Consider the following 72089-nt stretch of genomic DNA (forward strand, 5'->3'; position numbering starts at 1 on the left):
CTGGCTCTGCTTTTGGAGCCTAAGCAAAACACTTCTCTAATCTCTTTTTAACATGAAATTTCTTCAAATATTCAAAGAAAGTTATCGGGTCCCTCTTTAAAGTTTTCTCCCCCTTCTAGTAAGTATCTCAAACTCAAAACATCAAAGCACAGAATTTAAGATATTTTCCCCTAAACCTAACCCTCCTTTAAACTTCCCTCTTTCTCTTGAGGGCACCACCATACTTGCAAATCTTGGAGTCTTCCTTGAATTGTCATTCTCCCTCATCTCTCATAGCCAATCAGTTGCCTTACCAAATCAGCTTCTCCATCTTGCATAAATCTCTCCTTCCTTCCTCACATACCACCCCCCCCGCTCAGACTCTCATTACCCCTCATCTGGACCATATTGTAAGAGCCCTTTGATTGATCTCCTCACTTGCAATATCTCCCCTCTCCAATCCATTCTTCATGCAGCTGTCACAAATATGCTCAAAGCACAAGTCTTTTGTCAACTATGTCACATGGATAATATTAAGCTTTCAGTCCTAAAAAAGCCATACCATTTTTATATAAATAAATTTCTATTCAGCCCTCCCACATCTTGTACAGTTGGCTTTTTGAACCCAAGTGCAAGGCTTTAGCATTCATCCTTCTAGCCTGTTGAGATCTCTGCCATATAAATTGTTAGCTAGCTCTACCAGCTTCCCGTCATCTTCAAATCCAATAAGTATGGCACGGCGTTCAATGTTTTCTTCTGAGACCTTGATATAGTTCCATTGACTCTGAATTTTTTTGAAACCAAGACTTTTCTTTTATCCCTCTAGCCTGTTGAAATCTCTTTGGAACCCAATTCTGCCATGTAAATTGTTAACTGGCCCTACCAGCTTCCTGTCATTTTCAAATTGGATAAACATGTCATGCTTTCTAATGCATTCATCTAAGACTTTAATAGAAACGTTGAATACTCCTATTGACATAATTCCATATTTTGAGTGTAGTCACTAAGCCAGTTTTGAATCCCCCTAGCTTTGCTATTTTTTCAATCCCTCTTTCTCAGAAAGCATGGACTAGGTAATAAGAATGACCTAGAAGCTTTAAATACAGACCAGATGACAGTCAAGAACTGGAGCTGACTAAAGTATTCCATGAAGTGCCTGATTTTAGTATTTAGGGCAGATATGAGTTTCAGAGTAAAGATCTTTAGATTTATCAATTGAGATTTATCAGTCTGGGTTGTTTACACTTTTGAAAAGAATCCCCAAAGTACTGGACTATTGTAGTTTTTGGATAAAGACTCAAAAAATCTGAGTTTAGATGACATCTCTGCTATTTGCTACATCTCTGACCTTGGCAAGCCCTTTCTTCTTTCTGGGACTCAGTCTTTCTATCTATAAAATGAATTGATTGGACTAGACAGCCTCTAAATTCTCTTCTAACTCTAAATCTATGATCCTAGAAAGACATGTTATTAATTCTGTGACCTTTCATAGCTGCAGAAGCCAGGTTTGTTGAAATATTTCCATTTTAAAAGCTTTCCTTTATTAACCTTGAAGAAACTAGTTTCTCACTTTCTTTAGTAAGCACCAAAGGTTCTGCTTTCTGGTGCCCAGGAAAATGCTACCCAACTATAGAAGCTGCTTTAAACTTAGTATCCCTTAGGTGATCCTGAAGTTGTCTTTGCAATGGCCTGCTCTTTCCCTCTTACTTCAGCAACCACAAGAGAAGTCAGCTTTGGTACTCAGGAAAGTCTGGACCCCAGCAGGCATCCTGAGGCTGTCTGACACCACACGGGATGTTTCTGTTTCCTTTATAACTGACTAGCATTCACAAAACCTGAGCACTTTGATAAGGTTTTCAGAAGTGCTCCAAACTGAGCACTTTACCTCATAAAGCTGTGAATCTTACCTGTCAAACCAGAAAAACAAAATTATCTTTATTCCATGACACCTCTACACACCTCAGTTTTCCCATCAATGAAATGAGTGCTTTAGATCATATCAGCAGTTCTTAGACTTTTTTGTGTCATGGACTCCTTTGACAGTATGGTGAAGCCTTTCAACTTCTTTTCAAAATGTTTTTGAATGCAAGAAATAAATACATTATATTGCAGAGGAAACCAATTATACTGAAAGATGACTATAACAATTTTTTAAAAGTTTATTAACCCCAGGTTAAGAATCTATGGACCAGATAATTATCTCTAAGATCTTGTCCAACTCTAACAGCTTCTAACTGGGCACTTCATCAAGGCTCCCGTTTTAGGGACTGTTATGTCCATCTTAATGTCCCCAGAGAAGAGACAATTTTCTGTCTGGATGAACAGCTCATCTTGATCTGACAGGTCACCTTCCTTTCAGCTTTCTGAGAAAAACTGTGACATTTGTATTATAAATGTCTAAAGCTAAGGTTGAGTGACAACTACTTTGACCAAATAAACAATGAGTTCAGTCTAAGTCAAGTTAGTGAAACAGGCCCCAACCCTACCCCCTTCTGAAGTAATCTTTCTTTTTTCCCCAATCATTAAAAAAAAAAATGACCAAAACTGTTCCCAAAGACAGATTAAACCCACAAACTGAAAATTCTGTAGACATTTTGGGATATAATTTCTTTTTGACTTACCAGAGGAGTTAGGCTTAAAAGGCTAGACTGTGAAGATATTCTTGGTGACAAATAGGAAAAAATGAGCCCATTCAGAAGCCATCAAAGGTGCCTATTTCTGTAGCCAAGATCCATGACCAAGTGGTGAGAAATCGTAACTAGAAGACTTCTTCCATCACCTGTAGGTGATTATTCAAGTGATAAATTAGCTTAGTTGTGGAAACAAAAGCTAGGGCTGTCCTTTAAAAAAAATCAAGCTGGTCTGACAACATGATTTATAAGTACTTCCTACATTGTGGCATATAAAGCAATAGATTTGGGGTCAGGAAGCCCATGTTCAAATCCCAGAACTGACACTTGCTAGCTCTCTGACCTTGTATAAATCATGTCATTTTTCTGAGTGAATCTTAGTTTCCCCATACTTACAATGTAGATATAATCCTTCTATTACTTTCAATATATGGTTGTTATAAGAATCAAAGGAGATATTGGCTATGAAAGGACAATGTAAAATATAAAATGCAACATTAATATAAGAGTAGCTTCTGGAGATCCCTCAGTCTGAACCCCGCTCAGCTTGATCAAGGTGCATGGTACTGTTGGGATAATCACCTATTCAAACCCAGGTTCATGATCCCTCTACTACTGTTTTTATTTTTTTTTAAATCACATAAGAGGTATAGACATGAATTAAAAGCAAAGACATTTCCTGGATTGAATTACAAGTACGTAACAGGAAGCAACATATTAACTGTTCTTGGCATCGATTCCCAAACAATTACTGTCTCCATTTCCTAGGGAGCACCTGACTCACCTTCTGGTTAACTAATGTTTCCCCAACCCAATAGGAGGGGGATACTTCATATAAAATGATAGGATAATTTGATCCAGCTTAGGGAACTGTGTTTTTCCATACAAAAAATCAGACTATCATAGCAACAGGTCCCACCCCTGTTTTCAAGGGTAGGCTTGAAAGCATTGACCTATCTGATCACTGGAATACTGAATGTCATTGCCTGCCATGATGGTGACCATCATGATCAAATTCTAGTTGGGATGCCAGAGATCATTACATAGTTCCTACTTTTTTCCTTTCTTTCCCAATCAATTTCCTAAATTAGTATCTTGTCCTTCTTGAGATTTCCCAGAATAAAGGAAGCTGAGAGTGGGAAGGGACCTTAACAGTCACTTAATCCAACTTAAACCTGTAAGAAAAGGAATCATAGCATGTCAAGCAAGTTATCGTTCAGCCTCTGCTTGAAGGCCCAAATGCCTGTGAAAACTTCCTGCAGTTGGAGGCTCCTCATGGTATGAATTCATTCAGTCTTCCAGAGAGATGGTTCCAAAGAGAATATGGAGCCCATGTCTTAGACATGACCTCTTAGGTAAAGTAATGGGCTATTTTCATATTTTAATAATGTTGACATAGTACATATTGTTGTTACTCATATTATATCTATAGAGTAAAGATTTCATTCCAACAGTACTCTTTGTTGCTAGAAATTTTACTATATATAACAATAATAATAGATAGATAATATTTATGTGGTGCTAATTGTGTGCTAGGTGGTTAAGTTGTTTACAATTATTGTCTTATTTGATCCTTACAACAATGGTAGGAGGCAGGTGGTATTGTTATTCCCATTTCATATGTGAGGAAACTGAGATAAACAGAGATTAAGTGACTTGCCCAAAGTCACACAAGTTAGTGTGTGAGAATACATTTGAACTCAGGTCCTCCTGATTCCAGGCGCAGTGCTCTGTGTACTATGGCACCACCTAGCTGCCCACGGGGTACCATAGCAGCTATTGAATCCAATCCCTTCACTTTATAGATGAGGAGACTGAGGTTCAGAGAGACAGAGTGACTTACCCCAGGTCATATAGTTTCTTCATCTGTAAAATGAAGTGGAGAAGGAAACAGCAAACCACTCCAGTATCTTTGCCAAGAAAATCCCAAAAAGGGTCACAAAGAGTTGGGCACAATTGAAAAATGACTAAACAACAATACAACAAAGAAATGTATATGGGATATCCAAGTTGAGATGTCACACAATTTTCGGTTAGGAAGTGGAGAGAGAGAGACAGAGAGAGACAGAGACAGAGAGAGAGAAAGAGACAGAGAGAGAGAGAGAAAGCGCACTAACCCAAAGACCTGACACATGGGCTTGCAACAAAACACAACACCACACCCTTGTCCCTTCTCTTGTTCCAGCACTATCCCTACTCCAGGCTGTGGGTATTTGCTTGAGCTACAACAGACCGTCTGAGCCCTGGAATCACTCCAGGCTGCAGAAGCTTGCTGGGCCTCTGACAGAAAACACAATGGTGGAAGTAGGGGAACAGAGAAACAGAGAAAAGGTGGCAGGAAATATGTCTAGGCTTGAAATAGAGTTCAATTGCACACTTACCCCTTCCCAGAGCCTCAGAGAAGGCTGAGAAATCAACCCCATAGCAACAACATGGTAGCTCTCTGAACTGCCATTACTGAGCCAGATAACTGAGGGGAAAAGGGAGCAGAGCATAACAGATTTTGTCATATGGAGGTTGCTCTGTGATCCTTACTAAGCCTGGGGGAAAAAGCTCAACCTCCAGCTGAGTCACTTGGGAAAGAGACTTAGGCAGGTGAACCATGAATTGCCCAGCATTGGAGGAGGCTGAGATACTTTAAGATCCACCCCCCAGGAAAACAACCATCAGAATGGAGGGAGTCAGAAACTAAGCAATAGGGGGAAATAAGGGAAGAACAATTGAAATTACCAAAGATTCAAAAGGAAGAAAATTCAAAGAAACATAAGTAGATAAATCAACAGGGAAAACACTAACAGCAGAAGGAAATATGGCCTCCAGATCTAGTAAACAGATTCAAGTATCCATGAATAAATACTGTAGAACAAAAGAAAATGGTCCTATACCTGATGAGACAAAAGACCCTGTGGCAGTTGAGGAGAAGATGGAACCATGTGGTTTGAAAGAGAAATGAGAATAATTAGAGTAAAATTTATGGCCAAAAATAACAAGTGGAATAGAAAAACGAATCTGCTATGGCAAGTCACAACAAAGAAACAAAAGGGAGAACAATAGATTAGGAACGCAAATAAACAGATGCAAAGGAGTGTATAGAAGAAGAGAAGCAAAATATAATAACATTAAGAGAAAAATACTCACTTAGCAAGCAAAACATATGGCTTACAAGGAATAAAATGTGTAAAGATATCCTAAGGATCATAGGTCTCCCAGAGAAACATGAGAGACCAAAAACCTTAATGCCATAATGAAGGAAATAATAGAAGAGAACTTCCCATCACTTCTAAACATAGGAAATAAAATGCCAATTGAAAGAATTCACAAATCACCTCCAGAACAAAAGGGAGAACTTGGACCTAGGGAGGAGGATTTTGAGGCAAAAGAAGGAAACCAGGGGAAGGATATAGACCAGTGGTGGGTGGCATAATTAGGGATATGTTTTTGGGAGTGTGCCCTATCATGTAGCAACGTTATCTATGTTACCTGAATGAATTGGTATTGTTCTGAGAGTGAAGCACAATAGAAAAGGGGAATCTGCAGGGCAAGCTTTGCAGGGCAGTGGCAGAAATAACCTAAAAAGAAGAGTCCAGAATGGGTACCTTGAAAGTTTTGGTTAGATGAGGATTGTTGTTTGTTCTTTGTTTTGGAAGAGGACCAGTGATCTTGACTTGTGGGTAAATTGGATTCAAGTGAAGCAGAATTGCATAAAGTCATCAGCTTCACTCTCTCTTCTAGATTCATTGAGGCCCAGTAGCAAGACAAAAGTAAAAATGACTACCAATGGCTTGGGATGCAGTGGATGATCTTGTCATCTTCAATGTCTGGCCAACCTCTAAGTGCTCCACAGAACCTACTTCAGCCACCTTCATGGCTGGTTGGAACAAATTGTTCTCATCCATCAGTTCCACTGGGGGAAGTCTCCATATGCTTAGGCAAGACATCTCTTAACTCACCAATGAGATTGAGGCCCACCAGTTACCCTCAATGTGATTTAGCTATCTACTGAGATGGTTTACTAGGATGTGGCTGCTGTTCATGCTACAGCTTCTTGGAGCCACAGGTCAGAGTTGAGTGCCAGGTAGACAACAAAAGTAGATGAACAGCTCTGGAAAGGGTTCAGCCAGCCCTCACACCAGAGTACTAGCCCTCCTTGAACACCTCATACAATCCATGAAGATTACACAGAATAGGCAGAAACTAGAGAAGTGAAAGGGTCATGAACCAGAGAATGGGGTTCTAAAGTAGAAAAAAAAGAGAATGGATAATGAAGAGAGTAAGAGAAACTATTTGAAAATGGACACAAAAACGAAATTTTTAAAAAAACCCTAATTAATAGGACTAATTGAAATAGAGGGCTACAGGGAGAATCTACTTGACTAAAATGAAAAAGAGGAGACAAAGAATGAAATAACCAGATAAGAGCAAGAAAGAAAATAGAAACAATAAGCAAAATCCCAAAGGTAAAGAGTTTTTTAAAAAGGAAGTTTTTTTAAAAATTGGAGTGAGGAAAAGAGAGCCAGTGAGAATAGGACCACTTTAAAAAAGCATGAGCAAAAATAACCGTACACTGCATTTACATCACAAGAGGGAAAAATATAATTTGGAAGAATATATATTGGACACAAATGTAGGAAAATATAAACCTAATTCACACAACTTTAAATGTGAATGGATTAAATAACGCAATAAAAATGTTTCTTACAAAAATACATTTAAATAACAAAGATGTGCAAAATAAAACTGAAAGTATAGAAAAAATATTTTTACTATACAGCAAATTAATCCAAAAAATCAGGAATGATCATCATGCAATCTGACAAAACAAAAATACTCAGTAAGTGTTTACTAATGGCTTATATGCTAGGCACTATGCTGCTGAGCTATAGGAATACAAAGAATGACAAAAGCATAATTTCTGCTCTCAAGGAGCTCACATTCTAACAGGGAAGACAACATGCAAAAAAGAAAAAGCACATATAATATCTATGCAGTGTAAATGTAAGGTAATTCCAGATGGAAAGTCACTAGGGTTCACTAATGGAAAAGATACCATATTTGATATTTAGCAATTGTGTAAGATGGAAAACACATAACTCAAAAGCCAGAAGATCTGTGTTTAATATTCTATTACCTACATTAGTTGTTTACTTTGGTTAAGGCACTTAATCTCTTTTATCATATTCCCTCATCTATTTGTAATCTGATACTTGAAGCCATTTTCATAGGATTCTCTTCATTAGTGGAAATTGATTTCAATGATCTATCCATGCCTGGGTAAGAGAAGGAGTTGGTAAGAGCTTGAGGGAAAAGAGATCATGGTTTTCTGACTTCCTAGGAGAATATGTGTGAATCAGACTCTCTTCAGATCCATGAAGGTAAAGGAAGACTCTGGGAAGAGGCTGTCACAAGGAGTCAGTACCTTGATCATGTCCCTATCCTCAGCTAACCACACAAGAGACTTCAGAGAATTTACCTTTGCATGAGATCTAGGATTCTCTCTTGGTTGAGCTGAGATTTCTCACTTCTTATGGGAGAGCTCATTTATTCTGTGTATATTCTAGTATATATTCTCATAAGTATACCTCCTCAGATTTCTGGTTTGCTATGGACTTGGATAAATGAGTTCATTTGCTATGCATGATCATTGTGGAACTGACATTTGGGAAGAGAGTTAAGTTGGAAATATAGCTTGGGATGCTCCTTCCCTATTAAGGAAGAATGATAAGGAGCTCAGCTCAAACCTAAAAATTATTTCACCTAGACTTACAAAATTAAGGGGAAGGTGGAAAGATAGAATTCTAGCCAGATACCCGCTCTTACTAAGAACATAATGGCCAGCTTTCCAGGAATCATAGTTTTCCTTGGGGAAGGATGAAGAAGAGATGACTCTGGCAATAACTATTCATATTTCTCTGAAAACTACCTCTAGACCAAATCGTGTGGGCATACATAGCCTACATAGGACAAAGAATAATTATGTTATTTACCTCACAGTTGTAATAAAATATATAAATTGTGTAGCACTATACAAATAAGAGCTAGCACAATTATTATTAGTATTAGTATCATTAGTATCACAAGTATCATTAGTATCATCACAAGTATCATTAGTAATGATGGGTGATTCTCATATACCTCATTAGAGAGGCAAAATAATAATCCAATGGATAATGACCTGGGTTCAAATCCTCTCTGACAGCATTTTCTATGGTGGTGGGCAAATTCATTTAGCCTCTCTAAACCTCAATTTCCTTACGTGTAAAATATGCTTTTGTCTACCTCACAGGATTGCCAGTGATGAAACTAAAATATGATATTATATATATGTAGAAGACACTAAATGTTAGTTGCCAAGAAAAAGACTTTGGGCTTTTAATGACTATGCCAGTGGGAACCAAGCTCTATCTAGACCTACTAGGCTGGAAGAACTCTTCATATTGTCTAGCAATGGGCTCTGCTTGTGATCCCTGGTCTAGATCAGGTGAGTTTAAAGAGGATCATCAGGAGAGGACTGGATAGAATGCAACTTGGTTGGAGAAAGATTTCACTTCAGGAGTGCGGGACTGTGGTCTTAAAGCCACATGTGGCTTTCTAAATCCTTAAGTGTGGCCTTTTCACTAAATCCAAATTTTACGGAACAAATTCTTAAGGTTCCCCACCCCTATGTCTAAGGAAATGGAGGGAATATATCCAGCATGTTTTCAGATATTAAAATATCCTCAGTATCCCAGACATGACATTCTGCTTCACTCCACTTTAGGCTTCCTTATCTACCTTCATAACTCAACTATTTTATGCCTCCTGAAGGAGAGGTTTTCCAATCCCCCATTGCATCCCTTCCTCCACATGCATGAAGACCCCCCCATTGCTTTCCTTCTAGGAAACTGCCTTCCATTTACACTTTATATATTTTCTATGTACATAATAATTTCTATGATGTTTCCCCTATTAGAACTTCTTGAGGATAGGCACCATATGTTTGCCTTTCTTTGTAACTCCAGGACTTAGCATCAAGCCTGGCACAGGGCAAGCCCTTAATAAATACTCTGGTTGACTGGTTAAAGTCCTGAAAGACAGAAGGGTCTAACAATGGAAAGGGAAACCAGAGTAGTGTGAAAAGAAGAGGATAAAGTAGTAGTGAAATGGAAACATAGTTGCCCTCCTAAAATAGTCAGACCCATAGTAAACCACCCCCAAAATGATATCTGTCTACAATATTTTTTCCAAGTAGCTTTAAAGTAGGAGAACAGAGGGGAGAAGGGAGGCAAGGGAAGAAGGAGGTGAGAATAAATTAACCAGGTTAATAATTTTTTGTTGTTATTCAGTTGTGAACAACTCTTCATGACCCCATTTGGGGTTTTCTTGGCAAAGATGCTGGAGTGGTTTGCCATTTCCTTCTCCAGCTCATTTTATAGATGAGGAAACTAAGGCAAACAGGGTTAAATGATTTGCCCAGGGTCACGCAGCTAATAGATATCTGAGGCTAGATTTGAACTCAAGAAGATGAGTCTTCCTGACTCCGGGCCTGGAACTCTACCCACTGAGCCACCTAGTTGCCCTAGCTTACTACTACTCAGAGTTCATTGAAATGGGAAATTTTGAAGCTAGCTTTCACAGAGGTGTGAATTTCTACTTTAACATGACATAAATCAGCAATAACTTTTGCTGCCCTGGGCAGCTGTAAACATTTCCATTAACTTATGCTCTTAAATCAAATCCAAGGGGAAAAAGAAAATAGCAAGGATCTTATCAAAAATATTTTATTTACAAAAAGAATCAATTTTACTATACATCCTATACTGGAAATACATTGAATAATTGCTAAAATAAATACAGGCAATTAATTCAACATTTTTATAGAACGAGAGAATTTGACATTTGAATGTTATCAAATCTTAACTTAGAACATAAATAGTTAAAAAGGTAAAATCAAGTTTCAATCTAGTTTTTTTTTGAATGGCTGTGTTGTTTTCTCATAGGTTCATCAACTGCTAAGCATTCTGTTTTTCAGACAATTGTGAACCTTGAATTAAGACAAACCAGAAGGTAGTGAGCATGTACAGCTCTCTCTACAGCAGAATTTCACGTGGGTGCCCGCATAAAAAGAAAGCGGAAAAGACGGCTAATTCATTAAAACACCCAAATGGTTTCTGCTTTACCACAGGGCTTTTTAATGTCACAATCCAAAGGGTACCTACTCGTTCTATGGGTTCCAAACATGTTTTTAGCCCAAGTCTACACAGCACAAAGTATAGGAAAAGATTTGTAGTGCCAGCCACCAGTCCACCAGTCTGGATAACTGAGGCCCTAAAGTAGAGTGTGTGTGTGTGTGTGTGTGTGTGTGTGTGTGTGTGTGTGTGTATGTTTTGGGGGTGGAGGGAGGGTGGGTACCCAGAATATCCAGTTTGGTTTTCTATATGCCCAGATTCAAGAGATAGGTACTGGTCTTCTCTTTCCCTTGTACTGTGTAGCTATGTCAATATAAGTCAAGAGAGGGAGAGTTCAGGTGATCTGTGTAATTCTGTGTACTTTTGGAGGGAAATCTTCTGATTTGAATTAAACAGGATATTGATCGATAGGCTGCAAGACCACTACATTGTGCCCAACTCTTTTTGATTTTGACCATATGGGGCTGGTTTTACCCTCTGTCTACACAGGCGAAGTCAAGTGGAAGTTGAACAATTATCTATTTGGAAAATCTGTAAGACATGTCAGAAAAGAGCCAAATAATTGCTTTAGCTCTTCACTTCACTTGGTCTGTGTAAATATGGGCTGTAGGTCCAAAGCATATTAAACTCAATCTATTGTGCATTTTTAAACCCACAAAAATACACACATTCTGAACAGTGATGTGTGCCTAGCATTTTCCTTTGAGAACCAGGGTTCCCTTTAACTCAGTTATGACAAAATTGCACTTATTTACCCCTTTGGCCTTGATTTAAAATGATGTATTTTTGATGCATACAAAAATATGATTTTTTTCCTCCATAAAAGTTGGACAATTTTATTAGCCTTTTTGAAATAGAATGGAAATCCAAAGGTAAAAGACTGAAATCTACATTGCCTTCTCATAGAAATAACTATTCAGTTTAAAAGGCAGAGAGAAACGTTTTATTCTTTCTGTCATGAACAGCATCAGCCAACAAAGCTTCACATTTTGGGCAGGTTTGTTTTTTGTCTTTTAAGTATGAATTCTTTTGAAATCTGTCTAAAAAGGAAGTACAGGTGGGTTTTGGCAGAAAAGTAGAATAAAGAATATGCAAAAATTGTGTTGGAAAAGTCATCATACAAAACAAAAACACACAATACAATAGTATAAAAATACAGCCAAGCCATTGGGCTTTCAAATTCTCCTTTGGCATTGTGTTTGGCAAACTAAAACCGAAGACCTTTTCTAAAAATTCTTTTTTTTAAAAATCTATCAAAACAGTCCATAAATTAGGTTGTGAAAGTTGAAAGAACTTTTCCTTGAGATTTCCAATGCTTTTCTTGCTTGAGAACCCACATAAGCATGACTAGTGAGGTATATGAGGCAAAAACACTGTCAGGCGTATGCACAGTAAGGAAAAAAGTGCATAAACGAAGAATTCATCTCATTTTCATAGAAATAACAGGTTAAATCTGAGTTTATCCTTGTTTGATCTATCATTTTACTTTGGCAGAATCAAAATAAACCCATAGAAATTGAATGTTCAAGTCCCAGCAGCAGTGAAGTATTTCCCTTGGTGACATTATCCAATGCCCCCAGCTCCTTACAGTTCCTACAGAAGATGACTAAAGTGTGGTGTGTATGTGTGTGACCGCAAACTTTAAGAAGTCAGCTCATCAGCTCATACATCAAGCACCATGTCATACTGTTGCTCTTTCTTCCGCCTGCCACACTTGCTAATGAGAACCACGTAGAGAGTCAACAGCATAACCCAATAGCATGCATAGACTAATGAACCGATGATAAGAACTGTCTGTTTAGAATCACTAAATTCCTTTTTGGACTCCCTGTAAATGGTGAAAATTACACCGCCCAGAAGGATTGTAAACCAAACGGACACTGGGATGAGTCCTATAAAGTTAACCACAATGGTTTTCCTTCCTGATGTGCCCCACCCTGCCTTGTTTATGGTGGCAATGGCAAAAATCTTTGCTGGGAGCAAACTTGACATGTACAACACCGAATATAAGGACATGAAGACCATGACGATATTCCCTCTTAGGCAGCTGGCAAAGGAAGCCTTGATGAGGCCCACAAACTGGACAGTCAATAGAAAAAGGAGAATATTCCAAATTTTCCCCCGATAGAATAGTTGGATAACTGTGGCAATGAGGAAGAAAGGAAAGAATCCAGTGATAACTGCTTCATAGGTCATCCACAAATGATGTTTATGGAACCACATGGCATTGTACAGCCACTCCCGGAAGTATGATTTGCTCCATCGGGTCTGCTGGTTTAGCCATCTCAGGTACTCTATGGGTGTTTCTGTAAGGCACTTAGATCTGGCAGTATATTTTGTGGCATACCCCAGGCTCAGCACTCGATTAGTCAGATGTCTGTCATCTCCAAAGCTACAGTGGTTGCCCATAAATTCTTGATTGTACCAGTCTTCTACAAATTCATGAAGCAAAGAGTTTCTGTACATTCCTAGGGGTCCACTAATGCACTGTACACAGCCGAAATAGGATTGACAAGCTCTCTCTATATTAAAAGCCATCCAGTATCTCACACTGCTAAGAAATGAGATCCAAGAATCATATTTGTTTAAAATCTGCAAACAAAAAAAAAAGTAGAAAGATTAAGCATTGGTAAAAAGGAATATATCCAGGGCCCAGTGCCCACGCCCAAATCTATTGAGTACTTTTTTTTTCTGCTTCCAGCATTGGTCAGTTTGACAGTCTATCACTTTCCCCCTTCCTAAATTTCTATGCTAATGTCTTCTGATTTTCTTGCTTTTTGAACGTCACAGTAGTGCTTCTTTTGGCAAATGATTCCTTTATCAATCTTTTTTTAATTGATTTTTCTGAGTTCAATCTTTGGTCTCCTATTCTTTCCTCCCTCAACTTTACATACCAGCTTAATACGGAAGTCTGATTCACTCCATGTCTGCCCAACTTCCAACTAATCTTAAAATGCATTGCTGCCTTCTGTCTCCCACACTTTTCCCAGAGGTTGTCACTGTCCATGTAAACGACTTTGTTTCCTGAGAAAGGCAAGATCCTGAAATACCTGTCTCTACATTAAAGATAGACCAACTCTATCAGACTGCTTCAGAGGACTCTCCAATCCATTCCTTTCATCCCTCACTTGGATCATAGATTCTCTCCCTTGTTGACACCTGACTGCCTCCATTTTCTCTCCTGTACATAAGCCTATGGATTCCCTTTCTTATGTGCTTCTATTATTGATGTGAGTTTCCCAAAAATCCTTCTCTGCTCTCCCACTGCTCACTTCCCGTCACCTCCCAAGCTTTCCTTTTGCCCTTTGTTCTGTTCCTGTAAGGAACAGTTCTTTCACTACCTTACATGCAGTTTTCTTTTCTACCCTTCTAATTGTTATTTCCTCTTATTTTTTCATCCTATGAACACTTCCTCCTCTTCTAAAATCCATCAATTTTTTTTCCATTCTGCAAGGACTTATCAAAATTGAGCCCCCATTATTATTTTCTCCTTTATCTCAGGTGTGACATTGGGGTGTCCCAATTGTTTTCTTGTGTACTTCTTTTCATTTTGGAATTCTGTTTTAGCAAAGATTAGGCTTTTTTTCTCTTAAAAGTGTCATTTAGCAAGGTTACATTGCCACTTACCATCATTTATCTGCCTTCATGACATATAAACACATGCAAAATACATTTTCAGAAATGACTGATGTATTGATCTGCTTTGATTTACTATACTTATTAGAGTGATGGGACATATTGTGCAGGGTCAGTTAGTAATACCAATATTGTGATAGATATGCAAAGAAGGGAAAAAAAAGTCCAAAAAGGGAACACAAACAATATAAAATATGTAAAGCAATTTGGAAATTTTAGAGCACTGGTAACAGGTTAGTTATTGGTTATTACTATCTGGTTGAATTCAATGTACGTTTTTAAAAAACTGAATCACATATAACATTTTCTTTTCTTTTTATATGTTAAAATATCTGTTGATTATTAAGTTTATAATAAAAAACTTAAAACATATACATCTATATGTGTATATACACATATTTATATGTCTATGTATATATAGACACAAACACAATCAACTTCTTAGCTTCCTACAGGCAGCCTATATGTCACTGCATGGAATTATTTTGAGCACTGGTCTGAACTTCTGATTTCATTGGTGTAGTAATTTCTGGTGTGGAAACTTCTTCCACAATTACTTTGGCAACTCTTCTGTAACTTAAGAATCTTGGCCTGTTGCCTAGGACACTAAGAGATTAAATAGCCTCTCTGGGTTCACACAGCTAGTACCTGTCAAAGGCAATCCTTGAACCCAGCTCTTCCTGAATTCAAGGCTGGTCTTTCATTCAGTATGCCATGCTGTCTCTCATTTTAGGAGCATTAGTATACATTTAAGTCAAATTATAAGGCATCAGGAAAATTTCTTTTTAAATATGGAATGTTTAAGAATTAATCCATGAAACTCCCAAGAGAATTCAATTTTAAGATGTCCAGAAAGCAGATACTGCATTATAATCTTATTTTATTCAAGTCATATCTCAGGTTATATTCACCTGCACATCACCACCAACACCTCCAACCATAGGATCCTCTTCTAAGACCTTGACCATTTCCACAGATGAGGCTGGGTCAAGCATGGTATCTGAATCACATACCTGCAGAGTGATAGTGGAAAACAAGAGTGAAGGGCAGGAAGGAAACTGGAGAAAGCTCTAAAGACAAGAGTTCAGGCACGTTTGCACTTTGATAAACCATGCTTTGCCCTACTACTTCAAGGCTTCCTGATGAGGTTTTGGATGCCACAGCCCTGGTATCTCAAAGACCCTCCTGTTTTCCACAAGCAAGGCAGTGAGTTTAGTGGCCTGCTGGATGGGATGGCTCAAATCTTGCACTGAGTTATCTCTGATGAAATAACTGCTGGGGATGTGCTGCAAGTACTTATGAAGTCCCAGCATGGGGAAAGCATAGGAAAAGTGTGTGAAATATACTAGTGGTCTTTGCTCCATTTTCTGTGGTACATAGAGATAGCGGAGAATACTTCTGCTAAAGATGGTGACTGGTTCAAGTGTCACTCAAAAAAAAAACCAGATGTTTGACAGGGCAGCAGATAATTCTGTCCTAGATAGAGGATTAAGATTACTGTTCGAACCTCATAATGCCCTACCTGCTTCTGTACTACTCCTAGTATATACTCCTAGTATATCTCCTGATATGAAAGCAGGGTTGTGTCATCATAAGGAGGCTGAGATCTACACTAATGTACCTAAAAGTCTCTGTTCTCATAACAGTTCTTATAGCTGTTCAGATGGCCAGGTCATTATACAAAATGACCTCTCATTAGAAACCTGAGTGTTTCAGATTTCCCAAGCATCCAACCTGATGGCTCTGCCTGGTACATGCCAAGTACTTAATAAATATTTATGAATTGAGCAATTGATTTTAATTTGAAATTCCCAGTCTCAAAAATGTCTCAAATCATCCTGTGAATGGCCATAGTTAGGGACTGGCAAATTTTGTTCTAATGGAAAAAGTAAAAATGATATACCTCTGCCTTATAAACAATCTCTTCAAACACAAGCCCTAAACCTGAGGAGGGGTAAGAAACAAGCCCTGCTTTGATCTCATTCATCTCTACCACTATAAATATAAATATATGTGTGCGTCTATATATGTATGTATACATATAAATGCATATATACTGCATACATATATATTATGTAATATATAATTCTCCTTCATTAATCCCCACCAAAACCAAATTTTGTGTATATGTGTTTATAAAATTTTTATGTGTCATATTATATAATATTACATATAATCATATATTACATATATAATTTGTGTATATGTATGTAGGTATGTATATACATGTATGTGCGTGTATGTGTGTATAGATAGATATAAAATTTATGGTACAGATGAATAAAGGGGAACAGGTTTGTAGGAGTTCTTTCCCCTCCAGTTTTGTAGCTTATGTTTAAAGATAAATGGTTTTAAAATAGAAGCATATCATATGTGTACATGGTTTGGATTATAGTTACATATAAAGGTATGTGTGTCTGTGTGTATATATATGTGCATGTGTAAAATTTGAGAGTGGTGAGGATAAATACACATATGTATAATATATACATAATGTATATACATGTGTGTATTGTTTATACATATGCATATTTACATATGTATACTTGTATGTGCACATAAACACACATATACATGTGCATGAATATACATAGGAGCAGCTACAGATATATGTATATATATGTGTAAATGTGTGTGCGTGTGACTTCTCACTTTATACACATTTTGAAAATAATTGTAAATAGCATAATTTTAAATGAACAAATGACTCATGATAAATCCTTCTGTAAAAATGAGTTCTCATCCAACCTATTTTGGGAATAAATGCAAATGTTCAAATATCAGAACTGCTTGAAGTGTGGTATGCCTACACATTTGGATGGATAACTCTTTGATTTTCTATTTTGAAATACCCCTGTACTCTCTGATTTAAGAAAAGAGAAGTGAAAGTGATAGATAATATTTTAGAGTAGAAAATATAACATGATTACTGGTAACACATTTTCAAGGATGTCTTATACCTCCGATGGCATCCTAAACCTTCTAGTTGAAGGGGGCCCAGGTGGTTTTCCCCAGTCTGGATGGCCACCCTTTCCAAGGGTTGTCAATCACTGGTCACACACTGAGCTACAAGCTGGGTAGAAGCCGGAGGAGGGCAGCAAAAGGTGAAGGCATAGCTCCAAAACCACCGTAAGAATCCAGCATCTGGATGCATTAGTGACACACCCACTGGTATTGACTTAAGCCAGGAAAGGTAAAATTGGGCTAAAATAAGACTAATGACAACAGGAAAGAGCAATCCAAAATTAGTATTCAAATCGCCACTCGAGCTGGGGAATGTGAGCAAGTTAGAACTGCCTCTTTTAAAAAGCTAAATTTGAAAGAAATCTCTGAGGTTCTAAAATGGTTGAATAGCCCCAGACTCCTCCCAGTTTCCAAAAGCAGAGTGCCAAAAATTCTGTGAGAAAGACTGTTCTCATGACTTTTTCAGCCATGAGTGAAAAGTAAAACTGTCAAAAATCCCCTGGGAAAGAGCTTGCCATTAGGAGATTTGGGACTTTGGAAGAAGCTGCTCAACCTCTCATTTTATACCAGTTACCTCAAATTCAACTCACATGTTTGTGTCCAACTATCAGAACTAATCTTTTTATTTGTCCTACTCCCATCTAAAGCCTTTAAGCTTATTACAGAGCCAACCAAACAAATAATTACTCAGATTTATATAGCCCTTTGAGATTGGTAGTTCTTTTGTTATCATCCTCATTTTACAGACCAAGAAACTGAGGTTCAGAAAAACGAATTGCCTAACCAAAGGTTACACAGAAGGCAAGCTTCAGCTGAGATTTGAAACTCGGGTATCCTGATGTCAATTCTCATGGTAACCTCTCAGAAAGAGTGGCATCCTATGACCTGGGTTTCTACGGGTCTGACACTCTTGCCCCAGACAACTCCAAACCTTCATTTATCACTACCTTTAACAGGCTATGAAGATATAGAGCAGGGGTGGGGAACTTGTGGCATCAATGCCACAAACTTCCCACCCCTGATGTATGGCATTGTGTGGGCACAACACAATGGCCTATATCAGATTGCATGCCATCTTGAGGAGGGGAAAGGGGAAGGAGGGGAAGAAAATTTAAAACTCGAAATCTTATAAAAGTGAATGTTGAAAACTAAAAATAAACAAATATTTTTTAAAAATAATAAAAAATGTGATATTGTTTTTGTTTTGTTGTATTTTTATTTTATAAATTATTTCCCAATTAAATTATAATATGTTTTGGGCTTTAGTCAGGAGTCTTGCAGGCCACATTTGACACCTGACCCAGGATATTGCTAAATCTCTGTATTGTGTTCTTATGATATTCCTTTATTATGAAATATTCTATATTCTCCTAATTGAGATAAGTTTAAAAACATGAAAGAAGAAATACAAAATGAAAGAGAAGACTACAGATTAGAACAGATGCAGTCAAATTCCTGCTTCAGAATCAGATGGTACAGCAGATAGGGTGCCGGGCATTCAGTCAGGGAGATGTGAGTTCAGAACTATCTATGTAACCCTTAACTGAGGTCTTCCTCAATTTCCTTAACTATGAAATGGGGATAGTAAGAGCACCTGCCTCAAAGGGTTGTGGTAAGGATCAGTGAAATAATGTTTGTAAGATGTATACTTAGCACCCTGCCAGGCACATAGGACTCTCTTAACAAGTACCCTCTCTTCATTAAAGAGATAAGGCAAACACAAGCCACTACTGTCCCTGTTAATCTAATTGCTCCCCTATGGAGTAGCTACATAATACAGTAGAGTGCCAGGCCTGAAGTCAGGAAGACTCATTTTCCTGAGTTCAAATCTGGCCTCAGATACTTAATAGCTGTGTGACCCTGGGCAAATCACTTAACCCCGTTTGTCTAAGTTTCCCCCTTTGTTAAATGAAGAAGAAAATGACAAAACACACCAGTATCTCTGCCAAGAAAACCCTAAGTAGGGTCACAAAGAGCTGGACATAGCTAAACAACTTTTCTTTATCCTCGTTAATACAGCTGATACTTCTCTCTTTCTCAACTCTCCAAGAGAGAATAGATTTTGAGTCGTTTTCTTAAAAATAAAAAAGCACATTTAAAATTCTGTTTTTAACTGATGGTTATCTTTTTCCACCTTTTTTTAGAAATTAAACTGATTACATTGAAAGACAGTTTTTAAAAAAAAATCACAGACCCCAGTCTAAAAACCCCTAATTTAAATGGCAAACTCTACTAAAACATAATTTGTGCTACCAAATGAGGCCCTAAGACCCAAGTCTAAAGCCTTTCTCAATATTCTAGCTTCCTTTCTTGTTTCCTACTAACTGGCTAACTGACTGGTAGCCTCCTGCTCTCACTTCAAAGGACTGGCTCTAAGGAAATTTCAATTACCCTGATTGACTTCACTGAGGAAACAGGATGGGAATAAATCAATACTGTCTTCCACTGTTGTTCCACAGCCAGCTCTCATACTGGTGATGTCCTAGCACTGCATATTTCAACTTTGACCTTACATCTTAACCCTGGCCAAGGGGGATCACTTAGCTGTAGGCTGGACAAGGAAATTAATTCTTGATCACAGTCACTACAAGTTATACAGACCCTGCAACAGCAACAACATTTATATAGCACTTAATATGTGCCAGGAACTATGCTAAGCACTTTATATTTATAATCTCATTTGAACCTCACAACAACCTAGGAGGTAGGTGCTATTATTATCCCCATTTTACAGATGAGGAAACTGAGACAAACAGGGTAACATAGTCTAAGGACAAATTTGAACTGACTCCAGGCCTAGTGCTTAATCCACTGAGACCAAAAAATTGGTCTAATGGACTTGAAAGAATTTTTCCAGAAGATGCTATTTTTAAGGATGGGGTAAAGATTTATGTTACAATTTGGTGGCTCTCTCTGCAAGGTTTTCCTCTCCAGTCCTGCTAGATTTAGTTGCCTTAACTATGGTCAAATCAGCCCATGATGCTTTTCGTACAGATATCCTGAAGTTTTCATCTGGTCTTCTTTGCTGCTCTTCTTTCAGGAATTAGGAATATAGAATTATATAAATTGAAGAAAATGTTTTAAAAGATACTTTCTCAGTCTATCAACCCAAAAATAAATAGAATATTTATTTAATAAATATGATATTTAAATTATTTAAATAAATAGAATAAATAGCATATGACTTTGCCACTTATCTACCTTCCTTCCCTCTCATCAGAACTTAAAAGTGATAACAGTGAAAAAGTGTTAACTCTATAGTAAGAAGACTATAAAATGAAGGGTTTGGACCAAATAGCTCTGAACTTTTCCACATCTAAATCTGTCATCCTGCATTTATGAATTCCTCCCAGCACAGTTATGATACACAAAAGAACACAGCTCTATAATGAAACCACTGAAAAAGTAGAGTATCAATACAGGATGTGCCAGAAGCAACTTGAACCTATTCAAAAGAGCTGATTGTTAAATTTTCTGTGTAAGCATTTACACCTCAGTATTTAGAAAATAGTACAAATCAGGGCTTGATTTATTGCCTTAATGATGGCCTAGACTTAAGAAAGGGATGGGGAAAAAATTAATAATGTAAATTAAACTTAAAAATGTGTCCCGTGTACATTTTTTTTTCTGAGAGTTGGTTGGTTAACCTGCACACCTTCAAAACTCAATTTAATCACTTCCAAGACAATTATTTTTATGGTGTCTTCAAACTGGGAACAGCAAATAAATGGTGAAAGGCATAAGGTCTTTGGGGATCAGTTGGGAGTTGAAGACACAATACTCACAAAAGGCACCACATGGTAGTTACAGAAGCATAAGTAAAAAAAAAAAAGGAATTGGCTTCTTACTTTTCCTTCATTTAAATCCCAACTAGCAGAGCTTTAGTAGACAGGAAATGCATACTTGCTGAATGATTGATGATACAATCAATTAATCACCAAGTATTTATTAGCACTTAATATATGCTAAGGACTAATCTAAGCTCCACATGTACAAATGGAAAAAATAGCCTGTGTTTTCAAGGAAGGAAATTACATTTTAATGGGGGAGACACTTTATTTAAAATAAGAATGTGCAAGTTGAATACAAAAGTGGGCAAAAGGCAGCTGGTGGTTTAGCTGAGCTTGCAGTCAGGAAGACCTGAGTTCAAATCCAGCCTTAGATATTTACTAGCTGTGTGACCCTGGACAAATCATTTAACCTCTGTCAGCCTCAGTTTCCTCAACTGTAAAATGGGGATAATAATAGCACTTAGTTTGCAGGGCTGTGATGGGGATCAAATGAGATAATATTTGTAAAACACTTTGCAAACCTTAAAGTGTCGTATAAATGCTAGCTATTATTATTAGAGGGGGTGACATTAGCAGCAGAGAAGACCAGGAAAGGTCTCCTGAAGATGGCCTGGGAGATGAGTCCTAGAGGGGAGCCACCCGGCATTCTAAGAATCAGCAATTGAAAGGAAGAACATTCCAGGCATGTGGAAGAGGCAGTACAAAAAGCCATTAGAGATGAATCAATATGACTAATCATGTTGATTTTTGTTTTTTGTTTTTCATACCACTGAGCCCTGGAATATTAGAGCTGAAAGAGCTTTGGAAGCCATCTTGCATAGCTCCCTCATTTTATAAATGAGAAAAACAAGGCCCAGAAACCTGAAGTGACTGACCTCTTGCCTAGAGTTGGAGTCAGGACCAGTGCCTCAATCACCTGGGTTCTTACCCAGGGCTCTTAACACTATTTAAAAAGAAAAAAAAAGGATCTTGAGAAATGGATATTATTCATCATGGAGCCTTTCAAGTTTATCTGGTCTGACCCTCTCCCAAAATATGAATCCTCTCCAGAAGCCTCTGTATTTTAACTGTTTCCCCATGATTTTGCTTATCTTTAAACTTTCTAAAGGCGTGAATTACTACAAAGGGCAGGGAGGGGAAAAACAAACAAGCAAACAGGTTTTTAAGACAGAGAATATTATAAGGGATATCCCCCAAACTGTGCACTAATTAAAGCACCATGAATATTTTGAGGTTTGTGGTCTGATTTTCTTCCAAAAATTCTGGAATGGATAGAATTGCAAAAACCCCCAAATGACTCCTTCATACTTAACCTACTCTCATTAGACCTCCCCTGCCTGTGCATACCTAAAGCATACACTAGAGGCAGTGGGGTAGTGATTTAGAGTGTTTCCCTATGAGAAGGAACATAGAGAATTGGACAGAGAGAGCTGTTCTCAGAGCCGGAAAGACCAGACTAGGACAAACACTTGCTGACTGATTGTTTCAATCAACTATTCAACAAACATTCATTTAGTGTCTTCTAGGTGTACAACCCTGCAATGAAGTTCCATTTCTGACACATACTAACTGTAAGTTCCTGTCACTTTACTTCTCACCCAAGGCAACTTTCTCTAAGACTCTAAGATCAGAGAAGGTCCAGCCTGCATTGAGAGAGGGAGTTTGCTTGCTTGGAAATTCTCTATAACTCAAAATCCTAAGTCCAGTCCCTATTCCTCACCCTGATAGATTTGACAGTTAATAGTATAACACAAATTTTTAATGTGACACTTTAAGCGTCCTAAGGAAAATTTCAGGGTTATCTAGTCTATCATCTTGCCTTAAGTTATCTTAGAGAGGTGAGAATCAGTCCTGTTGAAAAACACCTCTAAGGCAAAGCTCACGGGAAGGAACTTGACTACCATTCCCCACCAAGCGTATCTTTTTGTTGGATCCATGTAATGAAAACTGAAGGTGGAATTAAAGACCTAGGCTTGAATCACAATTCATGTAACCTTAAGTTCTGATATATATTCCTTGGGGGACCTGAGGCAAGTCACTCAATTCCTAGTACCCCAAGCAACTATAAGTTGAAGAAGAGATACTGATTCGCATTTGATAGGGAATTTCCTACAGGAAGAAATTATAGGTCTGAACCACATGTATATGTGTGTGTGTGTGTGTGTGTATATATATATATATATATATATATATATATATATATATATGGTATACATACATATACACACATATATTTTACATTACATACACATATCTACACACACATATATGTATATACACACATATATCATCATCAGGATCATTACTTGAATACATTTTTTTAAAAAGTGCTGCTATTTCAAAAGAAAGCACTAACTTAGCCAGGTTGATTATGTCACAACGGGCAGGGCTTCAGTTCTGTTATTCCCAACTCTGACCACTGCTTTAGCAGAAAATCAGCCCTTTCACGTTTTCAAAAGTTTGTATTTTTTTTCCTGGACAGGCACAGTGTAAGTTGTCAAGGATACAAGCACAATCCAAAGCCAGAATTATAAGAGAAGGAGGAGTTCCAATGAAAATAAGAACTGTTGAGAGCAGTTAGGGACTACTCCTATGAATTAAAAACAGAGCCAGACGTCATTTTGTCCTGTTCCCTGCAAGGGGACTTCAGGAAGTACCCCAATTATCCCAACTTTGATACTAATAAACTGCATAGCCATGAACAAGACACGTTCTCTATGAGTAAAATTACCTTTTTCATCTGAAAAATGGGGGCAACGATATTTGTGCTATGTTACCTCACAAGGTTGTTTGTAAAGAAAGTACATAATTAAACCCTAAATCACTACAGAAATAAAAATTATTATTATTGCTATTTCTGTCTAGCCTTGCTATTACTATTGCTATTAATATTATACTTAAAGATGCAGTAGTGGAAGCCCTCATGATATTTTGCTATGGAAGTCACATACATCATAGTATTTGACAAGAATGAGTCAAGGAGAGAAAGTAGGAGAAAACTTTCTTATGAGCTTTCAAAAGACGTAAAAATAAGAAGTATTTGCACCAGGTCTGGAGTCAGGAAGACCTGAGTTCAAATCTGGCCTCAGACACTGAGTAGCTATGTGACCGTGGGCAAATCACTTCACCCTGTTTGCCTCAGGCTGTAAAATGAACTGGAGAAGGAAATGACAAACAACTCCAGTGTCTTCACCAAGAAAACCACTAATGGGATCATGAACAGTCAGACATGACTGACAACTGAACAAACAACGACAATCATTGTAAAGTGCTTGATAGCAAGCAGTATGGAATTGTTAGTTACCACTACTACTACTATTATTATTATTATTAATCTATAGAATATAAGAGCTGGAGGGAACTTTCAGTCAATTTGCACAAATAAAAGCTTATCGTTACCATTTATAGAGTGCTTTAAGGTTTGTGAAGCACTTCACGCTTATTTTTTCACTTAATCTTCATAACCCTGTCAGATTAGTGTTATCACCTATTTTGTAGATGAGGAAATAGGCAGAGGTTTCCGAGGCAGGATTTGGACTCAGGACTTCCTGGCTCCAAGTCCAACATTCTCTCTACTACGCTTACTTAGCTGCCTAGACCTCCCACTTTAAAGGGAATGAAACTGAGGCACCAAGGTACTAAATTATTTGCCCAAAGTCACACAAATGTTGAATGACAGAAGCTAGGTTAGATGTGCTGAGTCTTAGACCTCTTCTATTGAATCAGATCATCTGAGCCCTGGGCTTTCTACTATACCGTGTCATTGTTTACCAAAGCTCCTTCGAGGGCAATGAACAGAAAGCCTTTTATAGAATTATCAAAAAGGTTGGTAGAATCTAGTATCACTCTTTAAAGGAAAATAAAGGTCAAACCAGACAGAAAAAAACTTCCTGTGTTGCAGGATATTAATATTAAGCACCTTTTGTAGTAGGAAAGAACTGGATACAGAGTGGGTTCCTATCAATTGGAAAATTACAACAAATCATAGTACTAACCGACTAGTACTATTATAACTAATAATTTTAATAAAGTTAATTACTAACCAATTTTAATAATAAATTTCCAAAAAAGAATTTCATTGGGAGGCAGTTAGGTGGTGCAGTGGATACAGTTCTGGTCCTGGAGCCAGGAATACTCATTTTCCTGAGTTCAAATGTGGCCTCAGACACTTACTAGCTATGTGATCCTGGGCAAGTCACTTAACCCTGTTTGTCTCAGTTTCTTCATCTGCAAAATGAACAAAGAAGGAAATAGCAAATCCTAGTATCTACCAAAATAGACTCAAATGAGATCATGAAGAGTCAGACACGAATGAAACAATCAAACAACAACAATAAGAAAAAAAAGGAATATGAAAAATTCAAAGAATCATGGGAAGACCAGTATAAACTGCTGCAAAGTAAAGGAAGCAGAACCAGAAGACAGCACAAGTACAATAATTTGAAAGACAATTCTTAAAAAAAAAATCGGGGCAGCTAGGGGGTACAGTGGACAGAGCACCAGCTCTGAAGTCAGGAAGACCTGGGTTCAAATCCAGCCTCAGACCAAACACTTGACACTTACTAGCTGTGTGACCCTGGGCAGGTCATTTAACCTCAATTGCCTAAAAAAAAATAAAATGCAACGTAACTATAATGGCCAATGTTGGCCCTATGGGAAAGATGTGAAATGCACCTTCTTCCTGGTGGGGGTAGGAGGCTGGACTACGGATATGGATAATCATATAATTGTCAAAGGCAAGTTTCTGCGTCCATGGATTTCTTGTTACCAGGAAAGGTTTCCTGGGAGGGTGAGTGAGTGAGTAAGGCCCAAAATGAACGGAACATAAAAACAAAAGATACCCATCGAATTACAAAACTAAAGAAATAAAAATAAAGGGAATGACAGCAGAGAGATTGTCCTGTTAATTTTTACTTTGCAAGGACTTTTATCTGAAGGCTCTCAGGGTAGGGAAAAGCTGCCGTTTGGAAATTCACGGGACATTTTCATCTTCATAAAAGCTCATTTATGAAAATTCCAAGACCCAGTAAAAGTCCTAATAAGAGATAAGGAGTGATGTAGCGACGGAATGATCCCACCCTACAGTGTATGCTCAGGGAATTAATAAAGGACATGGGGTAATTATTTGTGTGGACGTGAATCGCATCATGAAAGTTCTCAAAGGTCAAGCTGCTAGGAATGAGGTAATGCTGTTATTAGGATGAAGTAAACACCATTTTGGCTTTTTGCAAATGGGTGTTTTTCTTTTTTTTTTCCTTTCTTCGCATCTGTTTTTTTTTTTCCAAACGATCTCTAAATTGCTCCCTCCTCTCTATCTCACACATCTTTGTGCAAAATGTTTTTAAAGGCCACACAGTGCCTTCCTTTTTGGCTGGTGGAATAGAACGACCTCTTAATAGCCTTGTACTAGGGGCAGCTAGAATAAGAGATTATTTGCTTACAGGGTTGGAGGTTTTGAAAAGTTGTGGAAAACGACCTTGGATTTGACTTGGCTAAAAAAGAGAAAGCGGAGAAAGGGAGGGAGGGGCAGAAAAAGGTCCCGTGTTCAAAATAGTCTTAAATTCTAACCAATCATATGGTACAAATGAAACATTTTCACAGATACTTTCTAACAGCTTTGCAGTAGTATTTTTTTAAACATGCTTTTCAACAGTCATGCTGTTTTCAAACATACTGAAAGAAACACTGTGTTCAGAAGGCCCTGGGATGGTCTATAGCATACTGCTGGAGAGATACAAAAGTGGCTTTATTTAAAAGGATGTTTGCATTGGAATGAGTCTAGAAGACCTACCTGCACATAATCCACACTCCTCCCCAGTGCTTTGAATGCTGTGTACATTACTTCTCTTTTTCCACCCCATTTTTGCATGATGCAAACACTTTTGTTGGACAAGACCAGTTGGGTTATGTACTGTGAGCTCTCTTTATGTGACTCGTCCGTCTCACCAGGGCCTTTTGTGTGGAAGTTATTCTTCCAGATGTAAGTGGCCGCAGTGTCCCTGCCCATGACGTCTCTGAAGATCTCCAGCATATACAGGTCATCGTCAGAATTGCCATCTATGACCATGACCACCTTAATCCCAGGATAGGTTAGCCTTTTCACAGAAAGTAAACATTTTCTTAAGTAATCAGGGTCTTCTTGGTATGCAGCAATGCAAAGAGCCACAGATTTGTTCAACTTAATAGGAGTTTCTAGTGATCTTCTCATTTTCCTGTGCTCTAGAAAGGCAAATAGGCTTTGGATGATAAGATGTGAGGCTAAGAAAGCACCATAGAGTCCAAAAGAGAAATAATAATTTTCTGTTTGGAAAAACTGGTAGCCAACAATATAAGCAGCTGTGATCCCCAGGAGAAGGGAGACTCCAAAAAGGGTAGTTCCAATTATTCTCAGGATACAGACAAACCTCTCACAATGCATCTGCAATAGAATAAAATAAACAGAGTGAACCAGAGCTTGGCAAATGTCTTGCCACACATTCTTGGGTTATTCCTAGAAAAAACATTTAAGAAATTTTCATCTTCACATGCCCACCCAGAGCTTAGAAGCTCTGGCCAAATGTTCCCGAGTGGTACTTGGTCAAATGATATCAAAGCAAACTGGGAAAGGCTATTGATAAGCAGAATGAATTCCCCTCCCCTTCTGTTAGAATAAGCTTCTTGAAGAAAGGGTCTACCTTCCTTTTGGTATTAGTATTCCCAGGGCTCAGCACCATGTCTGGCAATCAATCAATCAAACAGCAAATGTTTATTTTGTGCACCTACTTGGTGCCACAAGTTGTACCAGGCATTGAGAATTTAGCAAGCATTGAGACAATAACTACTTGCAATGAATATCCATTCTAATGGAGAGGAAATGACAAGTAGCTACATAAATATCTACAGTATAAAGAAATAAAACACATGCAAAGTAGTGAAATACAAGGAATTTGGGGAAGGAGGCCACTAGCAGAGAGGAATCGAGAAATTCTATCCAACAACCACGTACTTCAACATTTGCTAAAACGTGAGTAAAGAGAGATAAAGAGGGTGAAACTGATGACTCACTAAAAACATATATATTTCTTTAGTTTTCACTAAGAAGCAATCTCAGATTTAGGATGCATCATAGATGTTTGACCAAGGTCCAGTCATGTCATCTCTCTGATCCTCCAGCACCTTTCTAGCTAGCATTGGGAGCTTCACACTGTAGGGTTTCGATAAGCATTTCTTTGAGGCAATCTGAGTTAAATGACTTGCCCAGAGTCACACAGCTAGGACAAATATTTGTTGATTAAATTTTTGAAAGCACAGATCTGACCATGTTACCCTTCTATTCAATAAACTCCAGTGACTCCCTATCACCTCCAAGATCAAATACAAAATCTTCTGTTTGGTATTCAAAGCCTTTCATAACCTAGCCCCTGCTACCTCTCCAGTCTTCTTATGTGTTACATGCCCCCTGCCATCCAAACCCACTACCTCCCCCATTCCCCCCCCCCACATAATCTTCAATACAGTGATGTTGGCCTCCACATTGTTCCTGGCACAAGCCAAACCATCTCAAGACTCTAGGCATTTTCACTGACTGCTCGTGCCTGGAAAACTCATTCCTCACCTCTGTCCCTTCAATTCCTTCAAATCTCAGCAAAAAAAATCTATAAGAAGCCTTTCCTGATCCTGTTAATGCTAATGCCTTCCTTCTAGTGATTATCTCCAATTTATCCTCTCTATATTTTGTATTTCTAAAGTTGTTTTCCTGTTGTTTCCCTTCATTAGACTATAAGCTCCTTGTGACAGTCTTTTGCCTTTCTTTGTGTTTCTAGTGTTTAGTACAGTACTTTACATTGTCTTTTCAAGTCTGTCTGCCTCTTCATGAGCCCATTTTGGGGGTTTTCTTGGCAAATACTAGAGTGGTTTGTCATTTCCTTCTCTAGCTCATTTTACAGATGAGGAAACTGAGGGAACAGAGTTAAGTGACTTGCTCAGGGTCACACAGCTAGTAGACTGGATTTGAATTCAGGTGTTCTGGAGTCCAGGCCTAGCACTTATTCACTATTCCACTTAACTGCCAATGTGCTTAATGAATTTAGCACCTTTTGGTATAAGGTTCTGTGATGACGGTTCTTCCATCTCCCTCCTCTCCCCCTCTTCCATCCTCAGTGTGTCTCTTGTACAGTCACACCTAGAGTAGCTATTGGTCTAGCCAATTCAGAACTTTGGTTTATCTTTTATCAAATCATAGATATCGAAATACTACCATTAATGACTGGAGACTTTGGATCTAATGAATGGCTTTCATTCCCATTGTTCTCCCCCAGAAAAATATACAGTTTTGATATGACTTACAGGAGCTGCTGTAATTTCCGTGACTAGAAATTCTCTTCCCTTTCCACAATCAGAGTTTACCCACCCTCCAAACACCAGCTCCAGTCTTAACATTATAGAATGATAAGGTATAGGGATACCATGTTGGGCTTGGACTTGGGTTCACACTCTACCTCACACTCATTCTAGCTGGGTGCCTTTGCGTGAGAGAATCCATCTTCCTGTGCCTCAGTTTTCTAATCTGTAAAACAAGAGGGCTACATCTGATGGTCAGTAAAGGTCCCTTCTAGCTCAAAAAATCATGATTCTATGAACCTATGATCCCTCCCGTGAAGCCAGCACAGTGTACTTGAGTCCTAGTCTGAGGATCCTGAGTTCTAATTCCATTTCTTCCACTAATTAGGGGAAGGATATTGGTTATAACCTTTACCGCCCCTCCCATCATCTGTATTGTGCACGGGAATAAAATCAATACAATCCCACAAGCATGTACTAAGCTCCTACTTACATGGTAGGATGGTATAAGTTGCTGGGGATACAAAGGCAAAAATGAAGTCCCTGCCCTCAAGGAGCTTCTATTCCACTCTGTCAGCCATGAGAGTAATAGAGGACAACTTGTACAAAGATAAGTAGAAAATGTGAGATATATGTAAAGTAAATTCGGGGAGAGATACTAATAAATGGGGAGATCAAGAAAGGACTTGTATAGGAGGTAGCACAAGCTGAATCTTGAAGAAAGCCAGAGATTTGAAGAGGCAGAGGTCAAGGTGAGGAGGAAGTGCATGACCTAAGCATCAACAACCGCCTCTTCAGTTGGACAGAATCCCTGAACTCAGGATCCTCATATTAGTCCTCCAGCCCACTGTGCTGGCTTCAAGGCAGGAACCACAGAGCTTGCAGAATCATCGTTTGTGAGGTGGAAGGGACTTCTGTTGTTGAGGTGTTTCAATAGCATCTTACTCTCCATCGTGAAAGCTCCATTTGGGCTTTTCTTGGCAAAGATATTAGAGTGGTTTGCCATTTCCTTCTCTAACTCATTTTGCAGATGAGGAAACTGAGGCAAACAGGATTAAGTTACTTGCCCAGGGTCACATCACTAATAAGTGTCTGAGGTCAAAGTTGAGATAACCTGTGTAAAGTGCTTGAAAATCTTAAAGCATTAGCTTTATAATTAAAGCTAATTCTAATTATTCTTACCTTGACCATCTCCCTCCTCACCCCCAACCTCCATAATGCCAGAAAGAAAGAAGACAAAGAAAAAAAAATAACAGTAGAAGAATTTCCTTGGCTACAAAAGATTATACCCAGAAGTCCAATCCCTCCATTTCACAAATGACAGAACCAAGGGAAGTGATTTGGCCAAAGCACACAGTTGTTAGCAGAAGAATCAAAACTACATTCCTGGTATCCTGACTGCCAGTCAAGCTTTGGCTTCATTTAACCAGGCCACCTCCTCACCTCCCTTTCCTCTCCTCACATTCAAGAGAGGTTTTGGCTTAGCACTCTCCTGGACCTGCAGAGGGAACTTATGACATCACTGGAAACCAGAGCAGTGAGATGAACAGGAGAAATGCTAAACATTTAGCGCCAGGTCTGCAAGCGTGGTATCTCCTCGTAAACAGAGCAAGGCAGTAGGTATGCTGGCAGCTCCCAAGGGCTCCATGAACTAGCTCTGTAAGGACCCTAGGAGCACGGTCTGGGTCTCAGAATTTTTCATTTCAAAGAAATGAGTCATTCTCACACCAGTGAAAAAAATCCAACCCAGCTCAGACACTTTGCCAGGGAGAAGCATAAGTGTGTGTGGGTGTGTTTAACAAGTGCTAAGGGCAGCGGCTCTTGTTGGCTTTCCATTATTCACATTTTCCTTGTATTATCAACATAAGACACTGATAGGCTCTGCCGAAGCATCTGCTGAGACTGAAACACCACCCTCTGACCCTGGTGGGGCCTCAGACCATCCCTTTCAAATTATTTTGGGAAAAGTTACTAGGAAGTGGGAGACAGGCCACTGATGTCAATCATGCTGCACATGAAATGCTGGAGCTAACACAGCATCTTCATTTCAACATGGAGGGCCTGAGGGAGACGACAAGGGCTCCCCACCTTCTTCACAGAGCTTCTCCTGATCCTCCTCAACTACTAGAGTTTTTCCTGGAGTCAGGAAGAACTGAGTTCCAATCTGGCCTCAGATACGTGTTAGCTGTATGACCCTAGCCAAGCCACTTAGCCTCTGACTGCCTCAGTTTCCTCAATTGTAAAATGGGGATCATAGCACTTACCTCACAGGGTTTTAAGGATCAAATGAGATTATTTTGTAAAAACAAACAAAAAAAATGTTTAGCACAGTGCATGTGGAAGGAGAGAATAAAAGCTCTGCCAGGTCCTGCCCAAATGGAAAAACTTCAAGGATTGGACTCATGTCAGGCTTTTGTTAGAGGGCAGCCTTGTCTTACTGCAGAAATGTGTAGCCCTAAAAAGGTGATTAATATTTTTTTGGCAAAGCAAAATCATGAAACTATCAAAGATATGGATAAGATTGTGATCAGAGATGAAGCATCGATGCAGATGAAACAACAGATCCTTAAACTATTATTGTTATTACCATCATTATTATTGTAAAATTACTTCCCATATATGCATGCCATAGGTCTAATTATACTGTAAGCTCCTTGAGGTTTTATAGGTCTTATAACTTATTTTATATTTGATTTTGCTCATCATGGTTCTACTCACAGTGTGGGTGCTCAGTGAATATTTGTTGTATATCAATAAATTATTGCGACTGAGGAGAAGGAGCCTTAAACTAGGATAGAAGAGGTAGAAATTTTCAAGTCCCAGTAGAAAGAAAAATGAGCTTGGGGCCACAGGACCTGAAAAGGGAGAAGATGAGGAGGAAAAGGTGGGAAGGAGGGAGAGGAGGAGGAAGAGGGAAAAGGAGAAGGGAGAGGAAAAGGACAAGAAAGGTAAGGAGAAGGAGATTTAGAACATTAGGTCCTTGAATGTTTTACTAGGACATATTTAGGCAGTATTTTATAGTTGTAAAATGACTATTTATGTCATTTGACCCTTGAAGCATCCCAGGGGGTGTGTAGGGCAAAAGTTGCTCTCCACATTTTACAGATAGATAAACTGTGGCCCTATTATATTGCATGGAAATTTGTAGCTCTCAAAGCTCTTTCAGTGAAGTAGTATAGCTCAAACTTGGAATCAGGAGTCCTGACACCTATAATATATAAACCTCGTGCAAGTTATTTTACTTCTCAGGGCCTCAATTTCCTCACTTGCAAATTGAGGATAATATATTATTCTACCTACTTCATAGGGTTGCTCTGTTGATAAATAAGATAATGTATATAAAGTGTTTTATATGATTCAAGGTATTGACAGATAAATTTTATCTTACATTCTACTTTATAAGTTTGTTGTAAAGAAAAGACTTAGTTGATCTTTGAGCACTATTCAAATATAAGTTATTAGATTACAATGCCTTTCAATTTGACTACCAAGCTTATTAGATAAAAAGGCCTCCTCCCTTACTACCTTTTCTTTTGTCATTGCCCAATAGAATTAAAAGTAATAGTGGAGATTGCTGAGTATTATTCCTGGCTCCGAGAACCAGATTGACATACAGATAATTGTTATTTTTAAAAGACCTCTCCTTAAATCTGTCTGACCCATGTAGAACTTATTCTTTGCTTAGATTGGGGTGGGGAGAGAGGAATTATTTCCTCTTCTTATGGATGAGGTAACTTTGGCCTGATCTGTCCATGATCTCACACACAGAAAGCAGGAGTCAGCATGGAAAACCCCACATTTGGCCCCCACCTCCAGCCCTCTCTCCCCTACACTCCATGGCCTCTTTATAATACTAGGCCTTCATATAGCAAGTGCTCCATAAATGCTCAATTTCTCCCTTCATCCATAACTTGCCTACAGGTGTTCCCCAAAGTCAGCAGCTTTGTCCAAATAATAGCTGCAACTTTTCAGCTCACTGTCTATCAATTAAATAGGACCCAAGGACAGCAGCTGGCTGCCAACCACAGAGGAACTTTATGATTTCTTAGAAAATCAGAATTATATAGAACTAAAGATAACTAAGCATTTCAGTGCCTCCATTTCCCATGCAATAAAGGCTTCATGAATGCCTACTACACACCAAGTCTTGTTGATCAAGACAGATGAGAGGAACAATCCTTGTGTTTGATGATTTTACAATCTAGTAGTGATAAAAGTCAAGATCAAAATAATGAATAAAAAGTTAGAATATGAAAAAATACTATAGAGTTTGAGGGGGGAGACATTTTACCTACCTTGGAGAATCAGAGAAGGCTTTTCAGAGGAGGTTAATTTTGAACCGGTCCCCTCAGGCAGAATTTTGAAAAGCAGAAATTGATGGCAAAAAAAAAAAAATTGCAAGGGAAAGGATCAGTATGATCGAAAATATGGATTAAAACATTAATTGTGTGTGTGTGTGTGTGTGTGTGTGTGTGTGATAGACAGCAAATAGTGCAGTCTTATTGTGATGCTGGGTATGTATCTACCTTATACAGTAAGAGCCCTAAGGCAATTCTCTAAGGCAATTTCCCTACTGTATTCATGGAGGGAAATAGTGCAATATAATGTTGAGAATAGAGGTATGGTCAGAGCATGGAGAGGATTGAATGTCAGACTAAGTGGTGGGTCTTGCTTCAGTAGGAATTGGGGAGGTATTGAAGAATTTTGAGTAAAGGATATAATGATCACGGCTGTCCTTCAAGAAGATTATTCAAGCAGTGTTGAATAGAATGTATTGGAGAAAGACAGACAGAGACACTATAGGAAAAGAGACCAGTTAGGAGACCACGGCAATAGTCTGAGCCTAAGAAGATAATGGTCTGGATTAGAATAGTCCAAGTGAGGATAGAAAGGAGGGATGATATCATAGACTCAATACAGAGGCAGAAAGATAAGACTTGGGCAATGATTAGATATGGGTGGCTAGATGACACAGTGCTGGATTTGAGTCAGGAAAACCTGAGTTCAAATCTTCCCTTAGCCACCCAATAGCTTTGTTATTGCTATTATTATCCCTCATTTTAAGCTGAGGGAATTTATGGCAAGTACATAAATTCCCTTAGCTTAAAATGAGGGATAATAATAGTGATATCCCAAAGGGTTTCTTTGAGCACCAAATGATATTAACATATGTAAAACACTCTGCAGATCTTAAATACATGAAACAGAATTCTATGAATACTAGCCACTATTACTATGTGGGACTATGGAAGGAAACAATGCTTTGAGAGCTCAGCACCAGGCAGCTAGGTGATGGTAGAGAAGATACCTATTTTCTCTTGAAGGTCTTTCAGTTATGATGGAACAGGCCCATACTTCACAAAAAATTAAGGACAAGGCAACATTAGAAAAAGCAATGGAATACAGAAGAAACATGAATGCTGCCTACATATATATGCCTGCCTGCTATAGATGAAAATGCCTTGCTGCCTCTCATCTTCATGTCATAAAATAAGAAACTTCTAATCCACTGCAGTGGGAATTGGAAGACCTAAATCCTAATTCTTTCTCTGTCATTAAAAACCTGATGACCTTGAGCAAGTCACTGTTGTACTGTCTGCTACTTGAATTCCATTGAAGTTTTCAGTGAATAAATAGATGAAATTACATTCTAACATTTTTTTCAGCTACAAAAAAAGTGGTGTTTTATTCACCTGTGCAATTGTCCATAAGACGCTAAATATAAAAGAATAGCAGGATATCAACATTCCTGGACCATTTCTATTAAACTCTATAAAAAGATGAGAATTTTCACATGATGATGATGATAATTAATCATTCAAATCGGTCTCAAATTTTCCTGGTCCCTTTCCTGGTCTCAGTCTCCTCAACCAAAAAGAGATAGATAGATAGATAGATAGATAGATAGATAGATAGATAGATAGATAGATAGATAGCTGAATGGATAGATGGATAGATGAATGAAGTAGGAATAGGAGTTTGCATGAAATGACCACTAAGGTCTCTTCCAACTAGAAAATTCTGTGATTTGATGAATCACTTTAAGTTTTGACTTTGCCTAGCAGCCACCTTGGTTGTTGTTTAGTTTTTTACCAGTTGTGTCTGACTCTTCATGACCCCATTTAGGGTTTTCTTGGCAAAGATACTACAGTGGCTTGCCATTTCTTCTCCAGGTCATTTTACAGTTGAGAAAACTGAGGCAAACAGGGATAAATGACTTGCCCGGGATCACAAGCTAATAAGTATCTAAGGCCAGACTTTTGAACTCACAAAGATGAGTCTTCCCGACTCCAGGCCCAACACTCTATCCACTGCTGCACCTAACCACCCAGCCACTAGGTAGGCATACATAACTAGGAAGGCCTTTATAAACACTCCCCAGTTCTACCTCCCCTCACCCTGAGCTGTATCAACAATAAGTGTGGAATTGAGATGAATCATCAGGAATATATCTATTCCTCCTGTGGCTAAAGCCTGGTTACTGAGCCATAATACTACACGAATAGCTGCTATTTGCCTAGTACTTTCAGGGGTTCATAGGGTATAAATTTGGTCAAACAACAGGCACAAATCTTTATGCCACAATACAGACCTCAAAATATCCTATAGAACTCAACTAATAAACTCTACTGGAACCAAACCATTGGTTCACAGCCCAAAATCTTTACATACAATCAGTTATCCAGATATAATATTGATTCATGCATACTTAAGAACATTTTTCACAGATGTCACCATACTCAATCTCCAAGATTCAAGAAATGAAAAGCTTTTGAAATAAAGAGACCTAGAAGAGAAGATCAAAATCATGGGGAAAACAGGACAAGTTAATTGTCATGTCTGTGGTACTTTCTGCTACTTGAATAGCATTAAGGAGTTTTTCAGTGAACATACAGAAAATGAAATTATACTCTAATACTTTTCTTCAGCTACAAAAAGTGGTTGTTTTATCAACCTGTGCAATAGTTCACAAAACATTAAACAGAAAATAATAATAGTAGGATACTGACATGACATACTAGACCATTTCTGAATTCTATGAAAAAAGATGATGATAATGATGATGATAATTAATAGCTGAGTTCGGTCTCAACATTTCCTGATGCTTTTCCCCATCAAAATCTACCTGCCTGTTTTGTTATCCACTTAGAGTCCAATTATTTAGGAAGTTTGGTGATGGGATAACTAGGTAGATATATTAATTTTCACTTATTTGCATATGTGTAGTACCCTAGTATTCCCCCTCCCCAGTAGAATGTCAGCTTTTTGAGGACAGAGCTCATATGGTGTGTATACATACATATATACATATACATACAAACATACATATCCATATGTGTGTGTGTGTATGGTTGTATGTATAAATGTATTTGTCGAGACAATCTGGATTAAGTGACTTGCCCAGGGTCTCACAGACAGTAAGTGTCAAATGTATGAGGCCAGATTTGAATTCAGGTCTTCCTGACTCCAGGGGCAGTGCTCTATCCATTTTTGTCCACTTATTTGTCCCTTACATTGTTTCTTGACTTGGTATTCCTAGCTTGCATAATGCAGGATAGCCAGCTGATAATGTTTATTGAATTATACAAAAGAGATAATGTATGCATAGGTTCCCCTGCAGGTATCACAGACCATTGATTTAGGGCTAGAAGATGATCTAGTCCAACCTTTCCACTTTTTATAAGAAGGAAAGAAAAAAACATTTATTCAAATCAGATTAAATAAGTACCACCGATGTGTCAGGTACTGTGATAAGCTTTTTTTACAAATGTCGCATTTCATTCTCAAAACCAGGGAAGTAGGTGCTGTTAGTAGTCCTATTTAATAAATGGGGAAGGGCAGCTAGGTGGAGCAGTGGACAAAGTCGTGGACTTCTCCTTCTGAGTTCAAATCCAGCCACAGATACTTACTAGCTGTGTAACCCTGGGCAAGTCACTTAATGCTGTTTGCCTCAGTTTCCTCACCTGTAAAATGAGCTGGAGAAGGAAATGGCAAATCACTCCAGTATCTTTGCCAAGAAAACTCCAAATGGGGTCACAAAGAGTCAGACATGACTGAAAAACAACTGATCACATGAAATAGATAAGGAAACTGAGGCAAGGAGAAGTTAAGTGACTTGCCCAGAGTCTCATGGCTACTAAGGGTCTGAGACAGAATTTGAACTTGGGTCTTTCTGCCTCCAAGTCTATGGCTCTATCCACTGCATCACCTAGCTGCCTTGGTTATTATGCACTTGCCAAATACCAAACACAGTAGAATACATATACAAAACCTGACAGTCACTACCCTCAAGGAGCTTACATTCTACCGTAGAGAGATGCACCTAGGGGAGGGGTCATTTTAGAGGCACCAGGGAGGGGCACGTTAGTGTCTAAGGTTACAGGAAGGGTGAATGGAGCCAAAGGGGAGCAGATCCATAGGTCCATCCAGGAACAATGTCACAGTTTGCTTTGATGATGCTTGCTAGACTGGAGAAAGAGACCATGATGAGCATGTGAAAAGGCCATGGAATACTGAGTGAAGCAAAGCTTAGTTGGGCTTGCCTGAAATAGTGGATCACTGAAATAGAGGCAATCGCTTGTTAGGAGATGTACAGAAGGGAAGTTCTGGAGCCCAAAGAGTGATAATCTCCTGAGCATAGTCTCTGATTGGAGTAGAACTCCTACCCAGGATACAGAGACTAAACTGAGACCCAGAAAAGTTACTTGATTTGCCTATGGTCACATAGGTAATAAAGGGTAGGGATAGGATTTGAACCCAAATCATCTGATCCAGAATTCTTTCAAATGCACTAGGATGCTTACATGTTTTCAATTTAAAGGCAAGGGGGAAAGGGAACAAGCATTTATTTAAGCACTTATTATTTGCCAGTCACTGTGCTAGCTGCTTTATAAATATTATCTCATTTGATAATTGTTTTGCGCCTTTCCATTCAAAGAAATGGCGAATGTGAAATTTCAAGCACCCTGGCCTGGTAAGTTAAAGCTATATAATAAATACAGTTTAATATATTTGAGGATAGGTGTCTCAGATCATTGAGAGGATGGAGAGGAATCAAACATTCATCATCATCTTCATGTAGCTGCTCAGTAATATAACATAAGCCTATTAACAAACTCTACTTCATTAGGAGTCCAAGCCTTCAGGTGGGTTCTCTTCTTCATGGTCATGCTGGCTTGGCACTAATGTCTAGCCAAAGGTCAGATTAAAGACAGTCCTGTTTTTAGTCCAAGGAAAGGTACTCTCTACATCATTTGCATGGATGCATATCCCTAATGTGAGGCTCTGATCTGATGTCCAATCTAATAACATTAGCAGAGCTAATAACTGAGAGCAGAGGGAGGGCTATCACACAAATAAAGTGCCCTCAGTATGCTTCATAGATGGAAAACATTTAACCCTACTGTCCCTCTCAGACTCAGGGAACTATTAGTAATTACTAAATCAACAGCTTTTAGCTAGAACCCTACAGATTAAGAAGTGCTTTCCTAGTTTCTAGTATCATTATCCCCATTTTATAGCTAGGAAAATTGAGACTCAGAAAGGATAATTGACTTGCCCAAAGTTGTATATAGCTTATAAATTGGCCATTCAGAGCTTGAACCCAGGGTCTTCTAATTCCCCAGCCCAGTGCCCCTTGTATGATACTAGCATCTCTGCCCTTTTAACAAACTCCCTCTTTTTGCTTGACGGTCTGTCCACCAGTATTTCAGGTTTATCCTTTAATCTCCATTTCCATTGCTTTCATCTGAATCCAGGATCTCATCACCAGCCACAATATCCAAGATTGTTTTTCTGACTCTAGCCTCTCTTTGCACCCCCTTGAAGACTAATCTTCATGACAGACCATTCTTATTATGTTACTCCTCATTTCTCACCTGGCTGGACTACTTTGGGACTTCTCTGACTGACTTCACTACCAGGACCCCTTTCTTCATGGGGTAACTTCTCCCCTGCCCTAAACCCCAATTTTCAGTTTCCCTTTGTGTCCTATCTTCCCCTATTACACTTTAATTTCCTTAAGGGTAGAGCTTGTCTTTCTTTTTTCATATTCATATCCCAAGTACCTAGCATAGTGCTTGACACATGCTTAATAAAAACTGATTGATTGATGGAATGGTCATTCTTATTCCACTGCCACCATCCCAACCTTTTTCATGAATTTTTTATCCAAGAGTTTTCTATTGTTTATATATCACCCTACATCTATCTTTTAAAACACAGTTTATTTTTTGTGTTTACAATACCTTCATTTCTAAATATGTTTATTTCTCTTCTGCCCAGAAAGCCATTCCTTTATGACAAAAAATTAAAAGAAAAACAAATGGAAAAAATCAATTCAGCAAAATTAACCAGCATATCAACCTGGCCTCACAGCATATACCGCGAGCCACACACATAGTCTCTTACCTCTGCAAACAAAGAATGAATGCTCTCTCTTTGAAGTTCCTCCAGAATCTGATTCTACTCTAAAGACTTAGCTTTATCTCCTAACATTCTCCAAGACCAAGCCAATCTCATATAAGTACAAAATCTTAGAAAGATAGGAGAGGTCTCAGAGGCCATCCAGTACAACTCCTTACCTGATTCAGGAATTCCCTCCCCAACATCACTGACATATGTGCCCCCTGCCTGGAATGCCTTCCCTTTTCCCCTTTTCTTATCCAACTGCTAGCTAATCCTTCTAAGCCCAGTTCAAATCCCTCAAGAAGTCATATCCTTCTACTTCTAAAATTCTTTCTTTCTCTCCAGACACATACTGTTCATTTCCCAAGGCCCAACTGCTCTTGCTCTTAGGTAGATTTCAATTATCTAATTTCTTTATTCATGCCAGTCTTCCCTCCCCAACAAGGCAGTCAGCAAGTGAGCCTACTTACTTTGTACCTCTCTCATGGCTCGCCGGGTGGAGGGCACATGGTGGGGACTCAAAAAGGACTTGCTTTCTTGATTTAAGTACAGAAGGACATCCTGAGGCAAAGGTAATTGAGTCACACGTGTGTAATGAAGGTTGTACAAGGAGAAAGAAGAACTAAACGATATCAAAGGGGTCCTAACGAGTTTCCAGTAGAAGAGCTGTCCATTACATCGCTGCTGGAGCTCCCTGGCCATGGCCATTCCCAGTTATGTGCAAGGGGTGTGCTCAAATGAATGAATGGAATGGGAGGACTGTCCAAGGTATCTATGCATCACAGGAAGACAAGGCAGAGTTTGTGAGGAAGCAGGATGCCTGTTATGTCTAGGCTTTTCCTAAGCACCCAAATTGAGACATCTTGTGGTTTCTGAAAACAGTTGTTGAGTAAAGGATAAGAATTTCAGAGCTACCTGCAAGTTACCTAGATTCTTTATTTAGTTAAGGCTTCTTTGAGTAGAGGAAAGCAGACTATCATATGATTGCTTCAGAATAGTGGGGCAATTTGTGGTTACAAAAGAAAGGAAGAAAGAAACTGGACTACATGCCTCCTTACACAAATCCTAAAGGGGGAGGGTGGAAGGGCAGCTTTCAAAATAGAAATATTTTAAGATAACTGTTCAGTAGCTTGTGACTCTTCATGACCCTATTTGGGGTTTTCTTGACAAAGATACTGGAGTGGCTTGACATTTCCTTCTCCAGCTTATTTTATATATGAGGAAACTGAGGCAAACAGGGTTAAGTGATTTGCCCATAATCATGCAGCTAATAGGTATCTAAGGCCAGATTTGAACTCAGGAAGATGAGTCTTCCTTACTCCAGGTCTAGCACTCTATTATACCACCCAGTTGTCCTTGTTTTATACCTATACACACACACACACACACACACACACACACACACACACACACACACACACACATATATATATATATATATATATATATATATATATATATATATATATATATATATATATATATATATATATATACCTTTTTTTTTAATTGAACCTGATTTGATTTCTTCAGTACTGGAAGCTCCTAGTGAGAAACTTTCTAACAATGCAGATTGATGTTTGCATTTTAACTTGTAGTCTTAGAGAGTTACCTACTGGCATTTAGAGGTTAAGTGATTTGCCATGTTTCAGAATGGAGAATTGAACTCAGATCTTCCCTACTTCGAGCCAACTCTCTCTATCTCCCTACCCCCTCCCTCTCTCTGTCTCTCTCCATACGTATATAAATTAGTATATATTATGCATACACATATGTGCAAATGCATGTGTGTATAAAACAGCTCACAGTTAATATTGCTATTACATTAATGTTTGCTTTTATAGTCCTGGAGAAACTCATTTACATATAAACATGTACATGTGTATATATATATATGTATATATGCATATTTACATATATATGTATATATATGTATATATACACATAACACATTCAAATTTACAAAATGTTTCACATACATAACCTCATTTGAGCATCAGAACAACTCTCTAAGGGAGGTACTACAGGCATCATTATCCTGATTTTATAAATAGGGAAATTAAGGCTTATAAAGGTAAAGTGAACCAGATAGGAGGTCAGTCAATTCAGGTCAGATCCAGATAAAGTCCTGAGGAAAGGCAGGGAGAGTTCTTTGTAATCTTGGACAAATCACAATTTCTCTACTTTTTTAATCTATAAAAAATTAATAATAATGCTTGTACTACCTATCACAAAGGGGATGTTGTGAAGGAATGTGGTTTATTTGTAAACCTTAAAGTTTTATGTAAATGTAAGCATACTAAGTCTGCTACTACTGCTGCTGCTGCTGCTGCTTCTAGTTCAGGGGATTCCTTTGCAAACTTTTGGCCAAGAAGGAAACATGCTGTTGAAATATAGACTGACGAAATTTGAAAACTGGCTCCTCTCTTTAGGCATCTGGCCAGAAAATGGCTGATGAGACCTTGGTCTCCTGATTGCCTAATGTTTTCTCTCCTTTATTTGGGAATTTTCAGAGGGAACGTTGACCTTTGACATGATAAATAAGATTTCAGCATTTTTACCGACTGGCTCTTTATTAATCAAGTTTTTGCTTTGCTGATGCTTATACATAAAGTTGCTCCTGTGCCAATGTTCTATTAAATCTTGGTAGTTTGATATCAGACCAATATCATCCAGTGGCTCTGGAATTAGACTTAGTCAGGAAGACCTTAGTTCAAATCCCATTGTTGATATCTTTGACACTTATTAGTTGTTTCACCCTGGGCAAGTCAGTTAACTTCTCTCTTTTTTTTTTCAGTTTCCTCATCTTTTAAATGGGGATTATATATTTAGAGTTGGAAGGGTCTTTATAGGTCATCTGATCCAACCTCATTTTCTGCATGAAAAAACTGAGGCTCCTAGAGAATTGCAGCTAGGTGCTGCAGGGGATACCACACTGGACCTAGAAGAAAGAAGGCTTGAATTCAAGTCCTGCCTCAGCTGGATGACTCTGGGAAAAACACTTAAACTTTGCCTCAGTCTATACAATATGCCTTCTGTAAAATAGGAATGATAATAGCACCTACCTGCCAGGGTTACTGTGAGGATAAAATTAGATATTTATAAAATGCTTTTCAAAACTTAAAGTGCTATCCATGTAAATACTAGCTATAATCATCATTATCATCATCATTATTAATGTTACTGTAAATTGCATGGTCATATAGGTAAGTGATAACTATACAGCATTTTAAGGTTTACAAAGCACTTTACAGGGTAGAGTAACAGCCATAATAATTGTGAAGTATCTGGCACATGGTAAGCACCACATAAATGTTAGCTATTATCTATTATCTCTTTTTTATTCTTACAATAAGTCTGGAAAGTAGATATTATTATATCCATTTTACAGATGAGAAAAAAAAAAGGAAGTTGAGTGAAGTTAAATAATTTGCCCAGGATAACCCAAGCTAATAAGTGACTAAGGTGGGATTTGAACTCAGGACACCCAGGCTGCAGAGCTAGGATTTGAATCCAGTTCCTCTGATAAGGGAAAACTGTGGTAGAATGGAGTACAATGAGTATTGGCTCTGAAATCAGAGGAACTGGATTTAAATTTTGCTTTTTATCATTCACTATGTCATCTATAAAAAGGCGGGAGGGGGGGTTTGACTAGGTAGCCTCTGAGGTCTCTCCTACCTCTCTGTGGTTCTATGATCCTAAAAGGATCTAGGTCCACATCCTGCTTCTGTAGCTTATTACCTGTGTCACCTAGAGCAAGTCACAACCTTTCTGGGTCTCAGTTTCCCAATCTGTAAAATGAGGAAGGACTAGTTTGCTTTTGAGTAATTGGAATAAATTAACTTCTGACTCTAAATCTGTGATCTTATGTCTCCTGATGCAGCTCTCTTTTCACTGAAGGATGATGGATACTCATTTGTTGTTGTTCAGCCGCTTTCAGTCATGTCCGACTTTTCATGACCCCATTTGGTGTTTTCTTGGCAAAGATACTGCAACGGTTTTGCCATTTCCTTCTCCAGCTTATTTTACATATGAGGAAACTGAGGCAAACAGGGTTAAGTGACTTGTCACACAGCCAGTAAGTGTCCAAGGCCAAAATTTAACTCAAGAACAGTCTTCCTGACTCCAGGCCCAGCCCTCTATATTACATACCTCACTTAACTGTTCTACGGATGAAATAATGGATATAAAATACTTTGCAAACCTTAAGCTAACTTCATTGCTAAGATGATATTAGAGTTCAAATTATAGTTCATTTTTGTAAAGAAGCTGTCAGAATGTATCATCCTAAGATAAAGTATTTCAAAGGGTATGTTATTCCACAAGCTGGAAAGGATCTTGGGACATCTATTCCATTCCCTTCATTTTACAGAGAAAGGAGTCTGTATATGGTTAGAGAAGTAGAATGCCTTTTCTGAGGTCACACAGCTAATGAGAGGTAGAGACAACCCTGAGTTACATGAGAACATGGGTTCTTTGACTCTGAACCTTTTCCACTGACTTAACAGAAGGATTTTCACATCAAGGACTCTCCTATTGTTATCATTAGACATGTACTCCACCACTCATTTTCTCTGTACTCCTTAATTCTAACCTATTTTAAATATTGCATATATTTGTATTTATATGCTTATGATGTATATACATATCTTCATATGTTAAAGGAAAACTACTGGGGAAAGCCTGCATTGAGTCAAAAGTTATTTTGCATTGGATAGTTACAATTTTTGAAACACAGGACTTCTGTGTGTGTAATCTTGTCAGCCTCTTGGGGACATTGCGTCCCCCCCCAAAAAAAAGACATGAAATCGACTTGCAGACATTTAAACCAGGAACATTTTAAAAATAAGAAATTATTTGATTGATTCTTTAGTGCAAAATTTGAAGTAAAATTTACATGATTTAAAAATCATATGCTGCCACCCCCAACCCTGCCATTACAGTTGGCTGAAGCTTACATTGAACTTTAAAAGATGGCATCTGTCACTGACATTTGGCGGGAATTTGCCAAGAACCTAGAGTACTTTACTCTTTCTTAAAAGTGCCATTTGGAAATCTTAATCTCTTTTAATATCTTCAAAGTCACTCTCTATGGCTTTAGGGCTCTCTGAAACCTGAGACATAATCTGGAAATGACCAATGGAAATTGGAAGCTATTCCCCCTGAAGCTAGGATCTTCATTCCCTAAAAGAAACCTAATTGCACTTCAAATAAAGCTCCTCCTTCTTCTCCAACCTTTTAGAAGCCAGTCTCTTCCCCTTCTTGAGACGCTCCTCTGCACTCAGCCACCAAGTTTGGGAAAGCCCCTCTTACCCAATCCGGCTCCTTCTTATCTATTGCGTCACATCTCCCCCCTGAAATGACGTCAAAGGCATTCCCTGCCCTGCCACGTGGGTTTTGTAGGGGAAGGGGGATATGTGGGAGCGAGCCTGGCTATTCCTCAGCGGCTGCTGGGAGAGCCACAGACTCTGTGGGGAATAGGGAGGAGAGGAAGAGCTGAGGATTCTCCACTCCCAGCCCGAAGGCTCGAATTTTAGGCTCGGGCTGCTGCCTTTGCACTTTCCCTAGCCCGGGAGGCATGCCGTGGCGCACCTATTTCCCCAGCCTGGGCGTTTGAGGTGGGGGTAGTTGGCAGCCCCAGCAGTGTAACTTGAGCCGGCCCTTTTAAGCCCTCCTCCCATCTCCCTTCTCTGCCCAGTCACAGCCCCTCTCTCTCAAGGCTTAATTATCTTTTCAGCGCGGCTTCCCCTCGGGGTAGTTCCTGGGCTCCACGAAAGTCTCTCTTAGGCTAACACAAACCCACTTTTCAGACCCGCCCTCTCGCTTCCAGGGACGCCTTTTGGAGAGCGCTCCCCTCTTACTGCTGCTGGGCGGGAACCAGCGTGACGAATTCAGTCTAAGGTGTGGATAAATCCCTACTCAGTATCATGGTCTTGCGCCCACTTCCACCCCCGCTGCCCCCAGGCCTCCTGCCCTGTGCTTAGTCCCCACATCCCGAGCCCCAACAATCTCCGCAGCCCCAAGCCGTGGAGCAGCTGAGAGCCAACCCGATTAGTATAAGTATAAGAAGGTGGGCTCTTCTGGAAGCTGCGCCCACGACTTTCCCTGGAGATGCTCTCCTCAGCCCCCCAGCCCTCACCAAAGCAAGGATTGCTCTCTGGGCAGAGGGGGATGTTCTAAGAACGGACCCAATTAACAGAGAGGCGTCGGCCCAGCCAGCAAACTCATCCTACCACCTCCTCCTCTCCCCTCTAAGGGTGCTTGGCCAGATGTGCATTAGCAGAAAGAACAGATGCTCCCAAAGAAAGTTTCGCGGAGCCGGGCTGAGTCCCCGCGGTTTGATCTCGGGGTAGTGAGGCAGGAGGGAGTCCAGGGGAAGGAGAGTGGGAGTGGCTGCGCCCCCGCCGGGTCGCGCATTGCCGCGAACATACGAGGTGGCACTAGGGCCCTCCCTCGCCGGGATCCCTTCTCCTTCGAGCCGAGGACCATGGTCACTTAACCCCTTGCATTCTGCTAAGGAAAGAGGCCAGCGGAGCAAGCAGAGAACTAGTGACAGAGTTAAGATACTGATCGTTTTACTGATACATGAGAGATCTAGAGGAATTGGTAAGGGAATGGGGTGAGGGGAAAGGCTGTCAATTGGCGCTTTTCAATCTCACTGGGATTTTTGCTTTCCTAAACTGCAAGGCATTCCACACGGCTCCCAAGAGACAAAGATAGGAAACTCCATCCTGAGACATGCAGCTCTGTCTCTCTGTCTCTGTCTGTCTGTCTGTCTGTCTCTCTCTCTCTCTCTCTCTCTCTCTCTCTCTCTCTCTCTCTCTCTCTCTCTCCCTTCTAAGCTAGATACCTGCGCCTCCATAAAAATGGGAATTATCTAAGGGGGCTCAGATGGGGGGGAGAGAAAAGATGATTTGCTTAATCTAAAATGCACTTTAAAAAAAGTTACCCAAAATTTTCTTTTGATTACCAACTTTCAAGCTCCTACCTCGTCTTAAGGATTTAAATAAATACAACATATAAATATTTCTAGACATACATATCTTTCTGCCTATCTCTGTTTTATATCAGACCATTCCTATACACTGAAATGCCACCATAAATAACTTACCTTGTTCAGCTTTTGGTCATAAAGGTCTTCTTCAGCCTGCTGTGTGGTCCCAGTGGGTTGGTAGTGAGCAGTTCCCAAAATTGAGGTAATAAGAGATCAGATGAATTTCAGACGGCCGGCCAAAAAAATTAAAAAAATAAAAAATAACATTAAAAAGAGGGGTTCTGTGGACCCTAAGATGCACTGTTCTTCCCACTTTTAGTGGATATTGTAATTTTTTTCTGTATTTCTTATTTAAATTCAGCGTCGGGTCTCAAACTCTCGACGTGTATTGCTTGTGCCCTTAAAATAAATTACCAATTTTCCCCCTCTTGCTCCCAGCTCTGTATATGAGAAAGTGTCCTTTCAGTTTCAAAAGCTACTCTCATGAAGAGTCAGCAGAAGTCGTCCCAAGATGTGCAGCATCAGGAGAAAGTCTTCTTTGGCTGATGCCGGCCAGTTCAAGTCCCTAGTTCAATGAGCTTCTCAGAGTAGGGACTGGGTAATTTTTTCCAGACGTCGACTTTTTCTTTCCTGCTATTGCCTTTCTGCCTTCTCCAACTTAAGGGGGTCTTTTTAACAAGTGAGACTTGCTGGTTGTTTTAATAGGGCGGAGGATGGGGGTGGGGGTGAGGGGAGTGGAGAAGGGAGGTGTGTTGGGGGAGGGCGGGTGGGGAAGAGGGAGGGGAGGGAAGAAAGAGAAGGGAAGAAGGGAAAGAGGAAAGGAGGAAGGAGAGGGAGAGGAAGGGAGGGAAGGGGAGAGAAAGAGAGAAAGAGAGAGAGAGAGAGAGAGAGAGAGAGAGAGAGAGAGAAGAGAGAGAGAGAGAGAGAGAGAGAGAGAGAGAGAGAGAGAGAGAGAGAGAGAGAGAGAGAGAGAGAGAGAGAGAGAGAAAGAGAGAGAGAGAGAGAGAAATTGCACATTCTAAGTCACTTTCTTAGTTTTGGGACCAGTTCAAACTCCAATGAATTCATTTAATTGCAAAAGTGTGCAGAGAAATGCAATACCCACATGTTAGCACCACCTGATTTCCTCTTCATGTACAACAATTTGAACTTAAAATATATATATATATATTTTAGCTTTTGTGTCTGAACTGCATGGACCATTGCTCTGATAAGATATTTTAAGGGGAGGGAGGGGCAGAAGAGGGGAATGATGCCATTCATAGATTCGGCTACATTGATGGGGAGATACATACATGTATATACGTCTAGACATTCATATATATATGTATATGTGCCCATATATGCATATGTAAATGTATGTGTTTATATTTATAATAATTTCTATGTTAGGGTCAGAAGAAAGGGTAGTGACAAGAAATCTGTAACACCAAACCTTGTCTTTCTGCCTGCTGGTCTCTCAGTGCCCCCCTTACCCGACAATGCACGCCCCACCCCCACTTCTTTTCTCTGATTGATATTAGAATCTAAATTCAGGACGAGAGGGAAAGTCCCTTCCCCCACCCCGAATTAATTAGCAGAGTTGAGAAAGTCAGAATTATGATCAGCTAAGTACAACATACTTTGTTAAATCTCGCCATCCTTCCAAGTAAAAATGTTAAAACAGCGCCTGTTTCAAAAATCGCTCTACAAAAGGAAGAGGAACCCTCTGTCTGCTTAAAGACAATCACAGCAATTGCTACGGAAATCTCATTAACTGCCCTGGGTTTCCTGAATGCCTCCCTCGAACATTAACAGCCAAGAGGCTGGGTGCTGGTATCTGGGAACGCCGCTGCAATCTCCCAAACCAGTGCCCCAACGCTAGTGACTTCCTCGGCATGGTCCCTTCCCCACCCCCGCCCCAACTACTCCTTCCAGACAGTCGCGTGCTGACTCCGAATGACCAGAAGATGGCACTGTTTAGGAAATAATGAGAGTGAATTACCAATTAACTCCAGGGGCCCTGGGTAATGCTGCAGCTGAAGGATGAGAGGAATCATTCTAGGGGACGTGAGTGTGTGAGTGTGTGTGTGTGTGTGTGTGTGTGTGTGTGTGTGTGTTTGCGTGTCACGGTGGGCTTCGTGTGTGTCTACTAAGGTGGGACTGGGTTTTCCTTATTCCCCGAAAAAATATAACACATGAGAAGAGTAAATCAAGATAATGCTAGGGATGCTTCATCATTTTTCACCGGGGCTTAGGTACCGGTTCTGCGGTCTTGAGCGAAAGCTGACCAGAGAAGGGGTTAGAGGTAACTTATGAAGACTCAGGGGCCTCTCTCCCAGTTCAATCTGATATTAACAGCCACACACACAGTCAAAGCCCCACACAGAGCCTTCCTTGGTACACCAAAAGGAACATTAATTACATGGGTCCTATGACTTCACCTGGTTCTACAGACACATGAAAGCATATGTCCCTGGCAAACTTCCTAAGACTGCCTTCATTTCAACACAGACAGATGACCTCATAAGAGCATCTTGTAAATTTCAGAGGTTTCTTTCCCCTGAAACCAACCTGTAAACTTTTAGATAAGACAAACTTTTAGACAAGATACACTTTTGCTTTATCTTAGTTATTGGTATTTAAATGTCTATTTTGTTTTGCATTATTTATTCTAGAGACCGTTATACATTCTAAATGCATGAGATTTGCAAAAGTGGAGGGGCTTCTTATGAGTCAGGAAGATTTAGGTTCACATTCTGCCTGTGACACACTAGGGCTGTGTGACTCTGAGTGAGTCACAACATCTCACTGTCTCCAGGCAACTGTCTCAAAATGAAAATTTACAGAGAGGTTGCAGATCTGCATTGTTGGAAGAAGTTCCCACACCTGGAGTTCCCCCACTGCAATAAATTATCGTTCCAGAACAAATTACAAGAATGAGTGAGAAAAACAAAACAAAGTTACAGTAGTACAGAAAATAAGTACCATATTGGAGTCAGGGAGCCTTAGCGTTGAGTCTTGGTGCTGTAACAAATACCTAAATGGGAATTCATCTCTTTGGACCTGTTTCCTCAACTCTAAAATAGGGATGGAAGCTAGGGTGGAGAAGGGAAATTAAATTAGCTTCAAGGCCTATTCCAAGTCTAAAAGTCTATATTTCTTCTTTCAACATGGTCATTTTACAGCTGTTGAAGCTAAGGCCTTAGGCAAAGTTCACACAGATAGTAAGAAGGAGATCCAGTTCACCTAGGCTCTACTTGAATACTTCCCATGATGGGCAATTCACTATCTCACAAAGTTGCTCATTCCTTTTTGGTACAGCTCTGATTTTAGAAATTCTTCCTCATATTGAGCTACGATGTTCCTTTCTACAACTTACATTGATTTTAGTTGATGTCTCAGCAGCCAAGCAGAGCCAGTCAAATTCACCCATGACAGTCTTTTAAATATTAGGACAGTTGTCATTTTTTCTTATTATGTACACACTCTCAAAGATTTTAACTGTTACCTATTTCCAAAATTCTCCCCAGCCCCAAAGTGTCGATAAATTTAAGTAATTACACTTTGAACTCCTATCTCTGCACAGCCTAAGTAAGAACTAACAGGAAACAATTGCCTTGAATGAACTAAAAGCTGGAGTTCTTGAAGGATTAAAAGATGCTATCATATGATTAAAAAGAAGGGGTAAGATTGAAAATGAAGAGCTGAAGGTTTCCTATAAAATCCTATAATGTCATCTCTGGAAAAGAAATACAAATGATAGAAGGCCAGTCAGAAAGATTTCAGATATGAGAGCCCAGCTCACTATAGGATCTTGGACAATTTATCTTACAGCCTCTGCTTGAAGACTTCTGGTGGTGGAAATCAACTCCCTCCCTTGATAGATAAGGAAAAGAAAATGAGTTGTCTAAGGTCCCAAGCAAATGAGCAGAAGAACCACAATGGACAAATCAACACAGTGGACAACCCATTTCATATCCCTGGGCTTCCATTTCCTTATTACATATAGTACAGCTGGAAACATCTTTCAACAAATCATCATTCTTTCCTTCAGCTATGGCCTTACTACTTAGGCCCGGCAGTTGGATTATCAGGTCAAAGGCCAGCTCCATGGCTCTTCTAGTAAGGGATATTGCCGGATCTATTCTAGGAAGATTGCACCAATGCACATTTCCACCAACAACATGTTACCCCATTTCGGTTCTATATTTTCCATCCCTTAACTTGCTTTCAATACACAAGAAAATAAAAGTTAAATTAAAATAATTTTGTTGCTGCTAAATAATTATAATGACTAAATTTGGCCCCAGAAAGAAGAGATAAAATGTACCTCCCTTTCTTCTTTGCTGAGGTAGATGACTCTGGCCATGGAACATCCTAAGTGCATGGTTGATATGTTGGTAAGCTTTGCTGATATATTCCTCTTCCCACTTTTAAAATTCTTTCTTATAAAGACATAGCTTACTAAGAAGGGAGAGGAAGGAAAGACATTGAGAAATAGAGGTCATAGAAAAACAAGATGCCAATAAACTTTTTTTTATTCTGATTTAGTATTACACATAGCCCATAGTTTTTTTTAATTATAGTTCTTTGAAACAATGTCATTCTTTCTTGAAAGCTAGAGAATAGATTCATCAGACTTCATTTTACAAGTTCCATAACTTTTCTTTAAATTTAGGATTTAAGAATTTAGATAACATCAACAGATCACAGGATGACCAAATGGGAGGAGATTTTCCCTTTAGAGTTCATGTAGTTCAAACTCAAGAGGAAATATGAATTCCCTTTATAAAATCACCAACAACATCACTACTAGATCTATTTCCAAAGATGATTATGGAAAAAAGAAAAATAAAACCTGTATGTTCTACAATATTTATGGCAGGTCTCTTTGTGGTGGCAAAGAACCGTCAATCAGAGAATGGCTGAACAGGCTGTGGTATATGATCTTGATGGAATACTGCTGTGCCATAAGAAATGATGAGCTTAATAATCTTAGAAAATGGATAGACTTGCTCAAAATAATGGAGAGTGAAATGAGCAGAACCAAGAGAATGTTGTATATGGTAACAACAACATTGTTTTAAGAACAATTTTGAGCTACTAAATCATTTTGACTATTATAAATACCCAAATTAACTACAAAGGACCTATGAAGGAAGACATCATCTGCATCCAGAGAAAGAAATGATAAATAGAAGTATGTGCAGAATGATTTCTCGCCCACACACACACACACATACACACACACACACACACACACACATATTTGTGTCCAATGGTAGCTATCTCTAGGGTGGGGATGGAGGGAGGAAAAAAAAAGAAATTTACAGGAAAACTTAATTATATTTAAAAGGATAACACATTATACATAATAGATTTGCATTTTCATGTGAAATCGTCTTTTTATTATGCCATATTATAAAAATGCTTATTTTGTTACATAAATTAAAACTAAAATAAATAAAAATTAAAAAATAAAATAAAACAAGATCACTGACAACTGGTCATCTAGTTCCTGCCTGAACATCTGCAGTGGAAGGAGAGAGGTTGGTAGGGTTATCTACCTATCTTGGCAGATAGAGATAGGTACGAAGGCTCATAGATACCTTTAGGTATTAGAATGTTCCTCATCATATCTTCATTATGTCACTTTATATATTATTTATTTAATTATTATATATTGTTTATGTATTATTACATATTTTATGAATATATAGTATATAACATTATGTACTTCAATCTATTATCTTGGCCAGTTGGACAAAGTACAGAATTTTATCATCTCAGAATTGAAGGGAATCTTGGAGGCTGTCTAACCCAATTTTCACCTAAATATGAATCATGTCTACAAATAATATACTTGATAAGTAGCTGCTACTCTTTGCTTGAAAGCATCCAGTTAAGAACATCCAAACCACTACCATCCAAGGCCACCCTTTCCATTTCTCAGTAGCTCAAATCATTAGGAAGTGACCTGAAAACTGCCTCTCTGCTCTTTCCCACTATTGTTTTTAGCTCTACTCTCTGCAGCCACATTGAAAAGTCTAATTCTTCTTTCGCATGGCAGCCTTTTAGTTATAGAGACCATTTATCATAGAGATAAAGAAAGACTCTGACCTTTAGGCAGATCTTGTGACCCCAAAATCTAGAATGTACCTTAGAATTTAGATTGGATATAAACACATTTTTTACCATAAAATCTTTGAGTTGGAAGAGATCTCAGATATGATTTGGGGCATTATGTACCTGAACAAGATACTCCTTGGTCATCTAGCCTTTTCTGAAGACTTCCAATGACTAGAAATTCAGTATATCTCAAATCGATTTTACTTTTGGAAAACTCTAATTGTTAGTTAAAGGCTGCCTCTTCTTTTTCATTTCTAGCCATCCAGACATCTTCTAGAGTCAAGCAAAACAAGTTTAAACAGAAGCACAGCCTGATTTCTCTCCTAATCAGGAAGTTATACACAGCCATTGGACTCTTCTTTTCGCTCTGTTGACCTGTGTTGGTGAAAAGTGGTCAAGGTCAGTGGTACCAACTAGTGGGCCAAAGAAAGTGTTGGGGGAGGGGGCAATACAGATAAATTGCAAGTGGTTCTTCAAATTATATTCACTCCAAGGATTGTGACTTTAATCTTTATTTAATTTCAACAAAAAATATAGCCTGTCTAAATACAATAAATAAGCAAATATTCCTTCTGCATATGTGGCATTGTGGTAAGGTGCTAAAGGACATATGAAGAAGATTAGGACATAGGATTGTATATCAAGAACAGAAAAGTTTCATGGGACCAGAAACTTGGAGTTTGAAGTTACCTTAGAGGTATGTAAGATTTCTATGGACTAAGTACACAACGTGATTTGAACATATTATTTTAGAAATATGTATAAATGTTCCTGTGGTTTATAAATAAAATTCATTTAAATATTACTGAATTCACAATTGCTTTTTTGTCATTATGTCATTTTTCATTATTTTGTCATTTTATGTCATTATTCTTGGTCAACAGATACCACAAATTTGTATAGATTCACATTTGGTTTTAAATGTAATTCTCACACACTGAAAGATTGGGAACCACATTTTGGACAAGAGTTTCATCTTTGTGTTATTCTAGTTAGTGGCCTAGATGCCATTTGCCTCTCTGCTTATACAGATTCTCTTCTTCTGGTCTCAGGCAGGAGACTAAGGTGTTCTTGTAGCTATGTCCTTCTCTCCATTATCTATGAAGCAGAGGTGCAATCCCCTTCCTTTAGATCCCTGGCCTTTGAGTCTCTCTCCAATATCAAATGTTGTATCCTTCTCCTGGTCTCTGTGACATTGCTTATCTAGTGCCATTCTCACTCTGTCTGCTCATATAGAAGATCATTGCCAGTGAGAGACTTTAGAGCCATGTCCCATCAAATATCATATGGTCTATGAGCTAAGATCGTGGTCTAAATTTCCTGTATTTTCTCTAAATAAGCAGCATTACTGAATGCCATGAGTTTAATATCAAATGATAATTGTCTTATTGCCTATGTTCATTTACCCCTCGGCAAAAACAAAACAATCATTTGATCATGAGTAATTGGGAATGGGGGTAGAGGGAGTACTAAGCAAACTGATCTGTACCTGTCGTAGTACTCCTGGGTTTGGAACAGGAGCTATGAATGCTTTCTAAGGGCTACCTGGATCTTGGAGAGTCTATGGGTATGCAACTATATGGTATTTATTAGTATTATTTTATTGGGTTTTTTTATTAATTATATGCCAAAATTAAATGTTATAATCATTTGATCATATTTTGTCAATTTCTGTGGGAAAAGACTCCATTATGCTAAGGCCATGGGATAGGTCACAGCCTAGGGATCAATGAAATACAGAAAGTTCATGGACAAAGTTCAGGCTTAGAACTATTCAGGTTGGGCAAATTCATAGTAACCATACCCAGTTGGGTCATTCAGAGACAGGCAAATGTAGGAAACAGAAGGTAACATTGCTTGAAAGATATGCATAACTTGAATCATTCACAACTGACATCATCAGCATAGGATTCCTCAGCCAGAGTCTTCCCATTGACTATAGCCATGTTACTGGGCTAGCAGCAGTAAATGGAGATAAAACCTATGTCAGATCATAACTTAGCTCTCTGTTCCTCTCTTTTCATAAAATCAAAGAATAATAGAATTTCAGATTTAGATGGTACTCAAGAAGTCATATTCATATCTGAAAGAAGTATCCTCCATAAATTTTGGGCCATCAAATCCTTCCTACTCTTTCTCCTAAATATTTCCCTCATTCACATTCCTATGTTTCTACTAGAATGTAACTGCTTTAAGGGGAGGAACTGTGAAACCCTTAGTGGTTCAATAAAAAGAGTGTTTAACTGGAAATTAGAGAACCTGATGAGAAATCCTGGCTCTACCACATACTCCCTGAGTGACCTTAAGTAAATTACTTGCTTAGGCTAGGCTACTTGCTAGGCTCCCTCTCTGAGGGAATTGGATTACATGACCCCCAAGATCTCATTCATCTATAAATATCTGATGCTATGATCTCTTTCAATTACACATTTATGATCCTATGATAGTTTGCATTAATCTTCTTTGATGCCTTCTCCCCACCCACCTTGCCATCACCCTTCTCCCCCTTAACCCAACACTGGCTACAGAGCTCTGCACATGAGAGGTGATCAAGGAAGGTGGAAATTTTTGAAGAGGAGTACTAGAGGATAAGGCGGAAAAGGTTAGTTGAAAACTGAATGCAAGGAAGGCTTTGGACTTTATAGGTTTACTTACATACCAATTTCATAAATATAAGATGTAGAATGTGTGGCTAGACTTTTGTTCTTCTAGAAAAAAAGAGCTGGAAGATTTAAAGTACTGCAAACCCAACATGCACCAAGTATAATCTGGCAGAATACATAAGGAGTTATTTGATCATAAGTCATACTGCGAGTCGTAGAGATTGTTCTAGAATTAAGGAGATATTGGTTTTACTTTTCTCTGGCCTGGTCAGACCATATATAGAGTGTTGTATGCATATAGTTTCTGGGCTTGTTTTGGCAGACAGACTTTTAAATATTTTATATTGTCTACCATTATTTTAAATGGAATTTTTATCTTTTGCTTTATTGGTTATGTATAGAAATGTGGATGATTTGTGTGGGTTTGTCTCATATTCTGCAAATTTGCTGAAGTTATTAATTACTTCAACTAGTTTTTGAGTTAATTCTCTAGAGTTCTTTAAGTATACCAGCTTATCATCTGCAAAGAGTGATATTTTTGTTGCCTAATTGCCTATTCTAATTCCTTCAATTTCTTTTTCTTCTCTTGTTACTATACCTAGTGTTCCTAGTAGTCTTAAATAATAACAGTGATAATGGGCTTCTACTGGGAAAGCTTAGCCCCATTAAAGATAATACTTGCTGATGTTTTTTAGGTAAATACTACTTATCATTTTTAAAGAAAGCTCTATTTATTCCTATGCCCTCAAGGTTTTTTTTTTAATAGGAATGGATATTGTATTTTATCAAAAGGTTTTTTTGAATCTATTGAGATACTCACATAATTTGTTGGTTTTGTTATTGATGTGGTCAATTATACTGATGGTTTTCCTAATATTGAACCCACCCTGCAATTCCTGGTATAATTCGTATCTGGTCATAGTGTATGATCTTTGTGATATATTGATGTAATCTCATTTTGGCATTAACACTTTTAGGGAAATTGGTCTATAGTTTTCCTTCTCTGTTTCCATTCTTCCTAGTTTATGTATCAGCTCCATTTTTGTGTTATAAAAGGAAGTTGGTAGGACTCCTTCTTTGCCTCTCTCTCTCTCTCTCTCTCTCTCTCTCTCTCTCTCTCTCTCTCTCTCTCTCTCTCTCTCTCTCTCTCTCTCTCTCCTTTACCCCTGTCCCTCCTCACAAGTGTTTTTGCTTTTGATCATTGCCTCCTCTAATCCGCCCTCCATTCTATAGGTCTCTCCCTACCTTCTCTTATGCTCCTCCCCTCCTACTTCCCTATAGGGTAAGATAGATTTCTGTACTCAACTGAGTGTTTTTGTTATTCTTTCTTTGAGCCAATTCTGATGAAAGTAAAGTTCAAGTTCTCTCCCACCACCTCCCCCATCTTCCCCTCCACTGTAGTAGCTCTTTTTGTGACTTTTATTTCAGAGAATTTACACTATTCTTTCTCTCCCTTCCCCTCTCTCCCAGTGTATTCCTCTTTCTCACCTCTTATTTTTTTTTTGGGGGGGGGAATTTCATCCCATCATAGTCAACTCACTTTTGCACCCTGCATTTATGTATACTCCTTCTCATTACCCTAATAATGATGAAGTTCTTAAAAGTTACAATTCTTTCCCATGTAAGAATGTAAACAGTTTAACCTTATTGAACCCCTTATGATTTCCCTTTCCTTGTTTGCCTTTTTATGCTTCTCTTGAATCTTGTATTTGAAAATCAATTTTTTTCTGTTCAGCTCTGGTCTTTTCATCATTAATGCTTGGAACTCCTCTATCTCATTAAATATCCACCACCACCACCACCTGCCTACCCTGAAGGACTGCATTCAGTTTTGCTGAGTAGGTGATTCTTGGCTGTAATCCAAGCTCTTTTGCCTTTCAGAATATCATACTCCAAGCCTTCCAATCCTTTAATGTAGAAGCTGATAAGTCCTGTGTAATCTTTACTGTCACTCTATGCTATTTGAATTGTTTCTTTCTGGCTACTCGTAGTATTTTCTTCTTGACCTGAGAGCTTTGTAATTTGGCTATCATATTACATTAAAGTTGCACTCTGCTCTTGGGTAAAGGGGGAATTATCCCAAGCTTCAGATTTTTCATGCTGCTGTTTTCAGAGCTAATTCTAGGGACCTGTAAGTTTTTGGTTCTTCCAGGGTGATATGATCTAAGGAGAGATGTAGTCACTGTTCTCCTAGCCTGTGTTTTGTTCTATGAGAGAACGCATGCCCTCTTTTCCCCCCTAGACCTGTGACCAGGATCCCCGCTTCCCTATGGCTGCACACTCTAATAAGTTAGCGCTCCTTTTCACTCTAGAACAATGATAAGTCTATGACCCAGATCCTTCTTTGGGCAATGCAACAGAATGCTGTACCTGGTGCCGTAAAGTGTCCCCTACAATCTCCTTCTGACAGTTGTCTAACCCCCTTACTATCTGTGAGCTGAGAGCTCCTGCAGTCACTGCTGCTGATTCAGATGTCCCCAAGGTCTGTACTGGCTTGGTGGGGTGAGGCCTTACCACTGGCTTTCACTGGGACTTGGGGGATTGGAGGTCTAACCTCTGGATTGTGCCCGATGGCCTTAGGACTTTGCTGCTGGCTTGCACCAGGCATGGGGCCTCGCTACTGGCTTGTGTTACATGTGGGTCCTTCCTGCTAGTTTGCCTGGGCCAGCTGTTCTGGACTGCACTCCACTCTCACTTCACTGAGACCAGACCTTTCCTGTCGACCTTCTAAGATGTCTTGGACTGGAAAATTATTTCTCATCATCCTTTGGTTCTGTTATTCCAGAGTTTGTTTTGAGGCATTATTTTAAAGCTGTTTAGAGGGGAATTTAGGAGAGCTCAGTCAAGTTCCTGCCTTACTCTGCCATTTTGGCTCTGCCCTTCTAGGTTGCTTTTAAAGAGAAGGAAGGAATGAGATTGGAAGGAGAAGAAATTAAAATTCTATTCAAGAAAGCTGGGATAAGAAGTCAACTTTCAGATTTGGTTGGCCTCAAACTGGATGGCTGAAGCAATAGAATAAAGCTATATATTTTTTCCATTATGTAGATCTAGGTGTTAACTCAAAGCAAACTTATCATTTAAATCCTACCAAAGCCTTTGGTATGCCTAACTAGCAATAGGAGAAAGATCTGGAGGGAAGACAATAAGTTAGGAAGTGTGACTCTAAGCTCTAAGTAACTTTCTGGCTTTCTAAGAAAGATCAATGTATGGCAGGAAAAACAATATGCATTTTAACCTGGAAAGACTTACGTGAACTGATGCTGAGTGAAGTGAGCAGAACCAGGGGAACATTGTACATATTAACAACAACATTGTTCGATGACTAAAATAGACTTAGCACTTCTCAGCAATGCAAGGATCTAAGACAATTCCAAAAGACTCATGATGGAAAATCCTGTCCACATCCAGAGAAAGAACTATGGAGTCTGAATGCTGATCGAAGCATATTGTTTGCTGTTTTTCTTGTTATTGACTCTTCTTTCTCATGGTTTCTTCCATTGGTTCTAACTCTTATTTACAACACAACCAATGTGAAAAATATGTTTAACATAAATATATATGTAGAGCCTATTTCAGATTGCACACCATCTTGGAAGGAGGGAGGGAAAGGAGAAGGAAAAAATTTAGAACTCAAAATCTTATGGAAGTGAATGTTGAAAACTAAAAATAACATGCATTTTAAATAAGGAAACACAAAGTTAGAGCTATTCCCTGCATTGTGGGACAGATCTCAAGTGAAAGCAATGTGGATTTTCTCACTAAGTCTTTATGGCCTGTGAGTTATTCGCAGAAGCATACGTACCAACTAATATCTAGTTATAGTATCATCACAATACTCGATAACTAAAAGTACCATCATAGGGGCAGTGAGGGGGTACAGTACTGGCCCTGATATCAGGAGGACCTGAGTTCAAATCTGGCCTCAGACACATAACACTAACTAGCTGTGTGACTCTGGACAACTCACTTAACGCCAATTGCCTCACCAAACAAAACAAGACAAAACAAAACAAAACAAAACCCCACCATAATTAATCACAGAAGTACCTGCTACCTTCAAAAATTTGTTCCTGCCTCCACCCTTCAACAGAATAGCAGTCAAGTTTTCATGCTCAGAGCGGTCAGACTCTGATGTCTTACCTGTTCTATGATCTGTGGAGTTTTTCTATTAACCTTATTCTATTTCCATTAATTTTATTATTTATTAATTTTATTATCACGTCCCTAATTAAACCAATTAAAAAAGGAAGGTTTAGATGAGATTGCACGTGCAAAACAAATCTCAAGTAACTCTGGCTCACACACGTGCGTACACACACATCTTTCTGACCCCAATACTCTCTTGTCAACTCAATTTGTCTAAAAACAAAAATTATCTTGGAATTGAAATGACAGAGGATCCAAAAGACAATGAATGTTGCAGTGGGTATAAGCAAGCAGTAACATATTACTAATGATGACCCTGTAGAATGAGAAGTCCACAGGCTCTAAAGCCGCTGGATCAGGATTCAAATTCCACGTCTGTCACAAACAAAATCAATTCAGTGCAACTTGAAAGAAAAACCATTAGCTAGGGGAAAATAATAAAAAGTTTTTCTCATAAAGGTCAGATATCCAATACATATATACACAGACACATAAATACATATATATGTACATATGTATATACATTGTATATATATTCAGTTCAAATATATGAAAATGATCATTATAACCCAATATGGTGAAAGGATGTTAATGACAGTTCTTAAAGAAAGGAATATGAGTAATCAATATCCATTTTTTTTTAAAAAATGCTTTAAATCATGATTAGAGAAATGTAGATTAAAACAATTCTGAGATTAAAAAAGTATCATTGTAAAAGATGACAAAGAAGTTAATGGCAATTGTTGAAGGAAATGTAGGAAGACAGGCACTCTGGTGCACTCTTGATGGAGTTGTAAATTAATTCAATACTTCTGGAACATAGTTCTGTACTATTTACAGAAAGTCATAAAACTCTCTCTCTCTCTCTAACTATATCTATATCTATGTCTATATCTATATGCTTTGACTCAGTGATATCATTACTAGGCCTATACCTAGAGATCACAGAAAAAGAAAAAATAAGTACAAAAATATTTGAAGCAGCTCTTTTTTAAATTTTTTTTGTACCACTCACTTAACGGGAAACAAAGGGGAATGCATGTCATTTGGAAAATGGGGTGTGAACTGCACTATTAGAGGGAGTACTTACATGGAGGAGAATATTGATTTCTTGAAATAGTGAAATATGGTTAAGGATGGGGAAAGAAATAGGGTACAGTGGGTTTTATTTGCTTTTTCAAAAAATTAGTAGTTCATAGACTCATAAAAACATAGGATGTTAGGGCTTGAAGGGATTTCCAGAGATCCTAGAGAGTAAAACTCCCTTGTTTACAGATGAGTTCATGAGATCTCCCTGAGCTTAACCTTTTAGCACTTTGCAATCTAGTTAGCACAACTTTCAAGTGGAGCTACACAATTAGTGTAGATAATGAATCCTTTGAAGTGGTAGCATGCCGGGAGTTCACACTGCATATTTCCATTAGGCTTGAACCAAATACCATATTTTACATAATTATAACATCAATTAGTGCAAACTAAAATACTTGCCACCACTTCAAGAAATATATGATTTCCACTAATTGGAACCTAGCTATACCAGGGTGAGGCAATCCCTCACCTATGATACTACTTAAATAAAAAATAAGGATAGATCATCATGCAATCATCCCCATTTATTTAACTTCTGCTTTTCACCCAGGAGGGCCTAAGGTTTGCTTAATTTCCATCCAGAGGCCATTGGTAGTATTAACCCTGTTCTTTTCATCATTGACAGTCTAATTGAGTTGAAAGACTATTTCTTTTATAAGTAATTTTACATCTAAAGCTGAAAAGGAACTCAGAGGTCATCTAGTCCAACTTTTACATTTAAAAAATATTAATTAGGAAACTGAGACCCAAATATAAGTGAAGGTACTTCCCTCCCTTCTTCCCTGCTCCTCCCCAGGTACACTGGTTGTTACTAGGAGAGGGAAGATAGGAGCCTAGGTTCTCAGACTCCAGGGCAAGTACTCTTTCTACTTCCCAAGATGCCTGTTTAGACACCTCTAAGAAGTGTCTTCAGACCACTCATTCTATAGATTCTTTCCCTGTCTTCCTGAGAACCTTACAAATCTTCCCATTTCATTCTCCTTTCGATATACTGTATGGAAAGAAACCTAGCAAATCTTCAGGAGGCCATAAAGGCTACAGATTTTGTTTCTGATTCACAAAGAAAACCCCTTTAATGTACTAATTGGATACAGAGCAGGATGTAGATGGTTCTGAGGGAATTTGCTATGAGTTTTCACCAAATCTACCTACTTATGGGAAACATTGGTTAGGGAGGGGGAGGAATGGGACAACTTAAAACTAAAAGCCAAATGTAAAGGACCCCTTTGAAAGAGTTACCCAACATATTCTCTTTCTTTTCTCCCCATCCATAATTTATTTACCCAGGAAAACTCCACTCAGATGTAGCATCTGGTTTTCAGCGAACTCCTGCATTACACCCATATTTCCAGCTGAGCTGACAGAGGTGGAAGGATGTCAAGTGGCTTGCCTCAGGTCACACACAATGAGCCAGTGATTCAGGCCAGATTGGATCCAGGATTCTCCTCCCAGACCTTTGGGCTACTAGCAATCATTTGAAGAGCCCATCATTAAGAAGAGGTCCTAAAATTAAACTGAGAGAAATGTTGTCTTAGAACCTTGGAATATTGGAGTTTGAATCAATTAATCATTGAACAAGCATTTATAGGCACCTATTACGTGCCAGGTATTATGCTAGACATTTGGGATACATATGGAATAAGCTAGCTTGGAGATGATTATATCCAATCCCCTTGTTTTACAAATGAAGAAATTACAGTGGAAAGAATTCTTACTTTAGAGTCAGAGTACCTGATTTCAAAGCTTGCCTCTGACAGCTTGGACAATCAACCTGTCGACAAGTGTGTATTAAGTACTTACAACATGACAGGAACTATGCTAAGCAATAGCAATGCAAAGAAAAAGTACAAATAGCCCCTGACTTCAAGAAGCTTACATTCTAATGAAGAAAACACACACACACATACACACACACACACACACACACACACACACACACACACACACATATATATGCAACATGAAAGAAAAATACAGTTATCTTTTCCACATCATGACTTTCTCCATTGTGGGTTTCAATATATCACTGTTCAGCGTAAGAAATTAAATGGGAATTTTGGGAGAGTTTTGCAAAGGCCAGTAGATAACACAGAAAAAGTTTAGAAACTCAGAAAGCATAAAATGTATATACAGTATTGTATAATGTCAACATATTTATCTTTTAATGCCATAATAATTCAGACTTCTTCTCTGATAAGAAGGGAGGGCCAAAAAAAGTTTAGGCAGGTTTTTCAGGTTGCGGGGATACTGTGCCCCTAACCCTCATGATGTGGAAGGAATAACTATATAGCTTCAAGGGGACCAGGAAAGGCCATTTCTTAACATTTTTATTCCTCAGTTTCTTCAATTATAAAATGAGAATGTTGCACTAGATAGCCTTGAGATACCTTCCAGTTCCTGATTTCAGACCTTCTGAACCAAGGTGGTGAGACTATATATCTCACCCTTCCCAGCTTGAAGTCTAGGATCTTGGACCTATAAATGTGAGGCTCAGGAGGATTATATGACCTGCTCAGGATTATACAGGTAATGTTTACAGAGCACAAAAAGAAATGGAGTAAGAAAGTGTCAAGCTAATTGGATCAGTGTTGATTCATTCCACCCTGAGCAGGGACCCCCCTCTCATCATAGATTTTTTTCTTTATTCTCTCTCTTTCTGTTGGCTACTTTTGCTAAAAACATGCATTAAGTCTCTTAAAAACAGAGACTTAAGCATGTTTTTTACCATGACTCTCATTCCTTGTTCTAGCTACCACACATCTTGTCCTTCCTATCACCAGCCAAAATTTTTGGAAGTGTAGTCCAATCCATACATGACAGGAATCTCCACTATAACACACCAAACAAGTGGTTTTCCAATCTCTACTGAATATTTCCAATGCAGGGGAAATTCCACCACTTTTGAATGCATTCCACATGTGGAAAGTGAAAATTATTAGGATGTTCCTCAACCCTAAAATTTACTTCTCTGTTACCTCCACTAATTGCTCCTGTTTCCAGCATAACAAGTCTTGTGCCATCTCCACAGGACAGCAGTTCGAATCCTTGAATACAACTATCATGTCCCCCTTGGGTGTTCTTTTCTCCAGACTAAACGCCCAATTTCTTCATACTCTTGGCAATATGAATTCTGTTCTTCCCACTCCAGTTGCTCAATTATATGTCACACAATTTCTTTCTATTCCCAAAGACAATAAATTTCCCCCCTCAATTCTCATTCTCCTTGGCCCCTCAGAAGCATCTGACAATGTTGATCTATTCCCCCATTCCCTCCCTGGAAATATTGTCTTCCTTTGCTATTGTGTTATTGTGCTTTTTTTTCTTCTCTGATTATCTTCTGTACTGTTGACTGGCTCTTCCTCCTTCCACCCATAGGTTGGTATTTCCTGAGGTTCTGAAGTTGATTGGGCAGATTATTTCCTCTCTCTACACTGTCTCTTCAGTTGGTCTTATTCTCATCAGCAGCTTTAGTTATTCATTCTAGGAAGTTGTCACCCACATCTTCATCTCTACCTCTGACCTTTATCCTCATCACTAGTCACATGTTTTCAACATCCTATTGATTCTTCTTCCTGAATGTCTGGGTACCTCCAATGCAATATATCTCAGATCAAACTTATAGCATTACCTACAAACCATTTCTTTCTCCTGACTTTGTGCAGAAGCACAGTTTCTTTGGAATCCATATCTTTGACCCTTCCCTTTCTTTCCTTGGCCTCAATCACTATGTCTTATCTATTCCAACTCTGCAATCCAAACCTACCATTCTATTCCCAATACATCGTTCTGGTTTAGTCTCTTGTCACAACTTGCTGGAATACAGCAAAAGCTTTCCAACAGTATTCTTGTTTCTGGTCTTTTCTCCCCTCTAATCTATCCAACATGAACCTGCCAGAGTAATATTCCTAAAACAGGCTAAGATTATGTCACTTTCTTGTTCAAGGTTTTCAGTGGCGCCTTTTTTTTTTTAACAGAACACAGACACAAATCCATCATCTCCTAATCTCCTAATTTTAGCTCAGTTTACTCTGCCAGACTTGTTTTCCACTACTTTACTTGAAATACCCTACACCCAGCTGAACTGAAATGAATACCATTTTCTGAATAATGGCTATTTGGTGTTTCTATCAGATCTTTTGCTAGAATGTCTTTTCCCCAACTCCTCCTACTAAAATCTTAACCTGACTTCAAGTTCCAGTATAAAAGCCTGTTCAATTCATTTCAACTCAACAATCACTTATTAAGGACTAACTTTATGATAGAAAATGAAGAAGATGATCATTTCATGATCTGAAAAGATTAATGAGATATGGCCCCTTCCTTCATGGAATTTACAGAAAAGATCTAACTCATATATGTCACTATCATCCAAATACAAAAGAAAGGAAGAAAGAAAGAAAGAAGGAAAGAAAGAAAGAAAGAAAGAAAGAAAGAAAGAAGAAAGAAAGAAAGAAAGAAAGAAAGAGGAAAAGAAAGAAGAAAGAGAAAAGAAGGGAAAAAAAGGAAAAGAAAAAAAGAAAAAACCTTTTAGTTCCAAAGAATTAAAAACCATTTCCTTCTTGAAAGGATGTGGCATTTTGAGATGGTCTGTAAAATTCCTTGTTCCTTGCATTCTATGGTGATGATCAGGGCAAATCATATTTTAATAGAATAGGAAAATCGACAGAAGGCAAGTGTCACTGAAAACTTAGGCAGAAGCATGAACAAAGACACAGAGGCGAAAAAGAGCAATATGGTTTATAGGTGAAAGAAAACTAACCCTATATATTTTCAACCTTGAAATAGAACCCATGAATGAGAACTCTGCTGCCATCTAGTTCTATGGCATTGGGGAAATCACCTTACCTCTCTGGTCTTCAGTTTCTTTCTGAGGAGGGATAAATTGGCCCAGATAGGAAATAGAGCCAATCAAAGCTCCAGTGCTGATCAACAGTAGCATCTGATCAGTGACTGGCCTCTGTACTTCTAGCTTAGGTGAGAAAGTGAGACCCAGACAAGAAAGAAAGATCAAAGGAAGGAGGAAAAGGAAGAGAACAAGAATTTATATTAAGGGCCCCTTTTGGGGCCAGGTATTGTACTACTAAGTACTTTCCAAATATTATCCCATTTCATCCTTACAACAACTCTGGGAGGAAGGTGATATTATTAGCCCCATTTTACAGTTGAGAAAAATGAGACTGAGTGACTTGTTCACAGTTACACAGCTAGTAAGTGTCTGAAGCCACATTTGAATTCAAGTTCAGGCTCAGAACTCTATCTACTATGCTCCCTAGTTGCTGTGGAAGGAAAGAAGGAAGAAAGGAGTGAAAGAAAGGAGGGAAGGAAGCATGGAAGGGAGAGGGAAGAGGGAGGGAAGGAGGAAGGAAGATTTTAGGAACCTATGTAAGATGAGATTCACTGGAGAGGAAGAATTGGACTAATTGCTCGAGATCTATTATGCGCCTTTTATGCTTTTTGCTACATTGTTTATGGATTATTGCTATTTTTTAAAAAATGTGTTCTTTTGCATTTTCTGTGCGATAGAACCAAGGTTGTCTGGCATCTGATACACACAGGGACCTTGAATACTTATATTAAATTTTAGGATTCTTTTATCTTCTTTTGTGGAAACCTAGACATGAGCTATATTATGACTTTTTCCAGAGTAAGTACTGAAAAGGGGAAAAATAAAGCAAATTAATTGATGATTTGGGGAATCAATCCCCAATCAATCCCCAAGATTGGGCAAACTCTATGTAACTTCAATTAAATCCAATTAAGAACAGATCTAAAGTTTCTTCACTCTTTTTTCTTCAAATAATTACATTCAAATATTAATAAGACATAGGCAGTTAGTTGGAACACTGGACAGAGGGCTGGACCTGGAATCAGCAAGACCTAACTTTAAATCCTTACTCAAACACTTACCAGTTGTGTGATGCTGGATAATCAACATCTGCTGGCTCAGTTTCCTTATTTACGAAATGGAGATAAAAATAGCACATACCTCCCCAGGTTGTTGTAAGAATAAATTGAGATTATTTGTAAATACTTTAAAGCTCTTTACAAGTTCTAGAGAAATGTTATTATTATTACTGCAGGCATCACTATTTTTTCCTGCCAATGAGACATCAGTGGATAAACATTTATTGAGCACCTACTACATTCCAGGCACTGTGTTACGTGCTAGACATACAAAAAAAAAAGAGTCCCTGATCTCAAGGAGTTTACAATCTAATGGAAGAAACATCATGTAAATGAATATATACAAAGTAAGCAATATTCAAGATAAATAGGGCAATTAACAGAGGGAAAGCACTACAATCAAGGGGGGATTGGTTGCTTCCTTCATTCTGGAAGAGGACCAAAATGATATCACTGCACTAGAGTTAAATTTCAGTGCGCCTGACTGTAGCCAATCAGACCAATAAGAACTTGGAATGTTCTACCACATATCAGGTACAAATAATCCATGTGTTTCTTTTGAGCTATTTCAATTCTGCTTTGCTCATAGAACACAACACATTCTCTGTTGTGGGTATGCCATGCTGAGTAGTCCTGTGCCAGTATCTCCCATGTCACACAATCAATTCTAAAGTTCTTAAGAGAGACCTTGCATTGCTTCTTCTGACCACCATGTGAAAGCTAGTCCCATGTGAGTTCTCCAAAATTTTGTTTGGGACTAGGGGCAGGATTTTTTGTGCTTTTGAGAGAGGCAGTGATGTGGCATAGTTTTGGGGAGTGAATAGGTGTCATGCTGAGCACTGGATAGAGTGATCCTTAGGGTGCCATGATGGCAACATTGGTGGCTGAATCAGCTCACCTTGGGCTAGCTGAGAAAAGAAGTAATCAGAAGTTCCTGCCAGTGACTGGACATGCAAGAATCCGGAAAGTATCCATCCCTATGAGTTTTACTTTGCCCCAGATATTGAGTTCCATGACTTTGTCTAGGTCATGTCCAGAGTTTCTAGGTCTTCATCTGATGGATGTATAAATTGATCATCCTTTGGAGACTGTGTTATATATATCCTCTTGCCCATTTTTTTTCAGGAAAGAACTAAAGCTGTATTTTCCTAAAAGAACTGGGTATGAAACAACTTCTGTCCTATATAGAGGACCTCTTGGATCTAGACTTAAGGAGTCTAGGAAGATGTTTTATTGAGCATTCTTTTGTCAACAGAACTGAGTAGAAAGGGTGGGAAGGAATATTTTAAAAACTGTAACAATAGCTTCTGTGTTTGGCACTTGAATTTTTTTTCTCAACATTCCTGTAAGCTAGATGGTGCATTTTTCCCACTTCATGAGTGAAGAAATCTAAGATGCAGAGGTAAGATTACTTGTTTGTGGTCACAAAACTACTAAGTATCTGAGCTGGTTTTCCTACTGAGATCTTCAGCATTCTTTGCACTTTCTACAGGAATATATCAATGAAGAAATTATAACATTTATTGCTGCAATGATTTTTACTAATTGTCTTATTCCCTCAAGTAATCCAAACAAGAACATATGGAAGACAGGAGAGGAGCATTTATTAAGTTCCTATTATATGTCAGGCATCCTGCTATGTGCTTTGCATGTTTTATCTCATTTGATCCTCAAAACAATCCTGAGAGGTAGGTGCTATTGTCATCCTCATTTTACAGTTGGGGAAATGGAGGGAAGGCAGACATTAAGTGACTTGCTCAGGATCACAGAGCTAATAAATGTCTGAGGCTGGATTTCAGCTCTGGTTTTCATGAAGCCAGGAGCAACACATTGATTGTGCCATCTAACTGCTCCAAGGATTTACATGTGTTAGATCATAATTCAGTTGCATTAGAAGACTCTTATCAGTCAATGTTTTCCCTGAGTAAGGAACAGACGTAATAGAGAAATATTAGATTTGAACTACTTCTATTAATTCCAAAATATGCCTATTCCCAAAGCATTTCTTGAAGATTTTAAATAAAAAATAATAATAATATAGGGTATACTTTGTCAGGTAAATGGATTGGTTGATTTTTATAAAACTTCTGAACAATGAGCTAAAACAAACAGAAGAAAACCACCACCTTTTTGCTTAATCCTCAATTTTTGAAAATATTAAATTAATCAGAACAGTCCTATTTTACCAATATATCTTTGTCAGCAGGAGTGTATAATAAGGTGCAAGGTCTCTGGCCCATCAACTGTGAGGTGGCTTTTTATTACTTTGTGAATTACCATTTGTAAACTTAAACTAGTTGGAAATGCTTTCACCTATAGGTGAGATATGGTGATTTCCCATTAGTTTGTAAAGAGTCTTTGAAGAAACATTTGCAAACATCTTCTTTGTTTCCCTCAAATTGTCCTTGCTTTTGGTAGCCTTTGTTTTGGGAGATCACACAATGAATGACAATAGAATTTATCCATTCCTCCAGGGAAAGTTGCTTAGTTTCAGAAGGTGCCTTGACCCTTTTAAACTGTAATTTCTTCAGCTCTCTGAATGAAGCTCAGGCCAATAAATCTTAAATGATTTGACTGATTAGTTGACAGAAGAAACTGGATTAAAAGGATTAGCAGCTACTAGTGGAAAGAACCCAGGGTTTAGATGTTGAAGACACAGGGTTGAATTCTGACTCTGAAAGTCACTGATAATAACGCTAAATTGCTTTAGCCTTTTTAACCTCGGTTTCCTCATTTGTAAAATGAGGAAAAATAAACCTAATACTGTTTATAGAGCTACACTGTTATGAGGAAAATGCTGGGCAACTTTTAAAAAACTATAAAAATAACGTTTATTAGTTCTGAAGCCTAGGGATAGAGACTAGACCTGGGATTTCATTGGTGAGGAAACTCCCTCTATCAGTGCAGGTCAGCATATTCTCTACAATTGTATAGCCTTTTGAGAGTTGTCAAGAGCACTGAGAGATTAAATAGCTTGCCTAAGGTCACACAAGTAGTCCCTATCAGATGTGAGAATTGAACCCAGGCCTCAATCCACTAACCCATGCTGCCCCTAAAGTAAATTTATAAATTAATGTGTGTGTGTATGTGTGTGTGTGTGTGTGTGTGTGTGTGTGTGTGTGTGTATGGGGGGGAGAGAGAGAGCATCTGTCTCTCTCTGCCATATGTATGTGTAAAGTTATATATACATAAATCTCTACAACCTTGGCATGCTTCTTCTAACACCTACTATGTGTCAAACGCTTTACAAATATTATTTCATTTGATCCACACCAACCCTGTGAGGTAAGTGTTCCCCATTTTACAGTTGAGGAAACTAAGGAAGACTAAGTGACTTGCCCAGTCCCACAGCTAGTGAGGCTAGATTTGAACTTGACTCCTGACCCCAAGCCCAGCACTGTGCCACCAGTTGCCTCTAAGCAGATGTAGAGTAAGTCCAAATAGAGTAAGTCCAAACTCTCTTCTATGTGACAGTCCTTCAATTACTTGAAGACAGATACCCTAACTCCTTTAAGTCCTTTTATTCTCTAAGTGAAGATTCTTCTTCTGTAAAAGCTCCTGTTTCATTAACTGGAAGATGAAGAGGGTTGAGCCAAATGTGATCTTTTTTTTTTAACCCCTATACACACACACACACACACACACACACACACACACAGAGGAACTTTTCTCCCTGCATGTGTATTTCAGACCTCTAAGTATTAATTAAGTACTGGATAAACGTTAGCTATTAATTTTATCATCATTGTAGGGCAATCCTATAGGTAGCTGACACATTAGAGGAGTGACAGGCCTGCAGTCAGTAAGACTCATCTTCCTGAGTTCAAATATGGCCTCAGGTACTTACTAGCTATGTGACCCTGGGCAAGTCACTTAATCCTGTTTGCCTCAGTTCCCTCATTTGTAAAATGGTAGAAGGAAATGGTAAGCCAGTCCAGTATCTTTGCCAGAAAAAAACCTAAATGGGGTCATGAAAAGTCAGACATGAATGAAATGACTCAATACAATAACTAAGGACAATCCTGGTGTGACTGTATTCATCTGTAGCATCTCCTTGAGAAACATGGAATGGAGGGGTATAAGGATAATTCTCTGAGCTCCTTTGTGGGGGTTGCATTTCCACCCACAAAGCACCCAGTAACCTCATAACCTCCTAGGCAAGCCTGTGCCTGGGATGGGACTGCTTCCTGCTGGTGGCCTTTCTTTTGATACAGGACTCTGTGAGATCTCAGGAGTCAGCTGAAGTGGTCCCTACTTCTCGAGCACCTGCAGAATGGGGTACCAGAAGCAGTTGTTGGCCAACTTGTTGAAAGAGAAAGAGAGAAACTTCCAGAAAGAAGACACCCATGATATAAATCAGGCTGCACTCAGTGGAGGTGAGATGTAACATAGTCAACAAGTTGCTGTTTGTTAGGTCAGAATGTATGTGTATTCCCTGCACATTACATTCTTCATCACAGTTAAAACTGAAGAGTTAAAAACATTGTGGGTGATGATGGATCATCATTTGTTTTTTCCTGCTAGTCATCCAGAACACCCAAAGCTCATCTGTCTCCCTAAGAGGTTCTTTAAAAGCCCACGGGGACATCTGCCCTTTCTAACTATGGAGTCTTCCATTCAATTATCTGATACAAGACTGAGACACTGTCAACTTGCCTTGATCATAAATTTCATGACTCACACAGCTAGCTCTCCCTCTTATCTTCTCTTTGTCCTCTTCATGACTTTACTAAATTCTGTCTCTTCATGGTGAGTGAAGGCCTCCAGGATTTTCAATGAGGTATCCAACCTACTGCTGAACACAGTAGCTAATTCCTTTGCTACATGGGCAACTGCAGCCTCCCTTCCCTGCAAGTTCATATGAAATGCTGCTGTTTGCCACCTGCATGAGTCCAGCAGCTGACCGATGCAGATTGCTGGCTCTGTTGTCCCTTTTCAGTCCCACGCTCCTTGTACAGTAAGGGCGAAATTATGATGACGCTCTTTTCCAGTAGAAATCTAAATGCCCGTTATCACCTGTGTACAAAAGGATGGCGAGATAGTCAATGGGTAGGTCAAGTCTCTCTGCCTGGTGAATGAGAAATGAGTGCGCCCCAGGTACAAATCATGATTGTAATTAGATGTTTGTGAAATCACTGGCAAAAATAATCTGAGCAAAAAATCAGGTTCTTATCAAAATGCTCAATTTGAAGGAAGTCACAGAAACTGGTCTTAACCCAATAAAACTGCCCCCTTCCCCCCAAAAAAGGTTCAGGTTAACAAAAGCTTCTATATACATTCACAAATGAACTCTTCCTCATGCATAAAGATAACCCAGACTGCGCTGCTAGTATATTTATGCCCCAGATTGG

The 72089-nt window shown here is 38.7% G+C and overlaps 1 protein-coding gene and 1 pseudogene across 1 annotated transcript; one reads left to right on the top strand and one right to left on the bottom strand.

Moving 5' to 3' along the window:
- The window catches only part of LOC110193314 (small ribosomal subunit protein mS35 pseudogene), a 2989-nt pseudogene extending 2670 nt beyond the window's left edge, over window positions 1-319 (top strand).
- Window positions 320-10350: 10031 nt separating this feature from the next.
- Window positions 10351-47608, bottom strand: HAS2 (hyaluronan synthase 2). The gene is made up of 4 exons (XM_020965004.2): window positions 47003-47608; window positions 26957-27583; window positions 15322-15423; window positions 10351-13366 (listed from the first exon to the last, which is right to left on the bottom strand). Exons 2-4 carry the CDS (start codon window positions 27581-27583, stop codon window positions 12437-12439), a joined length of 1659 nt encoding a protein of 552 aa, XP_020820663.1. The 5' UTR covers window positions 47003-47608; the 3' UTR covers window positions 10351-12436.
- Between the last annotated feature and the right edge of the window lie 24481 nt (window positions 47609-72089).

Source organism: Phascolarctos cinereus, unplaced genomic scaffold, assembly GCF_003287225.1.
Source record: "Phascolarctos cinereus isolate Bilbo 61053 unplaced genomic scaffold, phaCin_HiC Scaffold_4;HRSCAF=312, whole genome shotgun sequence".
Taxonomy (NCBI): Eukaryota; Metazoa; Chordata; class Mammalia; order Diprotodontia; family Phascolarctidae; genus Phascolarctos; species Phascolarctos cinereus.

Bases quoted from the DNA above. Each gene is read 5' to 3' on its own strand.
- HAS2 (XM_020965004.2), bottom strand. From the start codon at position 27,583: ATGCATTGTGAGAGGTTTGTCTGTATCCTGAGAATAATTGGAACTACC. The intron at 15,424-26,956 runs GTAGGTCTTCTA...ATCACTCTGCAG, and splicing joins GGAGTGTGGATTATGTGCAG to GTATGTGATTCAGATACCAT. The intron at 13,367-15,321 runs GTGAATATAACC...TTTTGTTTGCAG, and splicing joins GTGTTGGTGGTGATGTGCAG to ATTTTAAACAAATATGATTC.